This window comes from Gorilla gorilla, chromosome 12, assembly GCF_029281585.2.
Source record: "Gorilla gorilla gorilla isolate KB3781 chromosome 12, NHGRI_mGorGor1-v2.1_pri, whole genome shotgun sequence".
NCBI classification, from domain to species: Eukaryota; Metazoa; Chordata; class Mammalia; order Primates; family Hominidae; genus Gorilla; species Gorilla gorilla.
Window position 1 is genome coordinate 43419115 of NC_073236.2, and position 72089 is coordinate 43491203.

A 72089-nucleotide genomic window follows, 5' to 3' on the forward strand; every position below is an offset into this window, starting at 1 on the left:
GTGGAGGGCAGTGCGTGGTTTGGTCTTTGTTCCCTGGGTGGAAACTCCACCTCTCCACTGCAGATCCCTGATGCTGGAGAGTAGGAAGGTTACAGTCTGGGGGAGCTGACATCCAGCACCACCCCCACCAAAGGCTACTCAGGAACAAGGTTTCCCTTGTGGGAAACCTACTCTCCTCTCTTACATTGTGGAGGCCCAGCTCTCCAGAGGAGCTGAGCTGGGGGCAGTATTGCAAACTGGCTCTGGCACAACACAAGCCAAACTTGTGGGCTCCACAGGCCCAACACAAGAAGTTGGGCTAATTACAACCATCTCCAGCCTCTCTCAGACGTTCTGGGACCATCTCCAGCAAGAAACTCAGGGGCATTGATCTATGGGGTCCACATCCCATGTCACAGTAGGCAACACATTATCAGCAGAGCTGTGAGCACGGGGCTGTGCCATGTTGCCATGCCCAGCAACTAGCTCCCACAGGGAAGGCCCAGACACTGGAATTCAGACAGCATTGACCTCAGAGATGGCCCTGCCCTTGAGGAGCAGAAAAAGAACAGAAAAGGGAAACCAGCTGGAAGCTGAGTGTGTCCCTTCCATGAGCCCAGCATCAGCTACAGAGGGTAGCAACAAAGGATGGAACCACAAGACAGTGCCAATGAGACAAGTAACCGAGGGACTCATTGTAAAAAGCCTTCATGAATGGCACCATGGCCAAACCTGGGAGTGGGCTCGCACGCTCAGCACAAGTGTGCATCTTACACTGTGTGAATAAAGGCTCCCAGGCCTGTCAGCACGCAAGGCAGAGCCCCAGACTCCCGAGGCCTCGGCTTTCCAACCTCAGAACTACTACAATTTGGACCACATAATTCCTTTTTGCTGGCTGTCCTGTCCATTGTAAGATGTTTATTTAGCAGCATCCCTGGCTTCCTTCTACTCAATTCCGGTAGCAATCCCCACTCCCAGTACGACAATCAAAAATGTCTTCAGGCGGGGCGTGGCGGCTCATGCCTGTAATCGCAGAACTTTGGGAGGCCGAGGAAGATGAATCGCCTGGGCTCAGGAGTTCAAGACTGGCCTGGGCAACATGGTGAAAGCCCATCTCTACTAAAAATACAAAAATTAGCCAGGGGTGGTGGTGTGTACCTGTAGTCCCAGCTATGTCGGGGGCTAAGGTGGGAGGATTGCTTGGGCCCAGGATGTCGAGGCTGCAGTGAGTCATGTTCGTGCCACTGCACTCCAGCCTGGATGACAAAGGAGACCCTGTCTCAAAAAAAAAAAAAAAAAAAAGTCTCCAGACATTGCCAAATGACTCCTGGGGAGCAAAATAGATATTTATGAAGAATTTCGTATGTGCCCATAACAGTTTCATATGTAGTAACCTATATAACTCTTACAATATCATGAGGTAAGTATTATGGTTGACCCAATTTTGCAAATGGGGAAACTGAGGCTATGAGGGGTAGGCAACTTGCCCAAGATCACACAGATAGTAAGTGGCAGAGCTGGGGTGAAAATCACAAGTGACACTCTAGACCCAAGCCCCTACCAGGTGTGCAAAGCTGCCTCACTTATTCTGATGACCTCATTTAATTTGCTTGATAACCCATTTTACAGATGTGGACACAGAAGCCGGTATCTCATCCAAGGTAGGTCACACAACTAGTGACAGGCAGAGTTCAAGCTGAAACCCTGGCATGTGAGCTGCTAAAGTCCATACTCTGAAAACTAGATTTCAAAGCAGGGGAGGCGTGGTAAAAACAAATGAACAGAGGAAGCCGATCTCTCTGTTGTTGAGTGGGATGTGGGATTAAGTGGGCTGAAGGTGGATTCTGCATAGAGTGGAGGCTTTTGCCCTCACGGGAGGTCAGCTCAGCTGATGTGGTGGCTTCTGGTCTCCCTTGAAGCCTTGCAACTGCACCAGGCGACCCCTGGGGTTTGCTTCCTGCTACAGCGATGGACTCTGAGCCTGGTGGCTCCCTTCCATTCCGAAACCACTCACCTGCGTGTTCCTGAGCCATCTGAGCTCATTCCCACCCAGCCATTCCTTCCAATGAGGGCAGTTACAAAGGTGTGACGCAGGCCTGACTTGGTATCTTGTGCCATCAACCTGCGGTGTGACCTTTAGCAAGTTTCTCAGCCTACATGAGCCTCAGTGTATAAATACACAAAATGGGAGCCCGGCACCCCCTCATTAGGCTGGGAGGGTGTAAAGCACACAGTAGATGCTCAGACAATGGTGCTATACCAACTCTGTATTGTCCCACACTCTCCCCTCCACATTCTATATCTCTCTTTATGTGCTCTGAGCTGTAAAAATGATTTCATGTCTTAGACTCCAACTGACTGAGTTGTTTTTTTTTTGTTTTGCTTTGTTTTGTTTTGTTTTTTGAGTGCGGTAATAAGCCCTCAGGCGTCTGGCTGAAAATCAGTGTTGGCGCTTGTGTCTACTTATTCTGATAAACAATAGTCGTTCCCCAGGTTGCCTTCACATCCATTCCCACATAGTAGCTTTTTGTAGCATCGAGATAGAAATCTGCAGTGGAGGATTCATTTTATTTTCCCTGTCAAATAGCTCTGCCCTTATTTTGAGCAATTTAAGATGAAATAAAGCCAATTGTGAGGAACTGATTCAGCGGGAGGGACTAGGGCTTGGGCAGTGCACACAGCTGTGTGCGGCTCACAGGCGAGCACCTGGCAGTTCCGAAGCCCAGCGCAGCAGCAGCACAGCGGCTTACCTTAGTTCCAGGCAGCTCCCAGTTTAGCAAGGGTGGGGCCATTCTGGGATGGTCATCTCAGCAACATACAGTAGAATAGAAATCCCGTGAGCAGTTTATTCAGCAAGATCTGGGAAAAGCCTGGCTCTATTGCCCACCCAACCTGTAACTTCAGGCTTCAGCACTGACTTTTCTGAATGTTGACTCTCTCACGTGTGAAGTGAGGAGACCGGTCCTGCCTCAGAGGTGGTTTGTGAGCACTCAGCAGGACAAAGACTTCGAGGTCCCCAGGACGCAGAGTGGCCGCTCAGTGCCTTGCAGTTCCTCTCCTGTGATCCTTGTTTTGATCCATCCAGCCCTTTCTGATGTGCAGATGCTATTTCCCCATCAGTTGTGTCCACTCCTTTATTCTGGCTGCCTGACAGTTAACACCCCCTCTGGTGACAGACATAGCATCTGAGAGTGCTTTGGGATGATATAAATGGAACTGGAATTCATTCAAGCAATTTCTAGTGCATCTGGGCTGGGAATTGCCTTGAATAGTATTTTTGAGCCAATCCCTGCCACCACCCTCACTGAAAGCAGCCTTTAGGTGCTATACTAAGACCAGGCCGTATAAGAAGGTTTTCCCCACCCCTAAGTTGGGACCTATACTCAATCATTACCTAGAAGACTTCAGGGAAGCAACTTTTGTCAGTGGCAAACAAACGCTTCCTTCACGTGGTGTCTCCTGACTGTCTCCTGACTAGTCACTAGTTCCTGGATGGGTGTGAATTTACTGGGGGCTTATGGCTGAGAATAAGAACTTGTCCTCTGACACAACAGCTCACCAATGCAGCAACTCCTTCCATGGTGATTGCAATGGGTTAATTTTATGTATCAACTTGACTGGGCCATGGGATGCCCAGATAGCTGGTTGAACATTATGTCTGGGTGTGTCTGTGAGAGTGTTTCTAGAAGAGATGAGCATCTGAATTGGTGGGCTGAGCAAAGCGGACGGTCCTCCTCAATGTGAGTGGGCATCATCCAGTCCATTGAGGGCCTGAGCAGAATAAAAAGGTAGGGGAAGATTGAATTATTTCTCTGCCTAACAAATTGAGCTAGGACACGGATCTTCCTGCCCTCATTCTTCTGGTTCTCTGACTTCAGACTGAAATTTTTGCCATTGGCTCTCTGGCTTCCAGGCCTTGAAATGACACTGTCTGGGTTTCCGGGCCTCAGAGTTGCTGATGGCAGATCATGGGTCTTATAAGCCTCTATAATTTTGTGGGCCAATTCCTTATATAAATCTCTTTCTAGAGATAAGCATATTTCCTATGGGTCTGTTTTTCGTCAGAACCCTGATGAATACGGTGGTTGTCTTTATTGACCCGGGCTTCAGTGAAGGGCATCTGTGTGCCACACTGGCCACTGCATGTTCTATCTGAGTGGTTAGCAGTACACATCAGGACATGCTAGCATTTCGAGGAAATGATGGTCCTCAATTGGAACCTATGCCTGGAAAATTAATTTGCAGAAGGCTTGTCATTGTCTTAAGTGGCTCCAAAGAATATTCATGGCATTGCAGAGAAACATATAGAATAGGGTGCATGTGCAGTGAAATCACCCAGTGCCTGGTGCTCCCACCCCCAGAGATTTTTTTTTTTTTTTTTTTTTTTTTGAGACAGAATCTCACTCTGTCACCCAAGCTGGAGTGCAGTGGTGTGATCTTGGCTCACTATCACCTCTGCCTCCCGAGTTAAAGCGATTCTCCTGCCTCAGCCACCTGAGTAGCTGGGATTTCAAGCTTGCACCACCATGCTCAGCTAATATTTTTGTATTTATAGTACAGACGAGGTTTCACCATGTTGGCCAGGCTGAATTCCTGGCTCAAGTGATCTGCCCGCCTCAGCCTCCAAAAATGCTGGGATTACAGCACCCCAGAGATTCTGATTTAACTGGTCTGGGATCGGCATCAGCTCTGGGAGCTTTATGTGATCTCCAGGGTTTCTAACATGAAGGCCAAGTTGAGTATACATTAGACAGGCCTGAGTTTAAGCCCTCAGTCATTGATGAGTTGTGGAATCTTGGTAAAGTCACTGAACTTCTCTGAAACTCAGTTTTATCACCTGTAAAAGGATGGATATACGATTGATCCCAGAGCCTTGTCTTAAGGATAACATAGACAGGATGTGTGAAGTGGCCGAGGTGTCTAATAGAACAAGAGTGGCTGCAAAGTGAGGACCTCCCCACTAGGCACCTGCATAGGAGGTCAGGGAATGTGCCTTCAGGGAGGCCTCAGCATATTCAGATCGGAGCCCTTAGCTGAGGCCAAATGCTAATGTTCCCTGTGCTTACATCCCCTCTCGCTGTTCCTCCCATCCCCTGGCAGGATCGTGCTCTCTACACCGCCCCACCATGGCCTGGAATAAGACCAAAAATATTTGAGAATTGAGCTTGCTGTTTTCAAACACCTCAGATGCCTAGAATCTCTGGTTCTTAAATCACTTTGGGTTCATGGACCTTCAATAATGTGAACATGCACTTAGGCACACTGAAGGCAGTTTGGATATGGCTTGAGGGTGTTTCTCAAGCCACTGAGTCTATCGCTAACCCCATGTTGAGAGTGGGGGATCTGAGTGAACCAGTGAGGTCTGACACTAAGAAAAGAACTAACAAAGCCATGGTTTATTCTTGGTTAGTTGCTTGGTAAAGTAGCTGGTAAAGTCAGTGGTGAAATTGGGAAGAAGATTCCTATTCCTTATCCTGTTTCACTGGTGCTAAGGGCTTGTTTTCACTCTGCCCTTTACAAAGCAAGGAGTTGGAAAAGAGCTTAAAGTTCATTACACTTGATCTTGTTCATCAAGATGTAAAGGTATAAGAAAAATGATTATTAGGAAGAATCTGGTTAAGTGTCCCTCCCTGATGTTCCCAGTGGGTGCTAAGCTTCCCCCACCACAGCAGTTATCACCCCATGGGGTATTTGCTTGGTGGTCTGCCTGTCTCTAACACTATGAGGCGCCCTGGGGACCAGGGACACACCTGTCCTGTTCACCCGGGCGTCCCCACTACCAAGCACAGGTTAAGCAATTGATACATATTTATGGAATGAATGAATGAATAATTACTCAAAAAACAAAAGAGAGCAGTCAAAATACATAAGCATGGGCCAGCGCCGTGGCTCATGCCTATAATCCCAGCAGTTGGGAGGCAGAGGTGGGTGGATCACGAGGTCAAGAGATCGAGATGATCCTGGCCAACATGGTGAAACCTTGTCTCTACTAAAAATCCAAAAATTAGCTGGGCGTGGTGATGGGCACCTGTAGTCCCAGCTAGTCAGGAGGCTGAGGCAGGAGAATCACTTGAACCCAGGAGGCGGAGATTGCAGTGAGCCAAGTTCGCACCATTGCACTTCAGCCTGGGTGACAGAGCGAGACTCCATCTCAAAAAAAAAAAAAACAACATAAGCATGACTCATTTAACTAAACATTCCACACAGTATCCATCCAAACTCAGAATGTGTGTTGTGTTTAAATATTTTAAGTGTTTAAACATTTAGTTATAAGTCAGCTGCGTTTGGGGCTTCTTCCTTTCTCATTGCCCCCTGTGTCTGTAGTTTCTCAGTAAGAAGTGAGACCCTGCGCATTCAATACTTGTAGACAAGAACCTGCCAATTCTGATGCCAGAGACTCAGGCAAAACTATTAGGGAGCGTCTGGAATGTTTTTAAAACACTGCGTCCCCTCCCAGGGAGCGTTAAATGCTATCATCGGGTCAGCGCTGGACACCGGAGAGCACGCAGCTATGCTCTCTCATTGAGGCACTCTCATCCATATGCATTCTCTCACCTTAGAATAAATGACACCCCTGCAGAATAGGTCTTCACCACACTGTTTACAGAGCAGCGGACACGGGAAGCCCGTGAATATGGGGGCAGCATCGCAGTGAAAGACCGTGGGGTGCGGTGTGCAAGGAGAGCCTTTGAGGCAGTCAGGAAAACACCAGGGTTGAGGGGTGTCGTTACGGTTTGCAGATGACAAAGGTGGCAAGGGAATCTAAAAACCTCCAAGCAAGGGCAAAACAACCATTTGCAGAGAAGTCTTTGAGCTCTAAATGCCTCGCTGCCACCTCATACTCTCACGGAATTGATTTCCGCCCCTTGGAGAAACTATTTGCTGTGACCTACTTTTTCACATGAAAGACCTCACTAAAGTGTTATTTTCTCTTCACTGAAGGTTTGAAAAAAAATTCTTTTTCTAACTCTTACACATCCATGCTACGGGTGAGGACGCCTTAGCTAAGAATGCCCTACACAGCGCTGTCCCGTAGGACTTCCTGTGATGATGGAAATGTTCACTATCTGTGCTGTCCAGTGTGACAGCCATGGCCACATGTGGCCACCAGGCACTTGAGACACGGCTGCTAGCATGATGGAGGAACTGAATTTGAAATTTTAGTTAATTTTAATTAAACTTAAATGTAGCCATATGTACTAGGGTCTACAGACCAGGCCTTCGCATTCCCCTATCAAAAGAGTTCCTGGTCATGTTGTTAAAGTGAAAAAAGAAAGGCAAATTGTAGTGTTATGTATTTAGTATAAATATATACACCCACCCCAAACAAAACAATATATTACATTTGTGCATAAAAAATGCTTTTAAATGCACAGAAAAATGGCTGAAATTACACCCAACAGACCAATATAAAAAAGGAGAACAATTTACAAATGTTTTCTTGTCAGATATATCTTGGGTTTTATTTTTTTTTCTTGTGGTCTAGTTATCGTGACAAATCCACCTGGATCTAATATCTAAGACCACAGAAGCTTGAGAACAGGCAGACCAGCTGTAAGACTTTTTTTTTCTTTTCCTTTTTTCTTTCTTTCTTTTCTTTCTTTTTTTTTTTTTTTTTTTTTTTTTTTTGAGTTGGAGTCTCACTCTGTTGCCCAGGCTGGATTGTAGTGGTGCGATCTGAGCTTACTGCAACCTCTGCCTCCCAGGTTCAAGCAATCCTCCTGCCTCAGTCTCCTGAGTAGCTGCAATTATAGGCACACACCACCACCCCTGGCCAATTTTTGTACTTTTGGTAGAGACAGAGTTTCACCATGTTGGTCAGGCTGGTCTTGAACTCCTGGCCTCAGGTGATCCAACTGCTTAGGCCTCTCAAAGTGCTGGGATTACAGGAATGAACCACCATGCTTTGTCATAAGACATTCTTTTTAAAGAACCCAGAGATTCTTCACAGCAGGTTGTGGGACAAGCCAAAATGCACACATGCATCCATGTGCACCAAGGCGCGTGGAATATGCCGTTCTCAACCTCAACTGTGCATCAGAATTGCCTTTTCAAAATATCCAGAGGCTTTGCATCCCACCCCAAAGATTCTATTTCAATTTATACAGAATGGTCCCAGGGCAATGGTATTTTTGAAAGGCTGCCGGGGTGATTCTATTGTATAGCCAGGGCTGAGAATGCCTGAGCTAGAAGCAGCACATAGAGGAATACCCAGCAACAGGGAGCCGCAGAGCTGGGAACGGCCGAGTAGGAAGATGCCTCAGCCCGTCAGCCACTGTGAGTGAGGAGCAGGACGCAGAAGGACCTACTTGTCTTGGCCTCATGGAGAGAAACATGGCATCTGAACCATGGAGAGCCCCAGGGTTTCATCCTAGTCTCTGGGTACCCTCGCTTCTTAGGTAATCTCTCATCTCCTGTGGCTTTAAATTATGAATGCCATCTCCATGCAGTAATTGAAAATCCTCAGCCAGACTGCGATTTCCAACTTCCTACATGCCATCCCTACCTGGATGTCTAGCCAGCCTCAGCCATCACACAGCCACACTTGCATGACTCCTCCATCCCCAGCTCCCCTCTCTCAGACAATAGCCCCGCCGTTCTGTAACTGCCCCCTCCTGAAGCTGTGCAGAGCACACTGAGCCCTCTCTTTCCCTCACACCTCACATCGATTTTATCCTCAGGCCCTGCTGGCTCTAATGTTGAAATATATTGTGACCAACCCCTTCTTACCAACTCCATCCCGGCATGCCGGCCCACACTGCCAACATCCTCTGAACATTGTACCAACCCCCAAATGCACCTCCAGTGCTCCTTCTTTCTTCCTCCTTGCAGCAGAGGCCACAAACAGCAGCCGGAAGAAACTTGTTTACTGAGCCCTGCGGCTCCATAGGTGAGCATGCTCACCCTCCAGGGGCTTCCCATCCCCTCAGAGCAACACCTGCTGACACGCTGCGGTGCACAGGCTCCAACACCACCCGGCGTCGCTCCCTTCCAGATCCACCGCCTTCTACTCCATGCCTTTCCCACTGAGTCCCATCACAGGGTCTCCTTGTTGTTCTTGAATATTCTCTCCCCCAGAGCTTCTGCACCGGATTGCACACCCTCCATCACCAAATTCACCAAGATCTCTGCTCAAATCCCACCTCTTGGAGTGGGGTTTGAGGGGCTTTCCTGGCCCTTCAATCTCTATCAAGAACACTCTCCCTCCCCTACCAGCTTCCCTCTGTGGCCCCATACCTGGCCTTATTTTTCTACCCATCACTTACGGCTACCTAAAATTACTGCTTGTTTTTGTTTCTCTGCCTCCTCCTCTGTCCTCCCCTGGAATCTAAGTCCCTGCAGGACAGAAGGTGCCTTGCAGCTGCACTGCTGGCTCCTGGAACAGGGTTGGCATGACCGTGGCCAGGCAGGTGCTCCATGTGTGCTGACTGAGTCTTCATTAAAAGCTGCACAACAAACGCAATGAAGTGTTTGTTCATTTAACTTTTTAAAATTGTGGTAAAATAGATGTAATATGCAATTTCTATTTTTGACATTTTCAAGAATACAGTTCGGTGGCATTGACTACATTCACTTTGCTGTGCATCTATCACCACCATCCACCTGCAGAACATTTTTGTCATCCCAAGCTCTGCACCCATTAAATGCTAACCCCCCTTCTTCCTCCTCCCAGCCCGACACCCACCCCCCACCATTCTACTTTCTGTCTCTGTGAATCTGACTACTCTAGGGACGTTAGGGACCTCATACAAGTAGAATCATGCAGTATTTGTCCTTTTGTGATGGCTTATTTCACTCAGCGTAATGTCCTCAAGATTAATCCATATTGTAGCATGTGTCAGGGCTTCCCTCCTCCTCAAGGCTGAATAATATTCCACTGCATGTCTAGACCACATTCTGTTCTGCCATTCAACTGTCAATAGACATTCGAATTGTTCTCATTCAACTTGCAGCCACAGTGCTTGCAAAATATGAAGTACGAACAAAAGGATACGGTGCGATCCAGTGTCACCAAGAGCCCCAGTTTTCCAGGAAGCCAGCAAAGCAGGACATTCCAAGGGTCCCTGTGGAGGCCTTGGGGCAGCAGGGTCAGAACTGAGAGGCCTGGATGTGTGGCAGGCATGGAATGACCGATTTCATCAGTAGCATTACATTGAGTAATCACTAACCACCAACTCCTTCAATTACTGCCACAACGCAGCTGAGAAGAGGAAGATCTGAAGAGGAAGAGAAACGTGTGGTCTTCTTCTGCCCTGGTTTGAGGCTGAGGTGTCCCTGGTAGCCCTGAGGGGCCTCCTGACTGTCCTCGGCAGGTGTGGCTGTCCTCACTGGCCACTGGCTTTCTCCTCACACCTACCCAATGCCCCCCATGAGGCTGACTCCCCCTTCTTACCTTTCCCTCTCCCCACTCACCTGCCAGCCCTTCCCATTAGGACCCCAGAGCCTATACGAAGGAGCAAACGGGCTCACTGTATTATTTCTTTAAAACTTAAGACCCCATGAAACAAAGCAAGGTCTGGTCATATTGGGTTGTGTCACAGTTTGAAAAAGGCAAGGTCATGTCTGCAAGAATGACTCTGCTGCTAGGAGGGCAAGAAGGCTGGGATGGCCAGGCTAGAGATGTGTGGTGGGGATTTGGGGAAGAGAGGTTGGTTAAGGAAGGGAGAACCAATGGTGAAAGGACTGGAAAGAAGACACACAGGGAAAGGTGGTGTTCTCTACCGAGGGGAGGCCTGTCTTGGGTGGGGCTTAGGAGTGAAGGAAGGGGGATGTCTCATTCAGCCTCCATTCTGAATACCCTCTAAGTTATCTCAATAGGACACGTGGCTCCTCAAAGTGAGGTCTACGGGTAGGGCTGGTCTCTGACTGTCTGTTACCAGTCCTCAATGAGAAAAGCACAGAAATGAGAGTCAAGTGAGTAGAAACTTGTGCCTTTGGCGTGGCTGCAGCAGCCACTAGCTGCAATCAGTGGCCTTGGCTTGTCGGTGGGTCTGAGACCAGGGCAGGTGCTGTTCAGCATGTGCTGAGATGCAGGCAGTATGAGTCACGTGCTGTCAGGGACTGTTGGACCTTCAGGGGTCTGGGAGAGGTGGAGGACACTGGTTTTCACTACAGCCGGTTTGAGGAGGTGTGCCCTAAGCCACGCTCCATGACCCCGCACACTGGCATCTCCTCCAGAGCCTGTTCCCAACCTGGGCACCAGGTGATGTCATTGGCCTGCATTTCGGGGCATATGTGCACAAAAGAGACCTCTCTCCACCCTAGACTCACATTCTACCCAATGCGGGGAGCCTGGGACCAAGGCGATCTGAGGAAACAGCAAAGTCCCTCCTCCAATTTCGTCTTGCTTGAGAGTGTTCTCTCTGAGTAGAATTGGGGGAGGTGGGGTGGAAATGTCCCTATTTCTTAATCCCTTTAATTTATTTAAATTGGTCTCTCTCCGCACATGCAATTGAATGTGCACAAGTTTGTATGTATAATTTGACTCCACTGTAGAAGTTACCACCCAAGCAAAAACCAGACTGATCACGTGCTCAGCAGGAACCAGGCGCTGGGATGATGGCTTTGCATGAGCTTTGACTCCTCACATCGAATCTGTGGGGAACGTGCTGTTACTATCATGCCCACTTCACACATGGGTTTTAGCTCTTCCCACCAACTGTTGTTGGTTGAATTGTGCCCTTCCCCTTCCCCTATGTACACCTAGTAATATATGTTCAAGTCCTAACCCTTAGTACCTGTTAATGTGATCGTATTTGGAAATTGAGTCTTTGCAGATGTAATCAAGTCAAGAGGAGGTCATTAGAAAGGGCCTTGATCCAGTATGACTCACGTCCTCATAAGGAGGAATCCGGACACAAACACACAGAGAGGGAAGACAATGTGAAGAGACACAGGGATAAAATGGCCATGTGCAAACCGAGGATTAAAATGATGCGTCTACAAGCCCCGGAATGCCAAAGCCTGCAGCAACCACCAGGAGCTAGAGAGGGGCAACGAAGAACTCCCCTACTACTTTCAGAGGGAGCGTGGCCCTGCCAACACCTTGGCTTCAGACTTCAGCCTCCAGGACTGTGAGACAATCCATTTCTGTTGCTTTAAACCACCCAGTTTTGGGGATTGGTTTGTTTGTTTTCGTTTTTGTTTCTTTGCAGCGTTAGCAAACGAATGTACCCTGTGCCTGGATATAACCAAGTAACCTAGGTCTGGCCAAACAGAGTCCCTTAACCACCCTCTATCCACTATGATTATAGTTCAGGAAGCAGCAAGGAAGCTGAGTCGATTGGAAGCATCATAGCTTTTTCCATAACTGCAGGGAAAGAGAATTTATTTTGATGGATTCCTCAACTGCAAATGTTGTCTCCAAGCCTCTGTCAATCACCTGGATCCAGCCACACCTAAAGTCATGACACTTTTAGCCACATAAGCACTCAATTCCTCTTGTCTTTTTTTTTTTAGCTGGATTTCTCTCATTTGCAACCACAGAGTGATGGCTTTAGATAGTCTGCATAGTCAGCAAGGCTTTTTGGGTGGCATCTGACCTACCAGCCACCTTCCCTCTGCTCCGCAGGCAAGATCCAGCTTATCACAGGAGGACTACAGGAACCTCACACTGCTAAGCCACCAAGCTAAATTACCGCGGAGCAATGTTGCCAAAATAATAGCCTCTCGGAACAGCTTGATGTCTTTTTCTTAATATGGTTTCCCAAGCAGGATATGAAGTTGGCATCATTATGTGACGAGGGATTTACTCAGCAGGACCAGGGAGGGGTAGGGTGGGGTGGGAAAGAGCTGTGGTTCTGCAAGGGAACTTCCAGGTTTAAGTGCAGCTCCCAGACAGTGATCCATGTGTGCTGCCCTGGGCCGGAACTTCCACGCACGTGCAGAAACCTGGGCACTGGTGAGTGGGGAGCAGAACACCTGTTGGCAAATCAGCCTCTCTAGACCTTGCTAGAGTGGCAATTAGGCCTTCTCTGAGAGCAAAACAAATTATCTTAATAGATATGTAACCCTCAGATCCTATTGGAAAAACATTAGATCATTGGGGGACTATGTATTTTTAATCAAAAGTTGGCATTTTTATAAAGCACATATGATTTGAACATTTTTAGTCTATGCCCTCAATGCAATTTAAATATGACACGCTGAGCATACACTCAGTTTTGTTCTTAAAAGAACAAACCTTGAACCTGGCTAGAATTCAGTAATTTTTTTCTTTGAACCAACAATGTTGAGAACTGAATTTTTGAAATATATGTATAAACCAAAACTTACCAAAGGGAGAAGCTTATTTAATTTCAACCAGCTCTTACTGCATGTCTTCTAACACAGGGCTTAGAAAACTAAATAATCTATGGCTCTTGTTCTTGCTCTTGAAAAGCTGCCAGTCCTTAGTAAAGCCTAAGAGACCTGAATTTTGGAAAAGCATTTTGGAATGCTTTTAGTTGCAAGAAACAAATGAACAAAACTAACCCCAAGGAACATAAACAATACAGGAAATTTAAAACTCACAAAGACTTAAAGCCTGAAAATAGATTTGCCTTCAGGTGAAGCTTGATCCAGGACCTCCATGACCCAATTTTTTTCCATCTTTCCTGTTTTCAGATTTCCATTCTTGGCAATGTCCTCTCCTCTCTCAACCTCAGCTTGTCCTCTCAACCCCTTTGCTAGCCTGCTCCCTGGGAACTAAGAAGGGGTTCCCAGAGAAGGTAATGCTTAGAATTTTGAGGCAGAATGTGCATGGGATTGACAATAAAGAAAGCACATTCCAGAAGGGAATATCCTTCTCAAAGGCAAGAAGGAGTGAAGCCACAGGAGAGTCAGGGGAGCTGCAGGTAGTTTTTGTGCTGCTGGAGGAGAGAGTCTACTTGAGGGACTAGAAGTGATGGATGCTCAGGGGTAGGGAGGAGGTAGTAGGAGGAGGGATGGGGACCATGAGCTCTGTTCTGAGCGGAGCTGAGGTGGAAGCACTTTATCCTGAAGACGATGGAGAATAATTCTAAGCTGCATATGCAAGGATAGGATCTGCACTTCAAAGTGAAAGCAAAAAAGAACAACTCAAACAATAAGAAAGTGTATTATCTCACAGAACTGCAAGTTCAGAGGGAGGGTGGGTCCAGGCTTGGCAAGATTAGTGGCTCAAAGATACCCTCAAGGACCTAGTTTCTTTCTGTTTCTCTGTTCTGCCACTTTCTGTGTGAGCTTCAGCCAAGGTCTGGCTCCCCGCATGGTTGCAGGATCGCAGCCAGAGGCAGGCAGGGCCATATGTCGTTCCCAAACCCATCCAATAATGGAGACAGAGAGAGGGCGGAGAGAAGGAAAGGGAGAAGAAAAGGGACAGAGAGAGGTTCCAAAGGGGCCCATCGGGAACAAGGAATCTGAGTGGGAAACCAACAGTGCCCTTCTCGAAGGCTTTCGTTTCCTTCTTCAACACCCAGGGCCTGTTGTATTTCGGAATTCAGTACTTTTTGGATTTCAGGAGGGTAACAGAGTGCCTGTACCTCATATTTTAGGAGCGTAACAGAGTGCATTAGACCCCACAGGGGCTCTGAGGTGCTGACCCCCCCCCCCCACCACACCAATGACTCTGCATAAAGGGCATGGACGCCAGGTGCCCTGCTCAGTCAGGGCAGGCTTGGCAGCCCGGGGACCACAGTGTGCGGCGCGTTCCTTCATTCTTGTGTGGACCCCCGTGCCCAGGATGTTCCTTGACTGCTCTGTGAGCAGGGGGAGGAGGGCTGGAGGGAGCGGGTGGGGGGGCGGTCAGAGAGGTGATTTCTGAGGCTATGGGGACGTGCCAGTGGGTTGTGAGATGGTCTGAAGGAGAACAGACGCGACGGGAGTGGGAAACCGTGGGGACACGAAAGAGATTCTGGAGAAATGAGGAGGCAAGGGTGAAAGAGGATTACCTGGAAAAATCAAATAGCAGAGTCCTTCTTCTGCCACTAGAGGTCATGAAGAATTAAGACTAAGTCACTTAAATTGGTGAGGTGTTTGCAGTTCCTTTCTGTGAAAAGATCTCCAGGACAAAGACAAACAAAGAGATTTGTTGACGTATTTCAGATCCAGAACAATGAGCTACACACTTTCTGAAATCCACAAGTGTGTGTCTCGTAAGCTCCTATGAGTGTGGTCTTTCTTAAGAGTTCAAGCTCCCTCCGGTCTTGAATTGCCTTGACATCACACACTCAGGTGGGCCCTGCCTCCAAGCCCACCTTGTGAAAACAGGGATGGGGGACTGCCACTAGGGAGAGAACATGAGAGTTGGAAGGGGCCCAGGCCCATGGGAAGTCCAAAGTGGGCTGTCCAGGTAGGGAAACTGAGGCCAGTGAGGAAAGAAGGACTTTCGAGGCCACAGAGCTGCGTGGGGCAGAGGTGGCACTAGAGTGAGTTTCCCTGGTGTGAGGCCCAGGCTCTGGCCTCTGCATGATCCGGGGGTGGGGGACGCTGGAAGCCTGGTTGACTAGAAGGAAAGACAAGCCAGAGGCCAGTGCTACTCTCAACTTCTGCCCTTTGCTGAGCTGGCCCTGACCCCTTCCAGGCCTCAGGGCCTCCTGCTGCCCTGACTTAAAGCTCCCTTTCCCACGATCTGTACAGATCCTGACTCACACCCTCCTCTTCATGTCCTTGGGCTACTTTCTCTTTGACTAACAGTTTTACATTTTTATTTATTTTTATTTTTGATACATAGTATTGTACACATTTATGAGGTATGTGGAATATTTTTTACATGCACACAATGTGTAATGATTAAGTCAGTACAAACATACAGTTAGACAGAAGAAATAAGTTTTTTTTTCTTCTTTTTTCTTTTTTTATTTGAGATGGAGTCTCGCTCTGTTGCCCAGGCTGGAGTGCAGTGACTTGATCTCGGCTCACTGCAAGCTCTATCTCCCAGGTTCACGCCATTCTCCTGCCTCAGCCTCCTGAGTAGCTGGGACTACAGGCGCCCGCCACCATGCCCAGCTAATTTTTTGTATTTTTAGTAGAGACAGGGTTTTACCATGTTAGCCAGGATGCTCTTGATCTCCTGACCTCATGATAAATAAGTTTTTTTAATAAAATAATTCAAACTTTTCGATTCGGGGTACATGTGGAGGTGTGTTACAAGGGTATGTTACATGATGCTGAGGTTTGTGGTATGATTCATCCCATCACCCAGGTAGTGAACATGGTACCCAATAGGTACTTTTTCAGCATTTGTTCCTTCCCCTTCCTCCCCCCTCTAGCAGTCCTCAGTGTCTATTGCTGCCATCTAAACGTTCATGAGTATCCAATGTTTAGCTCCCACTTATAAGTGAGAATATTTGGTATTTGCTTATCTGTTCCTGCATTAAGTCACTTAAGATAATGGCCTCCAGCTGCATCCCTGTTGCTGCAAAGGATTTGATTTTGTTCTTTTTTATGGCTGCATAGTATTCCATGATGTATAAGGACCACGTTTTCTTTATCCAGCCCACCATTGTTGGGCACCTAGGTTGATTCCATGTCTTCGCTATTGTGAATAGCACTATGATCATCATACGAGTGTATGTGTCTTTTTGGTAGAATGATTTATTTTAGATGAAATAAGTTCTGAAGCTCAATAGCAGAGTAGGATTACTATATTTAATGACAATGTATTGTATATTTCAAAATACCTAGAAGGGAGGGTTTGAAATGACCCAATACATAGAAATGATAAATACTTCAGGTGAGGGACACGTGATGATTGACCAGCAGTTTTGAAGCCTGGTTTTGCACAAACACCTCACCCCAACTGCAAACACTGATAAGGGTGGCTTCCCATCCTCAAAGGCTCACACCTGCCCATGTCTTTCCTGGTGTGAAGCCGTTCTCCTGCTGCATCACACAGCCGGCCTTATGGGCCATTTTTCTGGATTTTTGTATCGCGTGATGCTGTCATGGGCCACGCTCCTCTCTGCCCCAGCCCAGGTGCAATGCCAGGGAGATCACCTGAGATGACAAGCCTGCATCCTGCCATGCACATGGTCCTGTCTGATGGCTCATTTTGGGGCTGAAGATACAGGCTTATTTAAGGTGGTAGCTAACATCTTTACCCTGAAGAGGTCCAGGTTCTTCCTTTTGGAGCCTGAGAAAATAAACAGAGTTTTAAGAGTAAGCATGTGGGCAGGGATGCCTAAAATTGAGTCAAGAAAATTAAACTGGAAGAAAGCTTATTCATATGCAAGGAGTATCATTAGGTCCATTGGTAATAAACTAATAAAATGTTCTATAAATACTCCATGAGAAGTATCCACTGGGCATCATCAGGTGGTCGGTCTGTGGTAGCTCCTGGGAAGCTAAAAGACTAATGGATTTCATACATGTTCCCATAAAACCCAGAGCTCATTCCCAGGATGAGGAAGAGCCAACAGAAAGACTGAATGAGACCAGGCACAGGGACAGGCGCTCTTCTCTCAAGGGTGGCAGGCCCATTCAGAGCAAGATCTGATCGCTATAAGCCCTTTATCATAAAGGAACAAAAGGATATGGATAAATTCTTTTTTGGTATCAAAGTTTTTTTTGTTGCTGCTTTCAGCATTTTATGAACTCATATATGTGAAAGCTCTTCATGGGGTAGTGAATAGAGTATTTTCCATGCTGTGATTTGTCTGGCAACGGGAGTGAAAAGTAGCATTATTAGAAAAAAAGAAATCCCCTGAGATCCCTGTCAGAGTTTTTTTCCCTTCTATGCTATTTTCTGTTTGTTTTTTTTTTTTGGTTTTTGTTTTTGTTTTTTTTTTTTTCAGTAAAAAAAAATCATCTTTCACTCTGATGCAGAGAACTAAGGAGAATTTTCAAGGTAATTTTTATCTGAGGAAAGAAAAAAAAAACACTGTGTACATCACTTGGAGGTCATTTTTTCCCATACTTTGTTGAATCTGTTGAGCCTCTCCCAGTCCTCCGGCAGCCTTGAAGAAGTTCCTGAAGACTCAGTTCTTACATTTCTGTGAGTGGTAACTTCATTCAAACTTGGAAACTTCCACTCTTTCATAAGAGTGTACGCACAGTTTCCTTTTGTCCTCATGGAATGTTGCTGCTCCCCCAAGAAAGGACTGCCAAGCAGCAGCCCCTCAACTTGCGAAGATGCGGAGGAGCCTGTCTGCAGGGCTTCCGTCAGCTTATTTTTCACTTTGGGAAAAAGTCTGTCCACACAGGCCTCTCCTCCTCCCTCAGTCTCCTTCCCTTCTTTCTCTGACCCCTGCTTCCCTGGGACTCCGCTGAGCTGGCCTGTCCACTTTGCCTCCTTGAAGATGGGGTACTCGTAAGACCAGCATGCTGAGGTTGACCCACTGGCACCACGTGACTTCAGCATGGTAGTTTAGTAAAAGGCCAACTCTCCTTAGGAATGATGGCGGAGAGGGAGAAGGTATGGAAAACACAGAAAACCCCACCCTGCCCCACTGACGTGGAGATAGAGCAGCCACAGAGAGTGGATGGGCAAGGACTCTCCTCTGGCCTCTCATGTCCTGGGCTTCAGGGTCCCCATGACAACTGTCCATGGGCACCCACACACCCAGGAACCTACAGGTGCTGGGATTGGACCTCCAGGCAGGCCAGTGGTTCTCGAGCTGCATGCTCAGCACCCTGGAGGGCCTGTTAGAATACAGAGGCCTGCACCCCACCCCAAGTTTCCAATTCAATAAACTTGAGGTGTGGCCCCCAGGTGTGCACTTCTGACAGCTTCCCATGTGCCGCTGAGAACCCAGGTCCAGGGACCCCCTCACTTGGAGAACTACTGGGGTTAGCAAATAAGGCAGAAAGTAGGTAAGCGGAAGTCCTGGTTTGTTTAACCTGCATGATGAATTGTTCAGTGACGACTCACTGCAATTTCTCGCTCACTTTCTGTATTTTATACCTGAATTTCTCTTTGTCAAGAACTGGGAAGGGCCTGAGATTGACACTGCTTGCAAGTTAACCTGTTAACTGGCACAGTTTCGAGAATGCTGGCAGAAGACACAAGACGCCTGGGATAGAGGCAGAGGACAGTTTGCAACTCACAGCCACAACAGCAGCTAGGGTGTCAGCACTTGCACCAGTTTCCAAAGTCATCCCTCAGGGTGATGGTGGCACCTGCACCATTGTGGGTTGTGCTGTAGAAGAGGAGCCTCGTGCTTAGGGAACCTAAGTCTTTTCTAACAGACAGTAAGCCTGCCTGACTGTAACCTTGGAGAGAGACATTTCCTTATTACACTGACAGTAAAAATAACAACAACAACCAAACCAAATCAAAACAAAACAAAAAATTTCAAAAAATCTTTTTGTTCCAGGGATAGATATTATCCCCATATATCAAGGCTATTGATTTACAAACATTCTTAAAATATAGTCTGGAACAAAGGCATCAAACACTTCCACTCTCAAGACGTGCAAAAACCTGAGACCCATGGAGAATTATCTCCAAACATCCTTCTACTTCTTCTCATTGGAAATTACTAAAATGCAAAATCCCCTTAAGGCTATCATGGTAGGCAGAATAATACCTCTTCCTCCCCACAAGATGTCCACCTGGAAACCTGTGAATATGCTACCTTACAGGTTTATTAGTTTCCCTTGGCTGCTGTAACAAAGTACCACCAGCTTGTTGGCTTAAAACAAGAGAAATTTATTGTCTCACAGTTCTGAAAGCTGAAAGTCTAAAATCAAAGTATAGTAGGATCAAGCTCCCTCTGAAGTTTCTAAGTGGGGATCTTTCTTGCCTCCTCTCACGCTGATCATTCCAGGAGTTTCTTGGCTCATCAATGCATCATGCCAATCTTCGCTAGTGTCTCCATATGGCATTCTCCCTGTGTGTCTGGGTCTTCACATGGCTGTGTACTTATAAGGACACCAGTCGGCCAGGCATGATGGCTCATACTTGTAATTCCAGCAGCTTGAGAGACTGAGGCAGGAGGATCTTGAGGTCAGGAGTTTTGAGACCAGCCTGGGAGACATAGTGAGACCATGTCTCTACAAAAAAATGAAAAAATTAGCTGAGTGTGATGGCATGCTCCTGCAGTCCCAGCTACTTGGGAGGCTGAGGTGGGAGGATCCCTTGAGGATCCCAGGAGTCCGCAGCTGTAGTGAGCTATCATCATGCCATTGCACTCCAGGCAACACTCTGGGCAACAGAGTTAGAACCTATCTCTAAAAAACGATAGAGAAAAGACACCAGTCATACTGGTTAAGGGGCTCACCCTACTCTAGTATGATCTCATCCTGACTAATTACATCTCAGTAGCCCTATTTCCAAATAAGGTCCCATTCTGTGGCACTAGGTGGGGGGTTAGGACCTCTTTTCTTTTGGCCGGGGGTGGGGGGAGATGCAACTGGACCCATAGCACCTGACAAAGAGGAATTAAGGTTGCTCATCAACTGACCTTAATAAGGAGATGATCCTGAATTGTTGGGGTTGAGGAACAGTGTAATCATAAGGGTCCTTAAAAGTGGAAGAAGGAGGCAAAGAAGGTCAGAGCAACGCAATGTGAGAAGGACCTGGCCTTACATTACTGGCTTTGAAGATCGAGGAAGGGACCATGAGCCCAGCAATGTGGTGGCCCCTAGAAGCTGGGAAAGACCAGCAAACAGATTCTCCCCGGATCCTCCAGGAAGGAAGGCCATCCTACAAACACCTTGATTCTAGCCTGGTGAGACCTCTGTGGACTTCTGACCCGCTGGAATAGAACATGATAAATTCATGTTGTTTCAAGCCACGACATCTGTGATAATTTGTTCCAGCCACCATAGAAATCTAATAAACCCGTCAAGCACAGCACAGTTGAGGTAGCACGACTTTATGGCTGCAGGCTGTTTGCTCTATTTTCTTGGATACCACAACTTAATATATTTCACATGGTCATTGTTTGCCATTTCTAATCCCATGACTGTAGTACGTTTATAACTGTTTCTGCCTTTCACAAATAAGGGACTTTGCTCAGAGAGCCGATTTCTCTTTGCTTACTTCTTTTTCCCTTATTTAGAGTTTTGCATTTCTCTGTACCATTTCCAGGTGTTTGAACTCACAATGACTACTTTATCTCAGGCTTTGCTTTGCTTCTCAATTAAAATTTTGTGTTGATAGAAGATAGGAGTGCTTGCTTGTTTAATATCTGTTTATCTAGCTTGATGATGCCATGTTTATATAATAGGAGCTCTGGAAATTAATCAATATTTCTAATGAAGCAACACCCCACTCCTGCGTATGTGTAATAGCTGGAAAAGTTTGAGATGCTTGCATATTACAACCACTCTGGCCATAGATTGTATGTATGTTAAGTGCTTCCAGGGAAGGGACTGGATCTTACTCACCTTTGAATTCTCTTAAGTGTGGAGCCTTGAACATTTTAGACTCTGACTGAATAATCGATAAATGATCAAAGATGGGGAGAGTTGCTTTCTTGAGATTTTTCTGTGTTCTGGAAGCTTTTATTTGCTGTATCTCTCTATTGTTTTCCATTCCCCTGCCATCCCTCCAGTTACCTCATCTTTCTGTAACTAAGCTTCCTGAGACAAAACAAAGTCCTGCGGGTGTGGTCTCATTAGAGGCTCTGAGCTGTGAGGTAATGCTTCTCTTCATAATGATGCCTTGTTCTTACCTGGCACCTTACTAATAAAATTCATGGCTGGTGAGGAGCATGTACACACACACACACACACTCACACACACACACACTCACACACACACTCTCACTCCCTTCGAAGAGCTGAGCAAAAGTAGGTTACCAGTTCCCTCAGAAAACATAGAATGCCAGTCAGGCACCCTGACTGGGACCCCCTCCTTAATTGTCCAATATGTTTCTAAAGAAAACATAATATTACCTTGAAATGTTAGAGTGTCTTTCCTCTTGGGTCTCAAAGGACAGGTGGAAACCTGAGCTTATCTCTATAACATCCCCATGAGATCAACACTCCTGCATTTGAATGCGACCTATTTAGTTGGAGTGTAAGGCAGGGAAAATCCCCCAGAGAGTGGAGATTTCCATGAAAGAATGCCCAGGAATATGGCCACTGTGTAGGGAAGACTGAAGCACAATTTATTTGAAGGACAATATAATTTTTCTAGAAGAATCAAGTAATTACTGAGAGATGTCAGATGATGAGATTTCTGGAACTCTTAGGATGTTTTGGAGTCAACTATAGCTTGCCACTTACTTCACTTGATCCAGAAATGTACAGTTAAATGGCCTCAAGGTTAAGTGGAGGAGAAGGAGGATTTGGATTTGCACAGCAGTTTCCAAATCAAAGCTGAGGTGTCTGAGTTCAGCCTGGAGTGGATTACACTAAACTGCTAAAGTTGGGACATTGTGAGAAAATTCCTGATGTAAATCCTGGTAGAAAACTTGAATTATGTCGTCTTTCATCTGGGTGTGGGAGCTGCCTTGCTATTGACTAATCCCTCAGTACACTCCAAATGTCCCTACAGATTTAAAAACACCCATGTCAGGGCTTCCTTCTTTGTCTTGCCAACATATGCATATGTTGTTTAACTCTCTGAAGTCTTTCAAAAAGGTGTTGATTGTGATGAAAGAAATATTACTTGTAGGACACATAGATGCGTCCATCCATCCTGGACACATTGATCTACCACATGCAAATTAGTTTAACTTTCTGTCCAAAAATGCTTCAGACCAGACTAGATTTAGCCTTCATTTCTGGAATGTTTAAGTACTTTGCATGATGGACAATTGAAAATACAATTCTCAGCCTCTTGCGATCTTTAGTGACTGATGTGATTATGAAAATACCAAGATGGTCAGGACTTCTGGAGCAAGGTCATGGACTGGACCAGCGCCATGCTGAGCCATGTGGAGCACAGGGCAAATGAAGCATCATTCACATGGATCCTTTCTTTATTTAAAATTGTGACCTTTTGTTCATCGTGGATTTCCCACCACAATGACTGTAAATCTTACGAAGACAGAGAGCATTGAAGAAGAGACTGGAAGTTGGAAATCAAATAGAAAAGTGGTACTTGACTTAGCAGATGAAGAAAATGACACCCTTAGCTGGCAGTGACAAGAGCTGAGAAATGATCTTATTTACACTGTGGTACCCCTCTCCTCCCACACAGAAACCCTTACCAACTGGAGGAAGTGCATTTCTATCAGTGGGGGTGAGAGAGGACTGGATGAAAGCCTTCCTTAAGGAGTGGCTAAGTTCAGCAGCAGCAGACAGGAAGTTTATTTTCTGGAGAAAGTAACCTGAGGCTGTCTGAACTTGGGCACCAAGCATGCTGAAGGAAGGGTATGGAAGTCAGACAGTGAGTAAATGCTCAAAACTCCAATCTCCTTCCCATTGTAGGATGGGGGTCCTGGAAAATAGCCATTTACCCTCCAGGCAGGGGATTAGAGGTGTCTTTTCTAGAGACACTCACCAGCAGATGAAACTGATGCTGGGACTCCTAAGGAAATGGCCTGCCTGACCAGCTTCCAGTGCAGGCCCTGGGTGGAAGCCCAACAGAGCCTCCAGTCAGCCCTTAGTGGCCCACTCAAGATCATCAGACAAGGTGCTCAGGGAGAATATGTCACAGCAATGACCAGAAGTCAAGCAACAGAAAAAGAGCAGTCTGCCAAAGCAGAGGCTACTGGGACAGAAGAAGAGAACAATAATTACCTCAGAGAGACAAGAGAGGACACTGCACCCACAACACAAGAAGAGGGTCTTATATCGAAGAAATACTCATGGGACAAAAAAAAAAATTAGAAAATAAAGATGTGGTAGGTGAAATTGAAAACCAAGTGAGAAAGTTGAAAGATAATGTTGAGGAAATGCCCCAAAAGAAAGTGGAGTAAAAAGATCAAGAGATTGGAGAGGGGGGTGAAAAAAAAGAAAAGAAAATCGGAGAATGGCCTGGCATGGTGGCTCACGCCTGTAATCCCAGCACTTTGGAAGGCTGAGGTGGGTGGATCACCTGAGGTTAGGAGTTCGAGACCAGCCTGACCAACATGGTGAAACCCCATCTTTACTAAAAAAATACAAAACTTAGCCAGGCATGGTGGCACCTGTAATCCCAGCTAATCAGGAGGCTGAAGCAGGAGAATCGCGTGAACCTAGGAGGTGGAGGTTGCAGTGAGCCGAGATCACACCATTGCACTCCAGCCTAGGCAACGAGAGCGAAATTCCATCTCAAAAAAGAAAGAAAGAAAGAAAGAAAGAAAGAAAGAAAGAAAGAAAGAAAGAAAGGAAGAAAGAAAGAAAGAAAAAATTGGAGAATCAATGCAGGTAACAGGAATCCAACAAACAAATCACAGGAGTAAGTATAGACAGGAGATAGTGGGGAGGAAATCATTTAGGAAGTAGCAGAGGAACATTGCTCAGAACTAAAGGACACTATTCTTTTGTCCACCATGTACCCTGCTCAAAGTATAAAAATGATCTGGGCCAGGTGTGGTGGCTCACGCCTGTAATCCCAGCACTCTGGGGGGCCGAGGTGGGTGGATCACTTGAGCTCAGAAGTTCAAGACCACCCTAGCCAACATGGCAAAACTCTGGCTCTATAAAAAGTAGAAAAATTAGCTGGGTGTGGTGGCACACGCCTGTAGTCCCAGCTACTCTGGAGGCTGAGGCAGGAGGATCGCTTGAGCCTGGGAAGTGGAGGGTGTAGTGAACTGAGATTGCACCACTGCACTTCAACCTGAGTGATAGAGTGAGACCCTGTCTCAAAAAAAAAAAAAATCCACAGCAAGGTATATCATTGCAAAATTTTGGAAGACGGGGGGCAAATACTGGAAAGCACTTTCAGAGACAAGTAACAGTACGCAGACAAAGAACCATGAATCTGAATGACGGTGGACTTTTTTGTATCAACTCCTGAGCTAGAAGACAATGAAGTAATGCTTTCAAAATTTCTGGAGAGAAGTGACTTTTATCCTAGGATTCTGTTCCCAATTCAAAAATCACATACGTGTGAAGGTAGAATATAGACTTGGTAGGATATACAAAATTTCAAGAACTTTGCCTCACAAGAAATCACTAAAAAAGTTACTACAGGAACACTGGATGAGGAAGAAATGAAATGCCAAGAACAAATGATGTGGCATGGACATTTCTTCAGGAATGAATGGATCCTGACATGTCTGAATAGGTCAAGAGGAGATTGACACAACTAGGTAGAGTTTGGGTGTGAAGTTGTAACAAGTTCACAGAAAGTTAAGTGTGCGCATGTACACACACATACACACCCCTCACAAGCCCGGGACAACTATGAGCTCCAGAGAATGCAAAATATTGTGCATGAAAGAAAAAGTAAGCATAGTAGACTGTGTGACTTGACTATAAATAGCATTTGCAAGCATAATTATGTAAACACTGACTACTGCCGTAACCAAATTACATTGTACGTGTATTGATATTGAGAGGATGGGAGGACAAGTGATGTGTCTGAATGAAATAGTGGTAGAATGGCTGGGGGTGGGGGAAGGTATGAGAACAGAGCTGTCATCCTCCACAAAAGGGAGTCAATAGATAATGCCTAAAATGGAAGACTCAAAGGAAGAGGATCACCAGCATGCTATTTGGAGCTATGAAAGGAATTACCAAGAATGTGCTGCATGAAGGGCTGGGGGTTGCCTTTGGGGAGTGGAAAATACTAAGGACGCACTGCAGTTTTCATAAAAAGCCTTGTAGAACAATTTGACTTTAAAATGTGTGCATATATAATTTTGTCAGAAAAAAAACCAAATTAGAAAATGAAGAGGATATGGATCCCTAAGAGCAGTTTACAGGCCATGATAGAGCTGAGAGAGAGGGTAGATCGTTCAGACATGATTCTCTGCATGCAGTAATTCTCTGCTGCAGGTGGATGGGAATTTTCAGTGACACTTTTGTCCTCCGAGTGATATGCAGATACCTCGCTTTTGAGAACTTGTCACTTCTGTTGGACAACAACCACTCTCCAATTATGCTACTGCTTTATGGCTTTGAAAAAGTAGGAAGTATATGAGTATGTTTCTAGGGCAGGAAATATGGATAATAATTAGAGTTAATGAATAAAGCTTCCAATGTTAGCCAGGGTAGCATGAGAATTAATTATAAATTTGATTAAAGAGATTAGAGTTCATTAAAAGTTAAGTGTTCTGCTTCCTCATGTTTTGATCTCAGGTTAGTGAATGAGGTTCACTGTTGTGGAGTGTGCTCTACTCGAGATCCCCGAGCTAAAGCTAAATCAGGTTAAGTACATCCTTTCCTTCCCTCCCAAACTCCCAACCTAGGAGTCATGCATAATTTCCATGCACATGCAGGAGATGAAATCTCTTTAATCCTTACGACTTTTCCCTCAGGCCTGCCACTCTCACTGAATTCTGTGAATTTTTAATTAACCTAGAGTTGATGATGTATATGCAGTTATATATCCTCAAAGATTCAAATGGTTTTTCAGCTCCCGTTTGAATGGCTTTTCTAACAAGGCCTGAAATAAAGCTGTGTGAAAAACGAAAGTCTGAAAGAGTGCTCACTTTAGAAAAATTGAAATAAGCAATTATCATAGTTAATATCGACAAAAACAAGAGCTAGGGAACAAAACCAGCTTTTAGTATTGTGCTGGTGATTTCTGTGTGCCCCACCATGCACTCATTCTCAGTGTTTCCCTGCCCCTTGTGCCCCAGGGGTTGAACCTTCCTTGGCTGCTTCTCTTGGGCTCCTTGGCCCTTTGCCTTCTGGTTGGGGGCTTAGATTCAGTGGGTGGTGGCAGAGCTGGGGAAGCTGGGTAGCCAGTGGCTGCCTCTTTGGTTACAGGTTACAGCTCCACTTGTTCTGGCCCCAAGCTCTCTCTGGGCTCCAGTAACATTGCTCCTTTCTTCTGCCCTTTCAGGCCCAAGGCGGTAACAGCTTCCCACATATACGAGTCACCATCCTTTGTTGGTTCCGTTAAACCCATCTGAAGAGTTGTTTAATGAAACTTTCTTCAATGAAACTTTCAGAATGTGCCAACTGCTTTCTGCCAAGATCCTGAACCGATCTGAATCAGGTTTTTGGCCATGTCATCTACGTGTCTCCCTGTCTCCTATGTGTCTCCCTGTCTCTCCCATCAACTTACAAGTCTCTGAGGGCAACATATCTGACTTACCATAGTTGTGTCCCCAGTGTTTAGAACATCACCTGGTCTACTACAAGCATTCAATATTTGCTTGATGGATGAAACAGTGTACCCATTAGTGAATTCCTAGATGTGGTGCTTTATTTTTGAGGAAAAGTTGAGGTTATCTAACATCCAGACCAGAAGACATGAGTGGAAATGGTATAGTTTGGGACAGAGGCATGTGCCACTGTCTGTGGTTGGCAGTCATTAACGTGTCTGGGTCAAGCTCCCTCCTTCACCCCACACAAATCTCCATTAGAGCCTTATACAACCAACTGCTTCAGAAACCATTTCATCTGAAGAACTGGATACAGAAGCTCATATGCACAAAACATGGCATGGGTTTGGACACCAAGTCTATCATTTAGATGCTTTTGGCCATTAACAGCATATTTAATTTCCAGAGGCTTAAAAAATAAAGATTATTACTATCTCATGTAATAAAAGTCCTGGAGGTTGGGGTGCTTCTTCTCTTTTGTCCTTTCCACCCCTCCCCAATCTCCCCAGTATGGCCACAAGATGGTGGCCACTGCCCTAGGCACAATCTTCACACAAGTCCACCAAAAGGCAGGAAAGGAGGCTCTTTTTGCTTGTTTCATTTTATTAGGGAGTCCTTCATCAGACACACCCTCACATCCATTGGCCTTGATTGGCTCTCATGCCCATCACCTAGCTAGCTGCAAGAGAGGCTAGGGAAGAGAGTCTCTGTTTTTTTGTTTTTTGTTTTTTTGACAGTGTCTTGCTCTGTCACCCACGCTGGAGTGCAGTGCTGCAATCTCGGCTCACTGCATCCTTTGCCTCCCAGGTTCAAGTGATTCTCCTATCTCAGCATCCGAAGTAGCTGGGACTATAGGCGTGCACCACCATACTTGGCTAATTTTTGTATTTTTAGTAGAGACGGGGTTTCACCACATTGGCCAGGCTGGTCTCGAACTCCTGACCTCAAGTGATCCTCCTGCCTCAGCCTCCCACAGTGCTGGGATTACAGGTGTGAGCCACTGCACCTGGCTGAGTATCTGGTGCTTTCAGCCTTTACAGTGAGAGGTTATCTCCATCAGTGCTTTAGACTGAGTGTTTTTGTCCCCCACATTTATATAATGAAGCTCTTACCCACAAGGTGATGGTATTAGGAAATGGGGCCTTTGGGAGGTGATTCAGTCATGAAAATAGAGTCCTATCAATGGGATTAGTGCCTTATAAGAGGAGACACAGAGCTTGCTCTCTCTCTGGCCTCTGCCATGTGAGGATACAATGAGAAGAAGGCCATTCGTAAGCCAGGAAATGGGTCCTCGCCAGACATTGAATCTGCTGACACCTTGATCTTAAATCTGCTGACACCTTGATCTTGGACTTCACAGCCTCCAGAACTGTGATGAATAAATGTCTGTGGTATAAGCCACACAGTTCATGGTAATTTGTTATAGCAGCCTGAACAGGCTAAGACAACCAGCAAGGAAGAAGGAGTAGAAGAAAAGCTGTTGGATGAACAACTAACAGTGTCAGCAACATAAATCAAAGAAGCAGATGAGAAGAATGCCACAATCGCTGAGGCTTCCATGCATGCTCGATGGAGAAAGTTACTTTTTAGCTAAACTTAATGTGCATTGTTCATGTGGGTTGATTTATTTGAATAGAGAAACTCCAGGAGAAACCATGGTGACGTCAGTCTGTCCCTCTGTAAGATGAAAATAATGATGCTGACAGCTGTTTCACAATGAAATGTAGGTTACAAGTAAATATTTATAAAGGCATTATGAGATCCAAAGATAAAAGCTGTCATGGCACTAAAAATACATACACACCCTCACACCTGACACTGTTTTTTCTTCTCAGTTGTATTTTCATCACCATCAAGAGTATATTCACAAAGCCCTTCACATTTCACACAACGCTTTTGCACACACTGCCTTAGTAAATTATCTTGAACACACCCGGAATGGTTCTTATGATGATGTGTTTGTCTTGCTGATGAAAAGAGCAGCTAGGTAAGGAAGCTGGGACTTGAACCCAGGTCCTCTCACTATTAAACCTGAGGGGTTTTTCTCAGTGCCTTTGTAAGCAGGCAGGTAACGCAAAGGTAGGACAACGGGGAGTGTGAGGACATGAAGACCCGGAGACGAAGATATTCAACACAGATTCAGATCCAATTTTTAAAAACTGCTCTGTTTATGCCCTCCAAAATTATAAATACATGTGTCCTTTGACACAGCAATTCCACTTCCAGGAATTTATCCTACAGATATACTCACATATATGCAAAACAACCCAATGGTCATCGATTGGAGACTGGTTAATTAAATGTTGGTAAGTCTGTACAAAGGATTAGTATGCAGCTATTTAAAAGGGCATAGCTATTATCATGCTAATATGAATCTATCTTCAAGATATACAATAAAGTGAAAAGAACATTTGTGCATACCAGTACATATTTTCTTGCATGTTCGTGAAATATCTTTAAGAATATACAGGAAACTGGTAACATTGACTGAATCCAGGAAGGGGAACCAGGAAGCTTTTTGCAAATATCCTTTTGTAAGTATTGATTTTTGCAACATATTAATGCATTTCTTATTTTTAATAATTAACTAAAATGCTGTGTAATTAAAAAAGAAACTCAGTGGGGCAGTTTGGTCTGCCGTTCTGTGACCTCTTCCCTGGGGCCCAGGCTGCGTCACAGCCACCGTTCAATCTGTCCACCCTCATGCTGGCCTGGCATGCCACTGGGCTCATTCAGTGTGTAATTTGTTGACTCAGATCATTTCATTCTTTTAGCTTTGTGGGTCAGTACTTGAGGCTGTTCAGGCCCAACACTGGACTCATTATCTGCTCAGAGCTGCTGCTCCTCCTGGGCTCTCTCTGAATGGTGTTTCCACCCTCCCCGCCATCCAAGGTCAAACCCCAGTTTCCTCGGGCCTTTCTCTATCTCACTGTACTCCCTCTATCTACCCAGTCCCTGGGCCCCAGCACACCCACATGAATTCCTTGTCTGTCATCCATGGAGTTCTGCCCAGTCTGCTTCGTGAGCACCACTGGAACTATCCTTCTCACCCCTCCTGCTCCAGAGGAGTGTCTCATTATCTTTCACCTATGCCGCTGCTGTGGCCTCCTTGCTCACCTGCCTGTCACCCCTTTTTCCCACCTTAGACCACCCTACCTCCTTCCTCCAGGACCACCTGAAGACACAAATCTCATCCTGTCATTTCTCTGTTTAGAAGTCCATAGACTCCCCCAACAAGAGTTGGGCTCCTTTAGAACGACACGCAGGGACTTTCACAGCTGGTTACCTTCCCGTCGCCCACCACCCCCATGCCCACCTCCATGTCTCCCTCCTGGCACAGCTTCTCCATTGTTGGTGCACAGCAGGTGGGTGGAGCCCTCCTATGGGGCTGGAAACATACACAAAATGAATGCAAAACTCCTTATACAAAAATCACACATGAAATTGAATGTGTATTTACAACAAAAACTTGTAACAAATTATACATTTTTTAAAGCCTTGGGATACCCAGAAAATAAGAGAACATTTTCATTAATTAACTATGTGATACCCCTATGCTACATCCTCTAATAACCTTGTTATGTGGCACTGATTTTTATTGCCTTTTCTACAGAGAACAGAAGAGAATACCATCTTTCCTCTAGCATGGTTGATTGAAAATCCCTTTGATTATTGATAGTTAAGTGAAGTTTCCTTTTTACAACTCACTATTAGTCATGCATGCCGGGAAGCAATCGCTATGTTGGTGGAGATGCGTCAAACGTGCGGCCTCATGCACAGATGAATTCACCATCTATATAGCATGCCACATGCTTGGGCTCCACAGACACAAGCATTCCAGTCAATCTGATTTCATGCAATTCCCATTAAAAACTAAAAGATCTGTATGGTGTGTTTTTAATGGTATCAGCTGCATTTGTTCCAGGTGGTCAATTCGATTTTGTGCAATTCTCATCAGAAAGGAAAAAGACTGCATGATGTGTTTGTAGCAGTATCGACTGTGTTTCAGGTGGTCAGTGACACCATCTGGTGCTGGGAGGAAGTCCAGCCCAGCAGCAGAGGTGATGTTCCCAAAGGGAGACAACAGTTGACTGGCAAGTAGCTAGCAGGGGTCTCCTGGCCCTGGAAGAGCTGCCTTGCCTGAGAATGCAGCATGGCCCCAGGCAAGCTCCCTGCTGGAGCCTCTGCTTTCTTACCTGTAAAAAGCAGATGAGGACACTTAGCTGCCAGTGTTCTGTGACGTTCAGTGACAGAGCATATGCACAGCATCTGTCCCAGGACAGCCCCTTGCTCCTGACAGTCCTCTCTTCAGCCTTCCCCACAGCTGGGGGAATCACAGTGACAAAGGGTCCAGGTGGGCTGTCCTCACCACAGCATTGGCTACGCTCATTCTAGGTCTACCCGCAAGCCCACCTGCCCGGCCTTGCTTATCCAGGCTATGTCCCGAGGTACGGCAAAGACGGTACTGTGACAGACTGCTCCAGCCTTCCCCGTGCTCAGCAATATCCCTGCAAGAGAGAAGCCCCTCAACCTAATTTCCAGGGAGCCTTCAGCCTTCCATGGAAGTGTTGATAGGCCTCCCAGGGCTTCTGCCTTATGAAATGAAGACAGTAATTCACAAGTTTGACCCAAGTCTTGTGCCACAAATGGGCAAATCAGAAAGCTAAAAAAGAAAAAAAAAAAAAGAAATCCCTCAACCACCTACCTTGCTAGATTCCAAAACCCATATATTTGGTGTTAAAAATAATCTGGAGAAATTAGTCCAACTCATTTGGTTTTCAGGTGAATAAACTAATCTATACCTACAACCGAAATTAAACCCCAGTAAGTGTTATTTGTATAGGATCCTGTGCTTCTTTGGGGACAATTATTATTTGCCCAAAGATCAATTAGTTTCAAATCTCCCATATAATAACTATGCATGTAATAGGAACCTTCTAGAGAAATGTCGGAGCCCAACAGGTGGCTTGAGCATACCAGGCCCTCAGGCAGATCAACAGGGGACTTATTTTGGCTTTGTGGGTGTGGCTGCCACTTGCCACAAGACCTTGAGAATCCGTCAAGTTCCCCAGCAGGGCAGTCACCGTGTCTACCTGTTTCTGACACACCCAAGAACAGGAGCCTAGAATATAGACAAAAGTAATTCACTACTGGAAAAGACACTGGGAAAAAGAGAAATGCCTGTGGTGAAGACCCAGCATAAGATTCCACCAAGTGATGAGGGTCTCAGGCCAGATGTCCCCAGCACCAGGTGGCAATCTGGCTTGGCCTCAGTGGCAGATACAGTCACATGAGGCAGAAATGGCAGCATCCTTGCCAGGGGCCCTATCTTGTGTCTTTGCAAGAAAAAATGGGCAAAGGAGACCTCAGAAACATCTTGGTGGAGTCTCTTCCTATCTAATCCAGCCCCAGAGCTGGGAAGAGGCCCCACAAGCAGGCTGCACAAAGGTTGGGAGAATGTGGCCTGTCAAGCCTTGGAGTAAACCCAGTTCCTGGATAGGTCAGGGTCTGGAGGGTTTGGGCCTCTTTCCTATAAGTGGAGTGAAGGGAGGGTGATGGGTGATGGCTGGTGTGTGTCGAGTCTTCCAGGACAGACTCCTCCAAACCTGCCTGCTATGGCTGGCCCTCGCAGGTGTGAGCTGCCGCTTCCCACTGGCCTGCCCTCCATCCTCAGCCTTCCTCTCTGTGCATAAGCCCCTGTTTCCTCTCCCAGGCAGAGAAGGCTTAGTTCTCACTGATTTCTGCCTTTTTGTCCTCCTGCCTTGTTTAAACAAGGATGGTTCTCCATCCCATCAATCCAGAGAAAGTCCTGCACTAATTACTGGAGCAGTGAAATAGGGCAGTAAGAACCTCAGGGGGTATAAAATATTGGCCCTATTCTTTAGGAGCTTTATTGGGGTCAAAGATTTTAAATAACAACGCCGGGGGTAAGGCTGAGTCACATGTGTGGTGAAATAGCTTTGCCACACTAACCCCCAGAGCTGTTCCACAAGGACAATCCACGATTTACAGGAGGGCAGCTCCATCTGGTTGAAAGCATTGAACCAGGAGTCAGAAGACGCAGACACTAATGAGGCTGCTCGGCTGGTCGTGTGGGCAGGGGTGAGTCACCCTGCCCAGTCATCTCACCTGCAGCCTGCAGGAGTCTCTGCTGTGGGGAATACTGGTCTGGGTGGTCAAGAGGCCTGAGAGCTCTTCCTTGCTCACCACCAACAGTAGCATCCTGTATGCTTCCTTAGCCTGCATCTCCATAAAATCATAGTGTGATGGTTTGTAAGGCTTTCAGCTCCGGAACTCTAGGACCTTTGAATGAGGTAATGGATAGGAAAGCTCTAAACCATTGCATGCTTGCAGGACATTATTGTGTTATTACTACCTCTGGCAATAAAGATTCCATAAAGGAATTGGAATTTGAATTTGGCCTTGAAGGAAGAGTAGAGCTTGGATGATGGTACAGTGTGCAAAGAGCATGATGCATAAGCTGGGAAAAGCAAGGGGGAAAAGGAGAGGGGGCAAGCAGAGACTCTGGCTAGGGACAGACAGGTGGAACTTAGATGGCCATGATGGGACACTCAGGGTCATTCATCCATGCATCCTCTGGGGACAGGGGCTCAGGTAGGCGGCAACATCCTGGAAATACCTTGGGGGCCTGAGCTAAGGCTGCACAGGCCCCATCTCCTGTGACTATGCCCTTCCCACAAGCCCGTGAGCACCACAGCCTGCCCTCACTGTGAAAGGAATCAGAAAGGAGGCTGAAATCCAGCACCACTCCCCCTTCCAAAAGGAAGTCTGTCAAGGGATTGCGATTTTTTGGTTGTCTGTACTGGAGAGTCTTAACCTCTCATTGAGCTCTGATCTGAGTGTGCCTAAGGCTCCTTCTTTCTGGGGCTTTGGAAACCCCTTCTTTGAACAGGGAGTCAGCCATGGCATAAACGATGACTTTTATGAAAGTCAATTTTTAAGTCTTTGGCACATAGCACTGAACACTTCATAGGCCTCATTGGCACTAAGGAAGTCACAGACTGCACAGCTAACATTGCATTTGAAGTTGTCTCTGCAAGCGGAAGCTGTCTTTGGCGTGGGAGGTAGCCACGTTTAATTATCATTCACAGACACTCCTCAACACTGTTCCTGGATGCCTCAGCTATTATTCTGGTGGCTTCTAAAATAAAGTCTGGTGATTATTTTATGTGAGTGTGTGGATGGCCTGCAAGGCACCTGTCTTGTTTTTGTGGCATTGGTTTATCTAAAGAAAATTGCAGAGCTCAATAGGAAGGGAAAGTCTCTTCTCCCCTGGAGCTGAGAGGATCCTTGGTGGAGAGAAACAATAGGGACTGTGTTTGGGTGAGTCTGGTGCATCTTTGGGCCGGCACCACTCACCTTGTATCGTCCCTGCACAGGGCCCAGTCTTTAGGGTGTCATCCCTGGAGAGGAAACACCATCGCTATCACTCTTCCCAAGATTTTTCAGCCCTTATGTGCTCATCCTCCTGGGGCTGAGCTGTGCAAGCTGCAGATGGCCTTGTCCGGAATTGCTCGGGGAACACACGCACAGTTTCTGCCTGCTGGGGAAGAGAGAGGCAGGATCCAAATGGACTCAGCCTCTTTAGGCCACCTCTCCCTGATATCTGCCCACAGTTGAAGCTGGCCTTGCACAAAGGGGCCACCAGTCTCAGCTGGTGACACAGTAGAGTAGGTGGGTGAGAGTCAGCACACACACAGGAGTAAAAATAGGAAGAAGTGCATTGCTAACCAGGGCGACTTGCTATACGCGGATGCAAATGATCATATACTGATGCTGCCGGGGTTATCAAAGCAGAGAGAGAGGCAGACTTCAGACACCAGCACCAAGCTCCCTCCTCCCCAAGGACAGTAGTTTAAAAAACATTTCTCGTGATGTCATCCTCATTTAAAACCAGCGTAGAGACACAGTGAAAATGGTTTCAATGAAAAACACAACATGATGGTGGAAAACAAGAGTTCTGAGTCTCAGTAACACAGCTCCTGCCCCCTCCGAATTGAGGACTAACAAGAAAATGCAAGAGGAGGAAAAAAGCCCCAAGAGCAGCACGGAACTCCGTCTGTCACTTGGCTTCATGCAGCTGGGTAAGAGAATCTGAGACCTTGTCATCAGAGACACGCAGAATTCTTAAGCTGGGTAAAACCTAAATCCTGTAAGAATGGCCTCAGAAGGGGTCGTGGTGTGTGCAAGCCTCATTATGAAATAGCCAAACCCGGCCAGTTTTATGAGCATTTATTTGCTAACTTGGGGGATGTAAGAAAAGCAGATCTCTGTGAGTGTTTCACAGGATCCCAGTGCCAGGAAAAGCCTTCAACATGCCATGTCATCTGTCCCTCTCCCAGGGCCTTCAGCCACAGCCAGAGCAAGGGACCAACTGCCACTCAGAGGCCAAACCCTTCCCTGCCTCCCTCTGCCTGCCTCCCACTCTGTGCACTGCTCCCACACTGGAAATTTCTACCTTCTGAATAATCCGATTAAGTTGTATCCAGCCAGCCATTGCCAAAGTGAAAGCATATTGCCTGGGAGGAAGTGAAAGAAAGAATCCATTGGAAGCCACCAATGCGCAGGCACAAGTCAGTTTGTTGGAAAGGCTGGGCTTGGAATGGGGAGTACAGGGCTGCCCTGGGGCCCTGGACTGGGAATGGGAAGCTGCTGACTAGGGGAGGAAGGGAAAGGCCTAGCACTGACACCAACAGTGCCACAGTGGGTGCATAGGATGCTAGTGACAGCTGGAACTGGGCGCTGCTAATAAGGAGGAGAAGAATATGCTGAAAACAGACTCACTTACTTTACAATTTTGCCTAGAGCCAGGCCTGCATTTAACTTTCCCAGAAGTGAACCTGTCAGCAAACCAGGGAAGGGCTGTTTGTAATTTGCTGGGGTTTGCAAAAGCCCAGGTGGCTGCGGCTAGACCTTTTGCTCTGCACATCACCTTCCCTCTCAGGTGCTTGGGTGGGACCCTCAATTGGAGCAGCCGAGAGCCCCAGGTTTCTGACTCAAGGTTAGGAAGGACCATTTCAGCCAGAATTCCACCGTCTCGGCTGTCTGAGCAATTCAGCACATTCCTGAAGATCTAAAGGCCTCTGTAGTTACTACCTTTTAGGACTTGCTTAGACCTCAGTGGGCCTTTTGCTGTTTAGAATTCTACTGATTTATTTCTTTATGTTCTTTTTAATTTTTTTTTTTTTTTAGAGGAAGGGAAGAAGCCATCTGTCAGTAGCTCATGCTACAAGCAAGGGAGGCTGGGCTCCTTCTTGCTCTGTTAGAACTCCCTCACATGCATTCTCAGCACCCAACCAGAGCCCTGATTTCATTCTCTTTTTACATAAAGGCTTGCCCCCAGGAGAGTTTCAAGAAGCTAAAGCAAAACAAAGCAAAACCAAAAGAAAGCAAAACTCCCCTAAATGTGCAGTGGCCTACCTGAACTCTGGGCCTGACTGTCTCACTTTTGAGCTGTGTGGTACCCTTCAGGCTGGCTAGCCTCTCTGGTTTCATTTCCCTCGTATATAAAATAACCGAGTTCACCAGATACACTCTAAAGTTTCTCCAGGCGTTGACATTTTTTGATCTCAAGGTCTGGGGAATGACATCATTTCCGATCACTGATCACTTCCAAATAACAGTGAGGTCTGTCCCCAAAGGAACTGAAAAGAACTTCCAGAATTGCGTTGTTCTTTCCGTTCAAAGCACCCAAAGTCTGGAGAGCAACCCGACATGTCTCCTTTAACAGTATACAATTTACATAATCTTTACAAATCTTCTCATCACTGCAATATGAAATCTATAAATATAGTAGCTACTAAGCCACAGTCAGGGAGGAAAGCAGCTGCAGTCCCTCCATGAACACAAAGGAAGGAGGAGAAAAAACTAAAAAAAGGAGGTTCAGAAATCCCTCCAGAAGGTTGCTTGCAAAAGGGAAAAAGTACAGAAGAAAGTTTTCCTCTAACTTACCTCTAAAACAGACTGGGATGAATGGATGCTTCCCCCACAAGGAAGAGAGGTAGACAGTTTTGGCACAACTTTATCTCTTCATCATGGGAATGGGTGGTATAACCAGTGCCAACAAACAGGATACCAAGGAGGACGCTCTATGTGTTTATTCCTCCCATTCCTGATCTATCAATAGCTTCTGAGTGTGCTTTAGGATACACCGTGCTTACAGATTAGTTATGTATAAAGTATAAAGACAGACTGCCTGGACTCAATGTGATAAATCTCTGAATATGAGAGGAAAAAAATTGTGTACAAAACAGCAAACGTAAGTTGTGGGCAGTCTTGTCTAATGGGACCAGCAAATGTTTCAGCCAAGACATGGATCATACCAAGCCCTGATAACAAATGCTGGATCTTAATGGGTCTTCCCTCCAGGAAAAACTAATTCAATCAGAGGAAATAAAAATGGATCACACTTGCTTCTTCTCTCAATTTTACAGCGTTAACTGGCAGCTCCAGGGGTGAGCCCAAAATAATTCCACACATAGCTGTAACAAAGTAGACAGCACCATGTAACAATTGGGTCTCCATTTCTTATCACTATGGACATGGACATCTTAGACCACAGTGCTATAGGCATTTGCTCCCTAAACTCACTCCTGATGCTCGGAACAGTTTTTGTTGAGGCGACTGCAAACATGGCAGAAGCAGCACAGCGGACCGGTCCGTGATTAATGGTGTGAGGCACAGTCCAATTCCTTCATTAACATTTTGAGTTCCAAGGCAGAGGTTTCAAAGTGTTTATAGACAAAGAAATCCTTCTTCAAACAAAGTCTAATGCAGAAACCCAGTACATCAAACAGAAGAGTGAAGGCGCCCTGTTTGAGGAGATCATGGTGAAAAAGATGGGGGTGGGATGGAGGGGTGGTGAGCTCTACTTAAAATGGGTTGCTGCCCTAAGGGCACCTCGGCAGCCCCTGAGATTCTAAGGAGCAGTTTAAGAACCTCCAGTGGGAGGGGTTTATCACATTCTGTGCACGATGCTTTGGAATGTTAACCAAAAATATCACAAATTTATAAATTGTGAGGAGAGGAGATTTTATTTCTTGTAAAGGGTTACAGCCTGCAAGGTGGCCATCCTGCAGGCTCAGAAGTGTGCCTCTGGCCAAGACCGGAGTCAGGCACTTCGAAGGAGGAGGGGCTGGGACAGAAGCTTCATGCTGGACAGGATGGCCAAATATACATATTCAACAGGTTACAGGAAGAACTACGAATATTCATGAAGGTAGTCCCGACACATGCATATTGAACAAACATGCATGTAACATACAACCCAGGTTCACTTTGGGGTGGAGATTTAACATTTAAATGTATTAAAATTAGGCCCCACACCTCAAAAGGTCTTTTCAGGACATGAAGGCGGATGAATGTACTTTCTGCAAACCAGCCAGAACCAGTCCATGGCCGGTGGTCTCTTATCAGGAGAAAGTTACTGGAGTCAGTCTCTCATCCAATCAAAGCTGTAGTTATGGCTGGTGGAACAGGGGTCAGTTACTCAGCGTCCGTGAGCTGGGTGAGTTGTAATTGTTTTAATCTTGCTTATCTTGAGGTCAGTTCTTGTTTAGCTGCTGGAGAAAAGGAAAAACCTTGTGGCAGTTAGAACCTAGTTTATTCTTTAAGTGTTGTGTGTGTGGTGTGTGTGACTTAACTCTTCGCTTGGCATGGCCTTAGGTCTTGTTTATAATTTGGTGTCTTATGGCCACAAAGAGTTCATTCTGTCGGTCTTATGATCTCTATTTTAACATTAATGCTGGTTGGTTTTTGTGTCTAAAGAGAAAAAAGGCGGGGGTATAACAAGGTATATTTGACCTCCTGTCCCTTCATGGCTGGGAACTAAGTTTTAAGGTTTTCCTGGGATCCCTTCGGCCACAAGGGGATCCATTTTGTTGGTGGAGGAGCTTAGCATCTTATTTTTAGTTTACAGGAAGGAGCAAAAAATCCTGATACTGGCTTTGACTTGCTTTTGTTGGAAAGCTGAGAACCAACCAGGCTATTTTTTTTTACTTAATAAACCCACTGGAACATACATACATACACACATACAAAAGCAACATTTTAAAGACATGTCACAGATGGACTTCAGTTGGAGTCCCCCTAAAACTCATTTGAATTTGTATTAAGCCCAACTTGGAGGAAGGGTAGGGATGCAATTATAATGCAGTGATAGGCCAACACTGGCTCACACCAGTGGATGAGAACCTCTTGTTAAATTTCCAGGAATTTTCCAAGGTGATTTTTAAACACCGCCATTATTAAAAATTAAACTCTGTATCCAGCAATTGCACTCTTTGGTATTTGCCCAAATGAGTTGAAAACTTATGTCCACATAACAACTTATAATACACACGGATGTTTATAGTAGCTTCATTTATAAATGCCAAAATCTGGAAGTAACCAAAATGTAGGTGAATGGCTACATAAATTGTGGTACATCCAGGCAGTGGAATAGTATTCAGCATTAAGGAGAAATGAGCTACCAAGCCATGAAAAGACATGGAGGAATATTAAGTGTATATTACTAAGTGAAAGAAAAAGCCAGCCGGGTGTGTTGACTCACACCTGTAATCCCAGCACTTTGGGAGACTGGGGCAGGCGGATCACGAGGTCAAGAGATCAAGACCATCCTGGCCAACATGCTGAAACCCCGTCTCTACTGAAAATACAAAAATTAGCCGGGCGTGGTGGCGCATGCCTGTAGTCCCAGCTACAGCTACTCAGGAGGCTGAGGCAGGAGAATCACTTGAACCAGAAGGCAGAGGTTGCAGTGAGCGGAGATCCTGCCATTGCACTCCAGCCTGGCGACAGAGTGAGACTCTGTTAAAAAGAGAAAGAAAGAAAGAAAGAAAGACAGAAAGAGAGAGAGAGAGAAGGAAGGAAGGAAGAAAGGAAGGAAAGAAGGAAAGAAGGAAGGAAAGAAAGGGAAAGAAAGAAAGAAAGAAAGAGAGACAGAAAGAAAGAAAGAGCCAATCTAAAAAGACTACAGACTATATGATTGTAACTATATGACCTTCTGAAAGAAGAAAAATTATAGAGATAATTAAAAGATCAGTGGTTCCCAGGGTTTGGGGGAGGAAGGAATGAAAAGGCAGAGCACAGACTTTTAGGGTGATGAAACTATTCTTTATGATACTATAATGGTGGATACATATCATTATATATTTATCAAAACCCATAAAATGTACAAGACCAAGAGTGAACACTAATACAAACTATGGACTTTGGATGATAATCATGAGTCCGTGTAGGTTTATCAGTTGTAACAAATGTATTGCATGGTGTAGGATATTGATAGTGGGGTAGAAGGAGCTGTGGGAGAAGATGCAGGGGATATATGGGAACTCTGCACTTTCTGCTCAGTTTTGCTGTGAACCTAAAACTGTTCTAAAAAATAAAGTCTACTAAAAAATAAACTGTATAAGACTTAATTAAATATATTAAAAGCAGAGGTAATTGATATTCAAAATGGATGACCTCCTGTTTTATGATATATTACTATTATCTATACTCTTATTTCTATCTATTGTATCTGTATAAAGGAGTTATTATACAATGGTGTACATCCATGTAACTCTTCCCAACTCCGTGTTAAGTGACCTCAATTTGGTAGCTTGAAATCAACTTGGCCATAGCTGGTAGTGTTTGCAGTATAGAAGTAGGCAACCACTACATAACAGCACTTTTCCCCCAAAGACAGCTGATTATTTTTAAAATTATTATTAATATTTTTCAGAATCAAGGTCTTGCTCTGTTGCCCAGGCTGAAGTGCAGTGATGTGATCATAGCTCATAATAACCTCGAACTCTTGGGCTCAAGCAATCCTCCTGCCCCAGCCCCTCAAGTATCTAAGATTACAGGTACACATTACAACATCCATTTTGTTGTTGTTGTTGTTTTGTACAGACATGGTCCCACTATGTTGCCCAGACTGGTCTTGGCCTCCCAAAGTGTTAGAGGGGCGAGCTGACAAGCCCAGCCCAGAGCTGGTTATTGAACATCTGTGGTACACCACTAATAGTGGGTACAGTTGTTGGACTCATGTTTAGGATCAGCAACATACATATACCTGAGAATGTCAATCAAAATACGCCTTTTGGAAACATTATGGAAGCATAGATCTTCACATATGATTAATTTAAGGTTTACTCTGAAGTCATCCAGAGACCTCTTTAGAATGGTTCCAAGAATTCCCTCTTTTGAAAGCCAACCAATCTAAGGAATTAAATCACTCAAATTTGAAGAAGACAAATATGCCTCAGGAGCAGCACTCTTGCTATCGAAATCACTCAGATCATGTTCTGAGTGATAGATCCTAATTGCTGAACTGTTTACTGTAATTAAGTCTATCAGCATGGTTTTCTCCTGATGAAAATAAAGTTTGGTATATTATGTCTTTTGCAAAAGGTGTCTCTTATCTCCTTTAACTTGTAAATCTATGAGTCAGTAAGATTTCTCTTCAAAACCTGATTTTTCTTCCCTCCTCATGGATATAAAGAACTTAAAAAAATCAAATTAATATTGCCCACAAGAAAGAAGTTGGTTGCAAGCACCATTATTTTATGCAAACACTATTATATCCTGCTATATCTCATCAAGAATATTTGTGTGTCTGAGGAACGTGTAGATCTTTTACCAGCCTTTGTTTCCATCGATGAAGTATGCAAGTTTGAAATAGATTCCAATCTGTCAATGCTTCTTTTGAGTCTACATTGTGGTGCTACTGTACAAACCAAACATGGAGGAACAGTTTTGATATAGAGGCAATCTCACTTGTAATTGGTGTTAGCACAACTGTTTGCTTTTAGCCCAACGACTCTCAGCACTGCCTGCCTGTTAGCATCAGTGGATAAGGGAAGGAGAGCTTTAAAAAAAAAAAAACACTGAAGCTCAGGTCCCAACACCAGGGATTCTGACTTAATTGGTCTTAAGAGAGTTGAGGGGATCAATAAGTTGTGAAAGCTTTCCAGGTGATTCTAATATATAGCTACGACGAAGACCTACTATTTGAACCTATATAAAAATCATTTGATGCAGTTGATGTGAATTTGTTATTTGTTGACCTGAGACATAGGGGAACAAGTCAAGTCAAGTCAAATAAAAAACAAATCAATCATCTTTGATTATGGCATGATTTCGGTGTCTTTTGGATAGTTTAAAAAAATGGTGCTTCAGCATCAATAATATCACATAAAATCACCCTCTCTGCTGGGCAACTTCTAACGTTAAAAGGTAAGTCCTATAAAGTCAGTTCAGTTATATCCCACTGAGGGTCCACTCTGCAGCCAGTGAGCGAGCGGTGGAAGGCGCTGGCACCACCATGTTCCAGGCTGCTTTGTGGTTAGGCTTCATTCTGCTTCCTCTCCTGGCACTGCCTTGCTTCTGACCCATTTTCTAAGCCAGATCTCTCAGTCTCCTGCCAATTCTGTGAGCCTCATATCCTTGTGAAAAAATTCTTCCCATCACCACCCCCCCCTTCTTTTTGCTTAAAATAGTCAGAAGCACTTTTTGTTCCTTGGAAGAGAAAGATTCCTAACTGATACTTTGTCATACCCCTAAAGGAAACAGAAACCAGTGACCAGTTTTCAAAAAAAAAACATTTCTGAACCTAAGAACATAAAAATTCAAGAAGAAAATAGTTGGGAGACTTGCCCTGCAAAAAAAATAAATGTTGCAAAGTATACAGAAAAAGGAAATAGAACAGAACAGAGCATCTGAAAGCAGCCTCAGGCATATGGAGGCTCAGGCTATAACAGAGACGGCGTGATACATTGCAGAAAGGACAGGTTACTCAGCAAGCGGTGCTTGGAAAATTAAGGCTCAGTGCGGGAGAAAATACATTACTTTCTGAGGTATGAAAAATCTAAATGCAAAATCAAAACTTTAAAACAGTTGGAAGAAAATGCAAGAAAATATAGGCCGGGTGCAATCGCTCCCACCTGTAATCCCAGCAGTTTGGGAGGCCGAGGTGGGCGGATCACTTAAGGTCAGGAGTTTGAGACCAGCCTGGCCAACATAGTAAAGCGCTGCCTCTACTAAAAATATAAAAATTAGCCAGTGCGGTGGCGAGCAGCTGTAGCCCTAGCTACTCAGGAGGCTGAGGCAGAAGAATTGCTTGAAACCAGGAGGAAGAGGTTGCAGTGAGCCAAGATCATGCCACTGACTTCCAGCCTGGCTACAGAGCAAGACTCTGTCTTGAAAAAAAAAAAACAAAAACAAAAAAAAAAAAAAAAAAAAAAACCTCTTTATGCCATATAAGTGTACCCAAAACTGAAAGGGAAAGACTGATGTATTTGACTACAATTAGGTAAACTTTATTTATTTATTCATGTTTATTTTTAGAGACAGAGTCTTGCTCTGTCGCCCAGGCTGGAGTGCAGTGGTGTGACGGCAGCTCACTGCAGCCTCAAACCCTTGGGCTCAAGGGATTCTCCTGCCTCAGCCTCCTAAGTAGCTATGACTACAGGAGTGCCCCACCATGCCACGCTAATGTTGTATTTTTTATTATTTATATATTTATTTTTGTAGAGACAGGGTCTCTCTTTGTTGCCCAGGCTGGTCTCAAATTCCTGGGTTTAAGTAATCCTCCTGCCTTGGCTTCCCAAAGTGCTGGGATTACAGGCATGAGCCACTGCACCTGGCCCCAAAATTTTTTATATGAAAAGCCACCATAAACAAAGTGAATAGGCAAGTCACCAGTTAGAAAAAGATTTGCAATTTAGATAACCAGAAAACGATTAGAACCTAGTATGTGTAAAAAATTCATACAAATCAGTAAGCTATAAACAGGCCAATAGAAAAAAATGAGCAAGGGATATAAATGGATAAAACACAGAAAAGAAAAACTGAATAGCCTATATATATGAAAACATGATTATTCACTAGTAATAAGAAAAATGAGTTATTTTAGTTTATACTCAAAAGTATTGATGAAGATGTAGAGAAATGAGAACTCACAAACTGCTGGCAGAAGCGGGAACTGGCTCAAGACTTTGAAAGACAATTTGGTAATAGTTGGTTAAGGGGAAGATGAGTATGTATCGTCTACCCGAGCAGTGTTGCTTTCATGGTTCATGCTAGAGAAACTCACACTTGGCCATGATGGCACATGTATAAAAGTGCTCACTGTAGCATTGCTTATATCAGAAGAAAAGGCAAAAATCAAAATGTCCATTAACAGTAAATGGGTAAATTATAGTATATTTATACAGTAGAATACTATACTTATTACACAGGATTAAAAGTTAATTAACTAAAGCAGCATACTTCATCATGAATGAATGTCAAAAACATAATGTCAAGTGGGAGAAAAGCAAGTTGCAAAATTATATCAGTTAAACCAATTATTTAAAATTGGTATATTATGTCTTTTGCAAAAGGAGTCTCTTATCTCCTTTAACTCGTAAATCTATGAATCAGTAAGACATCTCTTCAAAATGTGATTTTTCCCCTCCTCATGGATATAAAGAACTTTAAAAAAACCAAATTAATATTGCCCACAAGAGAGAAGCTTATTGCAAGCACCATTATTTTATGCAAACACTATTATATCCTGCTATATCTCATCAAGAATATTTGTGTGTCTGAGGAACGTGTCAATATTATCTATAGGAAAAGTATAAAAACATAATCAAGAAGAACATTCACTAACCTCTGCATAGTTAGTTCTTAGTGAGGGGAGGAAGGGAATGACATCAAGAAGCCAAAGCCAATTCGATTGCATCTGTAGTTTCCATTCCTTAAAAAATATCTGAACCTAATTTACTAAATCTGGGTAATGGTATGATGAGAGTATATTATTTTCTGTACTCATTTGTCCTATTTTAAATATTTTTATTAAGTGTCCCAACCTGACTTTTTCTCCTTTCAACTAAGATACTGAAAGGCTTTTTGCCCCAGAACTACTTTTGAAAGGCTTTTTTCAAAAAAAGATACCAAAAGGCTTTTTGGACCCAGAGATACTTTTGAAAGGCTTCTTTAGGCCAGGCACGGTGGGTCATGCCTGTAATCCCAACACTTTGGGAGGCTGAGGCGGGCGGATCCCTTGAGGTCAGGGGTTCGAGACCAGCCTGGCCAACATGGTGAAACTCCATCTCTACTAAAAATACAAAAAGTAGCCGGGCATGGTGGTGGGCGCCTATAATCTCAGCTAACTGGGGAGGCTGAGGCAGGAGAATTGCTTGAACCAGGGAGGCGAAGGTTGCAGAGAGCAGAGATTGCACCATTGCACTGTACCCTGGACAACAGAGTGAGACTCTATCTTAAAAAAAAAAAAAAAAAAAAGAAGTAGAAATTCTGAGATGGAAAAGCTTTTTGCCCCAGAGCTTATGCTTTCACATGTCACTATTGCAGCTCCCAGCCCTGTGGGGTTTCACTCTAGGTGTTATCACTCGCTTTGATTATAGGACTCTAAACCACAGCCCTGGGTGAACCCTGGCCCATCTGGCATGAAGACAGAAGACCATTATACAATTGCCAGCCTCTTCTTTTTACTCATCCTCATAATCAAGAAATATGTGTATGTGTCCACTGCAGCCTGTGTTTGCTCTGCCCCCTCTCTTCCCGCCACACTCCCAGCTTGATGTTTGCCAGCTCATGCTTGTGCCAGTTGTTGGCACTTACTCTCTGGCGAGGGTACAGCTGACCTTACTGCCTCTGGCTCCTCCTTCCTGTGCTCTTGCTCTTCCATCCACCAACTTTATTAATACTCTGTTTTATGACCCAGGTTACCGAGGAGACCTCAAATCAGGGTGGAGAAGGTACGTCTGCATACCATGCTCTCCCTCCCCAACCTCTCCTCTGCAGGTCCATAGTCACCTATTCGTGATGCTCCTCAGATATGGCCATCCAGGCATTGCCCACCTCTCGTTGTTGTGAAATACACTCAATTGCTATCTATTGATACCTATTTTTATATTTTACTACAGTGGCAATAAAAGAATTATTTGGGGGAGGATAGGTAGTAGGAATAGCTTTATTAAAAGAAAAATAAAGATCACAGATTTTGCTGTATACATTTCCAAATTCTTCATCACAGTTTTTTTTTTTTTTTCTTCACGAAGATTGGATTGTACCACATATGGCACTTTGAAACCTGCCTTTTCCCTTTATGATTTATTCTGGGCATCTTTTTTTTCAGATCAATGATTTTTTTTCTTTTTCTTTTCTTTTTGTTTTGTTTTGTTTTGTTTTGAGACAGGGTCTTACTCTGTCACCCAGGCTGAGTGCAGTGGCCTCATCTTGGCTCACTGCAACCTCAACCTCCTGGGCTCAAGCAATCCTCCTGCCTCAGCCTCCCAAGTAGCTAGGACCACAGATGCGTACCACCACACTCAGCTAATTTTTTTTTTTTTTTTTTTTTTTTGTAGAGACAGGATTTTGCCACATTGCCCAGGCTGGTCTCAAACACCTGGGCTCAAGCAATCACCCTGCTTTGGCCTCCCAAAGTGCTGGGATTCCAGGAGGTCAATGACCTCAAGCTCCTCTATTCCCAGCAGCACTTCTGAGCTCCTGGCAGGAACGTATATTCATGTATAAGCATGAAAAGGGGGGTCCCCAACTCTGCCAAGGGTGGGAGTAGGGAGCCATGGTAGACTCCCTCACAAACACAATTGGAGATGACCGGAAGGCTAAACATTGGTGCCTTTGGCCTTCAAGATACCCTTTAGAAGACAATTATTATATTTTCTTGAGTGTGAATGGAGATAGGATGGGAGGAGCAGCTTCCAGGACCCTGCCCCACGGCAGACCGGCCTCTGCCCTGTGGATCCCAGGACCCTGCCCAACAGCAGGCTGCCCTCTGCCCTGTGCATCCCAAGCACTTTCTCTGTGCTGCCTGGTGTTGCAGAAGCCCGGCCTCGCCATGGACACTGTGGAAATAAACAGACTTGCTGAGCGACTGGCATTTGCAAAGCTTTCACAAATAACACTAAACACCGTGATTTCCTCAAGATATTCTGGAGCCCTCTTAGACTGGGCCCTCTCTGTTGTGGGGTGCTCAATCTCCCCAGGCTCAGGCTGCCCCAGGGGCTGGGCCACGCAGCCCCTATCATCACCCTCACTACCCAGGCCTCTAGCCTGCACCCTTCCCCTCCCTACACTCCCCACAGGCAGCTCTCATCAAGCAACTGCTTCTCCAAGCGCTTGTGACTAAACCCCAAAGAGGCCTGGAAAGAGGATGTTGGAAACAAGCAGGGGGTGCACTTTGGGGGAGGCGAGGCCTGGGAAGCCGGCACACTTCTATGTGAGTGGAGGCTGTTGGCTGATTGGCCACTTGACCTTTGACCTGAGCCCCAGGGAAAGTGCACCCTCCTCTCTTTCATTTTGTTTATGGCTTCATACAAGCTTCCCATTTACGTGAACATTATGACAGAAGAGGGCTCTCATTTGGCCAGGTCCTGAAAGCAGAGAATTCTGCTCCTTCTATGGGACCAGCAGCCTCTCTTGCGGGCGTTTGGCTCTGCCTGCGAGGCAGGTGGGCTGCCAAGGCTTCCCAGCTGGGCTTTTCTGCTTTAGATAAGCTGAGATATTTGTGCATGAAACCTTCTGCGATGTGACTCTGCGAAATGCATGCTGCGCCACACCCTTTTATCATTGTTAATTGAGAGCAGAGTCTTGCTAAACTTACCATGTGATGGATATTTCTCCGTTTTGATATTGCACAGAATGAAGAACATAGCAGACAGATGAAGTAGGCCTGGTGGTGCTCTGAGCAGAACAAATCCTAAAGCCAGGTTAGACTAGCTGTGCACTGTTTCCCTCGTGTCTAGATTTCTGAAGGATGAGTCTTTTGATTTGTTTCTAACCTGCTTAAAAGAGATGGGGAGGCGGAGGAAGCAAGGAGCCGAGGTGCAGCCGGATGCCTCCCAGGATGAATAATGGCAACAAGAAACAAAGTTCTTAAAGCCCAGATGATAAGGGCCTCAGTCTGGGTGTGAATGAACTTGGCCTGACTTCTTTGCTGCCGTCATATGAACCGGAAGGAGACAGCTTAGATAGAGCAAGCCTGCTCCTTCCAGAAGCACGAGGGTCCTGTGGCGGTTTTTGCTTCAAACACCGCAGAACACAGAGCAAACCCCATGACGCCGTCCTTCAACTAAACAGCCCAAAGCAGCAAACTAGAGGTTTCCATTTTTAGTTTGCAAGGGGAACAACTGAGCTTTCATGAGTTGGAATTTGCTAACGTAAATTGAGCCTTTGTAAGAGGGCTGAAATTGACCCTGGAGACGGAAAGCACAGGAAATATTTGCTGTGGTCGGTGGGAGAGGACGCTCCACAGACAAAGTCGCCTGCTTCTCCAGTCAGGCCTGCCTCCTCTCTAGGCAAATATTGGAGGGATGACTTTTTTATTTGCAGAGAGGATTTGGCTAATTTTGTTTTATTTGTGTACCTTACATTCATGGAGCACTCTGCACAGTCTGTTGGATAATCTCTAATTATTCCTTTCCTCTTCACACCTGTGAGGCTGATGCTCAGCATATTTCAGAGGAAGCTGGCACCAGGGATGAGGGAATCTGCCCAAGCATGAGTCACCTGGAATATTAAACCAGAACCAACGCACAAACGATCTGTGCAAAGAGGTCAGCAAAATAAAGGATTCACTGCAATTCATCCTCCTGTGGTCACTGCCGGGCTTTGGGCTCCCATCCCTTCCCGGCCCTCCCATTCCATATCCCTCTTCTGTATTTGCAGGCTGCCATTGAAGTGTGTTTGACAGACGGAACTACTGTTTTGAATCAACCCTCTGAGATGTCTAAATCAGCCTCTCAGACTTTGCTCCCTCTATCACGTTTCCCAAGAAGTGGATCAGAGATAAAGAGAAATATGGAAATTTGGAGTAAAAGGTGAGGCTAGAGAACAAGAAAAAAAAAAATGTGCCTTCAGAGACTACAACAAAGGAACGCAACAAAATATAGGACAATCTGGTTACTATGTTGAAGTCACAAATGTGAAGAAAATAATATACCAAAACGTTTCAGAAAAATCCAACTACTATAGCCAAGCAAATGACACATTAGTGACATAATGAACAATTAGAATTAAAACTTTTTAAAGTGTCGTAAAAATATTTCTTTATTGTTTAAAAATGAGATTTCAAAATGTTTCCAAACCTCATCAGTGAAGGACATACCTACATTTCTAACCCAGGTGAGGTTTTTGAAATGTGGAATATAGAAGCAGTCCCTTTAAAAAGAAAAATAATGCCTTTCATGTTGGATTTGTACAATTTCCATATGTTTTAGTAATCACGAAGTACAGAATCCCTTGAAATGTGCAGAGATTCAAGGCTAGAGCCAACATAGCATTCAGAGTCTTAAATAAACATATAATGTTTGGGAAAGCAATATTCTGGATGTTAATTTTCAATCTGTAGGTATACCTGTCAGTCTTTAAGATGGAAACTTCCGCTTGTCAGAGTTTGAGGCCTCTGTGAACTTGCAGGGGGTGAGTCCTGGCTTGGCCCACTCACTGATCCCCAAACACTGGCGAGGAAGAAACTGAAACAGCTGTAACCACTCACTTAAATATACCATGGCATTCGTACAAATGATCGTCGACTTTGAACCCAAGAGCTGGGGTCCAATAGGAAGACAACTCCAAATCAGGCCTTAAAAACCTGGTTTCAGAATACACACTGCTGCCTTGCCTTTGTGGGTTTGTTTATTCGGCAATTGCATGTTAAGGAAGTGGGAGTAGAAATCACTTATTTGGACACTTATTAAGCTGGTCAAATTCTCCTAATTCTAGAATCCGAAGTACAGCATCTGTGGAAAAATACAGGGGATGAGATTATAGAGACGGAAACCATCCTGTATAATGCTAAGACTTTCTGTCTGGGGGTGCTAGACATGTGAGCCCACCACCCTCCCCAGCTAGGTTCATTTTTTTTTCTGAAAATTGCTCAGTTTTCAGCTTAGAAAAGATTGGACATAACATGGAACCTTAGATCTTTAGCCAATAACCGTGTTTATAGATGCTGAGGACCTGAGATCCTGCCTAGTTAGAAGCAGATCTCAAGCACTCACGATGGCCATCAGGGATGAGGTGGTCCAGCTTGATTCTCTTCTGGAAACCACAGACATAAATAGTATAATCTAAACATTAACATACCATGAATCATGGTTTATATTTTTAAATATTATTTGCAAAAATATAAAATTGAAGTAAATTAGTTGCCCCATCGGTGAGCAAGGCTGTCTTAGAGCAGGCACGCACGATTTCTAAGTGGACTATTTCAGGCCATGACAACCTTGCCCTTGAACATGGTCAGAAAGCCCAGGCTGTGCTTTTTATAAATAAGGTTCATGTTCTTTATTCTGGAACCTAGCACAGTGCCTGGCCCAAAGCTGGTATTCAATAGCTATTCATGCAGCTAAATTGGGGAGCTTCTTAGCTGGTCTAACTTGTTCACCGTTCATTCTGTACTTTGCTACAATGTTAATCAGCCTGATACACTACATACAAGAAGGATGTGAACCCGATCGAGCCCCAAAGCCCTTGTTTCAGGCCTTAGAACCTACTGTTCTTTCTTATGTATCCCTTCATGAATTCTACAATGGCCTTCTGAGAATCTTCTTCTATGCACCTATAGTAGCACGTACTGTATTACTTTTTATAGTGTAATTGTGTCTCTTTTTTTTTTTTTTTGAGACAGAGTTTTGCTGCTTTTGCCCAGGCTGGAGTGCAATGGTGCGATCTCGGCTCACTGCAACTTCCGCCTCCAGGGTTTAAGCAATTCTCCTGCCTCATCCTCCTGAGTACCTGGGACTACAGGCATGCGCCATCACTCCCAGCTAATTTTGTATTTTTAGTAGAGATGGGGTTTCACCATGTTGGCCAGGCTGGTTTCGAACTCCTTACCTCAGGTGGTCCGCCTGCCTCGGCCTCCCAAAGTGCTGGGATTACAGGCATGAGCCACCCCTCCCGGCCCATAATTGTGTCTTAAATATTCCCTCCAAGATATATTTTTTAAAATATCTTGTTTTGCCTTCCTGACTTTCTAAGCTGCGTGCCTTGCACTAGAGGCTGTGTCTGTTTACACCAGGAGAGCGCTGCTTTCTTCACCCGAATCCAGGCCGGCTCAGTGGCTGCTGGGGCCACCTGCATTTTCCGCTTGTGCCCTGTCTACTTTAGATCCACAAAATGCTCCTTCAGCACATGCAGTAGCACCTAAGAAAGCAGTGCCTGCTAGACTATTAAGCTGATGACTGCAACAGTGCAGGGGGCATGCATGAGGTGAGGGACAGACCTGGGGGGCAGCAGGAACCATTTCACCCAACTCGACGGCTCCTCTCACCCACAGGTTGACCCAGATTCCTGTCTCAGTTCCTAGCCTTTCAAAGGATAGTTTTGGGGTAAAAGTATCGTTTTTATATACATATATAGTAAAAATATAAAGAAATACCAGGAAAGACCAAGATCAAAGTCAAGATGGGTACTTTCCTCCCATCATCTGTGACAACATGGATGAACCTTGAAGACAGTGTGCTGAGCGAAGGAAACCAGGCACACATAGACAGGCACCACATCATCTCACATGGGTGAGCTGAAAGGGTTAAACTTATAGCCGCAGAGATAGAATGGTGGCTCCCAGGGCCTGGGGGCTTGGGAGATGTAGGTCAAAAGATACAAAGTTTCAGTTAGACAGGAGGCACGAGTTCAAGAGCTGGGTTGTACAACATGGAGACTACAGTAAATAACAATGTATTAAATGCTTGAAAATTGCCAAGTGAGTATCTACTTGCTTTTGTGATGTGTTCTCATCACAAAACAGTGAGCTAATTCATATGTTAATCAGCTGGATGTAGCCATTCCCCAGTGTATACAGATTTCAAAACTCGTGTTGTACACCATAAGTATCTACAATACTTATTTGTCCGTTTAGATATTAATTAATTAATTAACTAAAGGAAACAACTTGGGGAAATAAGCAGAACCAAGGCCTTCATCTTGTTTTGGAACAGCACATGCAATGTGTAAGTTGAAGAATATGCAAAAACAGGCTGGGAGCAGTGGCTCGCGCCTGTAATCCCAGCACTTTGGGAGGCCGAGACGGGTGGATCTTTTGAGGTAAGGAGTTCAAGACCAGTCTGGCCAACATGGCGAAACCCCATCTCTACTAAAAATACAAAAAATACCCAGGCGGTAGTGGCATGTGCCTGTAATCCCAGATACTTGAGAGGCCGAGGCAGGAGAATCGCTTGATCCCGGGGGGCGGAGGTTGCGGTGAGCCAAAATTGCACCACTGCACTCCAGTCTGGGCGACAGAGTGAGACCTGTCTGAAAAGGAAAAATAAATAAATAAATAAAAAGAATATGCAAAAACATATTAATTTGATATTTAAATAAATAAATAATATTTTAAAAAGAAAAAGATGGGTGCTTTCCTGGAGAGAGAGAGAGAAGAGAGGAAGACATATGATCTAACGGGTTGGCAATGATTCAATTTTTAAATTATTAGTAGGTACACACGCATGTGCTGTATTACTCTTTGTAATTATAAATATGTAATGTATCTCATATTTGTGCCTTAAATATCCCCCCAAGCTGTATTTTTTAAAAGACCTTATTTTACCTTCCGGACTTTCTAGACTGGGTGTCTTGCACTTGTGGCTGTGTCTGTTTGCACCAGGAGGATGCTGCTTTCTTTGCCCGAATCCAGGCCGGCTCAGCGGCTGCTGGGGTCACCTGCATTTTCTGCTTATGCCCTGTCTACTTTGGATCCACAAAATACTCCTTCACCACATGCAGAGAAACAACAGCTCCAGTACCTTCTACTTCCTTCTGACCTTGTCTAGGAATATTTTCTTACAGCCCTGCACCTTGTTTCTTAAAGGGCCCATGCACTTTAACCATTTATGTTCCCAAACCTCACGAAACACTTTTTAGAAAACTTGTGCCTGGGTCAGGCTTCCTACTGAAAAGCCTTCTCCTGTTCGGACAGAAATCTGCTCTGTGCTGTGTCTTATTTTTGTTTCGTGTCTGTTTTTGGTGATGGGGAGGATGATAGTTAATCTGCCTTTACGTGGAAGTCCTCCAATTCTTGATTACTATCCAGACTATTTTCATCTCTGTACCTTTCTTGAGGTGTAGCAAAACTCCTACTTGGCATCCACAATGATCAAAGAGAAACGTGCAGGGAGGTTAGGCCTTACTGCTCCATCCCCAGCAATTCCTTATCCTTTGCAGCTTTAGTGTCACATGAGGCTGATAACTTTAGGGGCTGGTCTATAAGGTTTTTTATTTTTCCTCTTAACCCATCAGGAAGAGCAGCTACAACTCGAGCAGACATTGAGATCTCATTTTGATTATTTTTCTTTGCACAGAATGCTTTCACCACCTTGGACATTGTCTCCTGCCTTTCTGGACATCCACACAGCCCTGTGATATGCCTTGGAGCTGAGTTTTACCTCTTTGTGTGATATTTCTTTCCTGGGAAAGGCTCACACCACCTTGGAGCTTTGCAATTTCAGCTTGTAGGTCCTCACTTATAAATCCGTTCACTTCCAGACTCTACATTGAAATGATTTCTTTTGCTGTGTCTCCACTGCTGGCTGAAGCCCCTTGAAGGAGGGAGCCTGTTTACCATGCCTGGCCTTGCATAAAGTGCAACCTGATGCTTAATACATACTGACTAGGTAAGCACAACCACTTCCAGAGCTAATTCCAGCCTTTCCTCCTGCTCCCTGATAACTCTACCTTCGTACCAGGACAGCATTCTCAGAAATCATTTTAACCACGAAGACTTTTGTTCAAATGAGACAGAATAAGTATAAACTAGAAAAAGTGCAAATATATAGACAACCGTTATTTTTTCTAAGTAATCACCCAAACCCTCGCCTCATCTATTAACCAAAAACTCCAGTGTGTTTTATATGAAGCCTCCCTTCCGAAAGAAAATAATCACAAACAACAGCAACAACAACAACATATCTTCTAGGACCCCAGGGGTGACTGCCCAGAGTCTCAGCCTGGCTACCTGCTGGGCCCCTTCATGGCTGCTGCAGCTGGACTTTGGAGAGCACAGTGGACCTTCCCCACTGCTGCCAGGAGCCTTCCCAGGGATGAATTCCTCCTCTGACGAACAAGAATTTTGAGACAAGAGAGATCCCCTTGGCCAAGGATGCCCCAACCAGGGCTCACAAGGCCGCTGTTCTGAGTGTTCCACTTGGTTCCCAACCCCAGCTGGCCCCAACAGGTACCATGGAGCCTCCCAACCACCATCCTTCCCACCCTGGGCTCCACCCCAACTTCAGGCAGCTTTTCCTTTTACACCTACAAAACACAAAGAGCCTAGCTGCCCTCATCCCCTTCCTTAGACCACGGCGCTCCCCTCCCACCCTCCCAAGGGTAGCCCCTCTTTGTCTCTCTTCTGGGTGAGATTGCCTTCCTGAATCCGTGGTGACCGAGGAAAGGAAGCATCTCACAAGCTGTTCACAAGGCCACCTCACTGCCCCAGAAAGCCTGACAAGCACAGATAAATTAAAGCCATCCTTCTGGGGGTAACAGAGGGGACTCCTGTCCTGCCCTGGTCCCAGGGCTTCCCAGAGCAGTCTGTGAATCACTGCCTATGTGGCGCTTATGCTTCCTGAGCCGTTGACTCCTCCATCCCAAGGGTCTTTGGAGACTCCATCTCATCCTCAGGTACCAGTCTTTGGAGTTGTTTCTTGCCACAGGCAAGGGAATTTGGGGTCATTTGATTTGCTCAGATGGTGCCATGGTAAAGAGGACAACTCCAGGCAGCTTCATGTCTGCTCTGCTGACGGGCAGGTTGTGTCCTGGCAGTTGATCATCTGCTGTGTTTGCTACCCAGGAGGCTCCCACACTTCACCATCAGAACAGCGCCCCTGGCTCAGGATTCCTGGCACCCCAGGGGTCAGCCCTTTTGTGTCTGTTTTTGCTCCTCTAGGGTAATCTTTTCATGCAGCCTCGAGTTAACAGCACTTGTTTCCTTACCTGTCTCCATCCCAAGGCGGTGGACCTCTTTGAGGACTGGAGCATTTTCCTCACTAGTTCATTCAATAAGCATTGGTTTCTGTATGCCAGACACCCCCCGTTCTGGGTCCTGAATCTCGTCTTTGGATACCTAGAGGATTACACATTGAGACCTCGGTCCTGCCAAAAGCCAAAATAGTCTAATAAGGCCCACTGCATGGGGTGGTTGTCAGGGATGACTTAATACAAAAGAGGGATTTAGAATAGCACCTGTGTTGACACTGCCCATGAGTCAGCAGTCACAATGATCACGGTGTGGATGACGTATGGAAAGAAAGGGAAGGCTCATGTAGAGGGTGCTGTGGTGCTGCACCCAGGCCCCTCGGATGGGGCATTGCATTTTCCTGGAGCTGGGGTTGCAGTGGTATGGGAGATTGGCTGCTGGCTGCTCACAGCTACATTCTCTTCTGGGAACTGACCTTGGCCAAAGGAATCTGCCTTGCCCAAGGTCATGCCTCCTTCCTGGGAACAGTTCGTACCCTGAGAACGGTCAGTGCCAGTGTGCAAAATCCAGGCCCCTTCATTCAGGATGTCTCTAAAGGGCATCCTGTGGGATGGGCTGAGGCCTCTGCTGCAGCCACGTTGCAGCTCAACTTCTCCCTCCGCTGAATGCCACCTTCATTTCCCACAGCACTGTTCCCCAGTGCACTCCCCCAGACCTCCTCAAGAGACTCAGGGACTATTTCCAAGGACCCTGACCTATGACAATGACTCAGTGTACACACCCTATACCCAAGCCCCATCGTGGTCACTGCCACATCCTCCACAACCCAAGAAATTAGACAAAACAGGTAAAATTCGACTTCTCTCTGGCCAGCAAGACCACGTTAAAATAAAACACACTTGAATTGAATTTGGAGTTATTTGAAATTAGAGCTAGCTAAAGGTATCTGGACTGAGATGGTTAGAGAGGGCAGGTTGAAGACAGATGTTTTCTCTCCTCTCCTTCTAGAAACCCCAGTAAAATAACAGGGAAGGAACACACAATATGTAAACAGGCAATCGATGAGAAGAATCACTAGCAGAAAAGATCTTTCAACAAAACCCTTGGAGAAGGAAAGCAGAGATGGTGAGGCATGAAAGCTGCAGGACGGCCTGTTTGCCAAAGGTCTGGGGGCGATGGGGGCCCGTGAACCCTGAAGACACTAGAGGGAGGCTGGGGCAGGTACTGCAGACAGACAGAGTGACAGGTGTGATGGGTCTGTTGGAAACTTTTTCTTTACAGGTTTTCCAGAGCTATTTAACTTTTAAAGCCATTTGCTTGTACTCCACAGCTTAATAACAATTGAAAAGCATTTTAAATAGGAAAAGATAATTTTGAAGAGAATCAAATAAAGTCTCAAACAAAAGCCATAGGAAAGAATTGCAGCGAAGGGGGGTGAAGTAAGAGTTTTCTGGACCTTTGATCTTTCTCTCACCTCCTGTGGGGATTCCTCAACAGCTCTGTGGAGACCCCAGGGATAAAAGTTTGAAAACCACAGTGCAAAGCAAAGGACTAGAGAATTCATCTGCTCGGAAGCAGCTGTGTCCCCTTTGGAAAGCGTGGGTTATATTCCCCAGCACTCGGTTGGGCGTTGTACATGGAATTAGCTGGACTGTCATTTCAGTGGCTCTCAAAATCTCTTTCTTATCAGAAACCAGAGGCATTAGGGCTTCAATGAAACAGAAAGGGACATCCTGAAATAGCTTATGGATGTGGAGAGCCCTGAGAGCCTTGTGGGGTTTGTCACATTCAGGAGCATTCTTCAGCACCGGGGAAAGGGGTCTAGATGTCTTAGGAAGGCAAAGGCCCTGGGAATGCTTCAGAAGGGGGGCTTTTGGCAGGGTTCTTATTCTAGGCCTCCCACCACCTGTGCGGGGCTGCCACAGAGAAGGTGCAGGTAAAAGTATAATGCGGAAGGAAGACATTTTAAAGAAGAGGTCTCAATGGTGATAAGGGGCAGAAGTGAGTTAGTGTGCACCAAAGTATGAATGATCTGGAATGATTTGGAACATACTCTGTCCAGGCAATTGAGGAGCTGCGAGAATGTCTGTGTTTCACCCAGGAGAGCCTGTGGGAAAGCAGGTGGCACTCCCATCTAGGGTGCCGTCGCCTGCATCCAGGCCGGGGTGCAGAGAGGTTGCATGAGTGGAAAAGTGAGAGTAGAGACGCTGTGAGATTAAGAGAGCAGAGAAGTCCATTCCCTTAGTTAACGGCATTCCAAGCAACCATCATGCACGGCTTTCTCATAGCATTGTTCTAAAGACACTATAAAGGTTTGGCGAAACAGGCTAAAAATGGCCATTTATAGTCAGGAGAAATCAAGGCTCCAGGCTCCAGTGGTGGTGACTGTCCAGGTTCTGCTGATAGTTCGTGCCTCCCTGCCTCTGTCTTATACTGGGCTTTCACACTGTGGATTTCATTCAGGCTTCATGCACCCAGCGAGGTCGGCCCAGCAGGTGGGCTTGTGTTGCAGGGATGCAGGCAGAGATTCCGGGACCTGGAGGGCTTTGCTAGTCAATGGCAGCAGCAGATGTTGAAGCCAAGGTCTCTTCTGCTGCTGCCGGGTCCCAGTGCCACATTCTCCAGTAGGGAGCACACCTCAGGCCTGGGGGGGGGGGTGCATCCCTACCCACCACCCCCAAGATGCCAATGATGCACGTGCTTACCTGGCCTTATGCAGTCCTTCCGCCACAAGCTGCCTGTCTTCCACCTGCTTAATCTCCACCTCCTGCCACAAGCTCTGCCCCCAGCCTGGGCTCCCACTTCCCCCTATTTTTTGATTGTCTACCTCTTTGCCTGACCCCAGCCCTGACCTTATCAAAACTTACCTATTCTCTGTCCTTTTCTTTTCATTACTGTTTCCGAAGGTCTCAGCCAGGTCATAGGATGAACTAAAATGTGAGAAACCCCTCCAGGAAAGATGTATTTGTTCTGACTGTATTTTATGTGGATGATGGCTTAGCCCAGGGCAAAACCCTCATAGTGGCAGAAGACACTTTGAGCAATGAGACGTTCCCTGTGCTTCCTTGGTTTGTTTCCTCAGGAATGTTCAGAGATGGCTTCCTGGAGGGTTACTCTTATGTCTCTGTCTATGGTTTGGAGCTTGCTGAAACCTAGGTTTATCCTGAAAACTGCAGAGAGCTAGCTGTGGTGAACATTCTTGTTTAAGTCCTGGAACAATTTGTTCTACTACATGGTTACCAGCATCTTCGTGGCTTTTTTTTTTTTTTTTTGGATGGGGGGTTGCGGGGGAGCAGGTCTGATTTGAGTTACTGGCAGAGTTGTTAGAGGTCAGGATACAGGGATGGTTCCTTCAGCCTCTGCACTCCCATTCATCCTCATCCAGCTGTCAGATCCCCAGAATTTCCACATTGTCTTCCTAGATGCTCAGCATTTCATTAAAATAGCCAATCACAGCATGCTCCATCTTCCTCAGGAGCTGGATCATGAACGCATTAAAAGCCATCACTCTGAATATTCCACACTACAGACTTTGTGTAATAAATACAGTGGGAATTTCCTGACTGGGTGCTGGCATACTCCGTGGTCTCACTGTCCCTGCGCACACTTTCCCAGGCCTGGTCCCTCCACTTCTTGAAGTAAAGCACAGCCCTTTGCTCCATCATCAGGGGCAGCAGCTGGGTCTTCCCCTCAGTGAGGCATACCTTAATCTGCAGACATCAAGAGGCGTACAGAACCCCAGTGCTGGGAAGACCTTGGATCTGTGCTCAAGATCACACAATTGAAACGGAGACATGGAGAAGATCCCAGTTCTGGTGTGTCAGAGGACCCCTCCGGCTCCTGGGAACCCATGGTTGTCAGGACCCATCACTGGAAATCTTTTTAAAAAATTAATTCACTTGTGATTCAAGTTCCTAATATTCTCCGTTTGACTGTGTTCTGGGTCAGTGGTTCTCAGCCTTGACTGCCTACTAGAATTACCTGGCGTTCTTTTTAAAACTCTGAATGTCTTAGCCCCATTTCAGCACCAGCTGGGAATTTGTGGGAATGCAGAATCTCAGGCCCTACCTTAGAACTCCTGAATCAGAGGCTCTGATAGGGTCCAACAATCTGTGTTTTCACAAGCCCTCCAGATGATTCTAACACCCACTCAGGTTTCAGAACCTACCCCCACCTCAGAACAATCGATTCAGAGTATCTGGGGTGGGAAGTTAAAAGCTCCCCAGCTGATCCTCAAGTTCAGTGAAGGCTGAGCTGGGGATAACCCTGCCTGGAAAGAAGGGGCTACTGGAAGTCAGAGAAAGGGGAATCATCAGGTGTGAGAGATGGGAAAGGGAGAAACGGGAGGAAGCAGAGGAAATCAGTAAGTTGTTTTAAAAACTACCTGGGATTTTGTTTCAATCACATATAGTAAAACATGACAGACATGGAGGAAACGTCCTTGAAAGGAGAGTTTATTACAGTTCCCTAGAGCAGGGGGCAGGGCATACCATGGGGTCACAGGAGGAAGCAGTGGAGTCAGGGAGCAGAAGGGGTAAGGAGAAGCAAGGGGCAGAATCTTTCTTGTGGTTTTCATGGGAAGGAATGGATAAGGCAGGGTAGGTATGCCAAGCAAGCTTAGAATTGCAGGTCTGAACAATTTCAGCAGACCCTGAGCCATAGGGATAGGCTCTAGGTGTCTGGTACCTGACCATGGGGAGATCTGGGGGAAGGGGGGAATATGGGCTCTGGATTGGTTGATTTGCACACCAAAGTTATGCTGGTAGCAAGTTGGTTGTTGTTGCTGGGAATTAGCTAACCCTGAGAGGGATAGTTCTTCCAAGCTCCACAAAGCCCCAAGATATAAGACTATAAAACATAAAATTTAAAAAAAAAAACATGATTAATACAGAAGTTAAGTCACTCAGATCCAGGTTTGACTCTCAGTCCTGATACCAGCCATTCAAACTTGACTTCTTCCTCTCTAAAATGGGGATAATAGCACCTACATAATTTCTACATAGGGTTTATAGAAATTATATGAGATGATGGACCACAATGTCTGGCTCAACTGACAAATGTTTAATAGATGTGATGATAATAAAAATGCACAACAGAACACTGGACTTGGAACCTGAAATTAGAAGCCATGAGTCAAATACAGCTTACACTTTGGAGCTTAAGAAAATCATAGCCGGGCATGGTGTCTCACGCCTATAATCCCAGCACTTTGGGAGGCCGAGGCAGACAGATCACTTGAGGTCAGGAGCTCGAGACCAGCATGGCCAACATGGTGGAACCCAGTCTCTACTAAAAATACAAAAATTAGCTGGGCGTGGTGGCGTGTGCCTGTAATCCCTGCTACTTGGGAGGCTGAGACAGGAGAATCACTTGAACCTGGGAGGCACAGGTTGCAATGAACCAAGATTGCGCCACTGCACTCCAGCCTGGGCAACAGAGTGGGACTCTTTCTCAGCTAAAGAAAAAAAGAAAATCATGGCCTGGCATGGTGGCTCATGCCTGTAATCCCAGCACTTTGGGAGGCCGAGGTGGGTGGATCACCTGAGGTCAGGAGTTTGAGACCAGCCTGGCCAACATGGTGAAACCCTGTCACTACTAAATACACAAAAATTAGCAGGGCATGATGGAACATTCCTGTAATTGTAGCTACTCAGGAGGCTGAGACAGGGATTGTTGCTTGAACCCAAGAGGCAGAGGTTGCAGTGAGCCAAGATCAAGCCACTACACTCTAGCCTGGGTGACAGAATGAGACTCTGTCTCAAAAAACAAAAAACAAAAAAAGAAAGAAAGAGAGAGAGAGACAGAAAGAAAGAAAGGAAGGAAGGAAGGAGGGAAGGAAGGAAGGAAGAAAGAAAGAAAGAAAGAAAGAAAGAAAGAAAGAAAGAAAGAAAGAAAAGAAAAAATCCGTAGAGCCACTGACAAACAAGTGGCAGACAAGAAGAGGTGGACGAATGGACATGGAGAGCAGGCTACTCTGAGAGAGAAGGTACAGCCATAACAGTGAAAGTCACACCTGAGGCCTCATCAGGGAATGGGGAGAAAGAGATCTTAGGGTGGGGGAGGTCAACAGTGCCCGAGAGGTGATAGTTGAATCATAGGGCTTATAATAAGAGATGCAAAACAATGGCGTTTCAGGAAGGTCAAGACAAAAGTCCCTAGAGAAGTCAAGGAGAGCCACATCTTCATCCAAGCAGGTCATATCACTTTGTTCTCTGAGCACCTTTGGAAGAAGACAAAGACGATCCTCTCCTCCTTCTTCTCAACCCACCTGGCTGATCTGTTCAAGTTGGAGACCATCTTTTGGGTCTCTGTATTTATAGGACCAACATGATCCTTAACCCAGTAAATAATTTTTTAATGTAATGAGACTGAAACTTGGGGATAATTTAGGCATCATTCTGTTTAGAGAAGTGCTTTAACTTTGAGGGTGATATTGGAGAAAGCTTTTATCCTCTTTCATTTTTAGGCTGTGTGCATGTGTGTGTGTGTGCAATAGAAGCCATGGGGTGAAATACATGAGGCAGAAGGCACTGAGCCCGTCCTTCCTGAAAGACAGTCTGGCAGAGCCTGCAGCCCAAGTTCTGGAACTAGTGTGCTATCTAATTGACCATGTGACCTGTTGCATGTTCCCTATTCCATCTTTATGTCGGTATCTTCTTTAAAAACAACTTTGGAATAGATACACTAAACTTATACTTCTTGGGCTTGGTGATTGAGCATTGAAATTTTCTGGGGCCATAGCTATCTTTTAAAAATATTATTATTGAACAGATGTTATTAATTTCATTTTGGAGGAGTGTATTCATCCCTATGGCTACTATAATAAATTACCACAAATGTAGTGGCTTAGAACAACACAAATTTACCATCCTATAGTTCTGGGGGTCGGAAGTCTGATATGAGTTTCAGCTGGCTACAATCCAGGTCTTGGCAGTTCCTTCTGGAGGCTCTAGGGGAGAATCTGTTTCCCCTCCTTTTCCAGCTTCTAGAGGTTGCCTGCATTCCTTGGCTCATGGTCCCTTCCTGCATCTTCAAAGCCAGCAACGCCTGGCTGAGCCCTCCTCCTGCTGCCACCTCTCTGGCTCTGTACTTCCCTCATCACATCTCTCTCTAATCCCCCTGCCTCCTTCTTGTCCCTTATAAAGACTCTTGTGATATTTTGGGCCCAAGCAGGATTATCTCCAGTGTCGTTAACGTAATTATATCTGCAAAGTCCCGTATGCCATGTAAGGAACATACTCACAGGTTTTGGGAATCAGAATGTGGACGTTTGTGGGGGTGGGAGTAAAGAGGGCATGATTCTGCCTACCCACCATGAGAAAGAGATGAACACACACACAGGCACAGGCTTGTGGGGGGAGCCTGGACTTTTCTCAAGATATGCAGAGAGATGCAAAGACAGCGTCTGCAGGATTCCTGCCTGATGGAATGTGGGTGCAGTTGCTTTCTTACTGGCAGCTGGCTCTGGTTCCTCACTAGGTGGATGGTTAGGTGAAGGAAAAGACAAGGGCAGTCACTGAGATGGAAATGTGGTTATTTGGGTTTATGTGCTTCTGTGAGCAGAGGCGGAGAAGTTTCTCTGAGTTTGGACAATCTTCCATCTCTCTTATTAATCCGTGAAAGTCAAGAAAAGTCATTAGCTCAAGAATGCTCCTCATCCAATGCTCAACCTGTATATCCAGTCAAAAGATCATAGATCGAAAGCACTGGAACCTCCTCCAAAATGGTGGCCCCAGCCCCACAGCCTTATTTGGGAAAACTGAGGCTGAGAGAGGTGCCATAAACTACCCAGAGCTGGAAATGCCTGCCTTGAGTGTGCTTAAGCTGGAATGGAAAGCTTACAGAATTTAAGACTAGTGGATGGAGACTTTTGTAGAGAGAGACACAGTAGAAGTAACTGTTTTAGTTAGAAACATCTAGGCAGAATGAGAAGAAATAAAATCCCATTTTCAGGTCATTAGTTTTTTGTTTTATTGCAATGTGCTGTGTGTTCCAGGAAGATGGCGTCAGCAGGCCATCTGTAGGGCATGCAGGTGATCTTCCTGAGAGAGTGCTGGACGTGCCAGTTCAATCTTGTTCAGCCCTCCTCGTTCCCAACCCTGCCTAAGAGACCACAGGCCATAGTTACACACACTCTATGCGGTGCTAAGTTAGCCACTGACAGAAGGAGAAAGAAACCACCCAGTGATGTCTGCCAAGCTCAGACACTTCCCCTCCAGCGCAGCGTCCTCTCCCCCTGAGACTGCTCCCAAACCACTACTGTTCAACAAGCTTTCCCTTGAGTTAAACGTTACCTAAACGTTAAGCATAGTTAATGTTTATGTCCTTCGAGTTGGAAAAATTAGAACTGACTACTACTATCTGTAGAAGGAGGTGGGCACTTAGTCACTGGGGATGGGGAAGAAGTGCTGAAATCTGGAAAATGGAAGTCCAGGAAACTCATTTCCTGAAGGTCTTGTATCTGTGAGGCACTGTGCTTTGCACATTGAGTCTTTTCAACAACCTTATATTCCCAGGTATTGTTATCTCATGCAGAGAAGACTGAGGCTCACAGGATGGGGGCCAGCACTCACTCCTGGCCAGCCTATGTGGGGAGTGAAGTTGGGATGTGAGTCTGCTCAGAGAGCACCTGTAATTCCTAAGTCCAAAATATTCCTCAGGTCTCGCTCTGGGACTGGGCACTGAAGGCAGCTGAGCAGAGGTTCATGGGCTCATGGCCTAATAGCTCTCACAGAACAGGCCTGCTTGTTTTGGAACTCTGAAAAGTCTCTTTTGTAGAAAATGCAAAATGAACCCGACTCACATACACACAGTGTGTGGTGTAAGTAAGCCCCTTCTGCTATTTGAAAGTTATTCAAATAAAGGATTACAAATCATCTCGCAGCTTACATTACCATTTCCAAATGCAAAAACAAAAAAAGATCCAGTGTTTAGAACAGGGGATTTGCTATTGGCCCATGAAAAACAAAGACGTTGTTTTCATTTTGAAATAATAGAAACTCAGGTATGGAAAGCACTGAAGAGAACATTCTAGACTAATCCCTACTCTTTGCCCAACCTCCTACCTACACAAACGCACAAATCCCTTCCAAAACATCTCTGACAAGTGACCTCAAACTCCTTCAGTGGTGAGAATAGCCCTCTCCTGGGCAGCCACCTCCATTTGGTGTGATAGTGGATAAGCCCACAATTCATATTTTAACAATGTAGAAAGAAGCAAAGCTGGTGGGTTTGATCCTCTCTTTCCTCTTCTCTGCCCACCCCATGGGAAAGGAGACCTGTATTATTTTCCTGTTGCTGCTGTAACAAATTAATGCAAACTTACAGCATTAAATCTACACAAATGTACTTTCTTACAGTTCTGGAGGTCAAAAGTCTGAAATGGGTCTAACGAGGCTAAAATCAAAGCATCAACAGAGCCGTGTTCCCTCTGGAGGCTCTAGGGAAGAATATTTTCTTGCTTTTCCAGCTTCTAGAGACCACCTGCTTTTCTTGGCTCATGGTACCTTCCTCTGTCTTCAAAGCTGGCAGCACAGCATCTTCAAACCCCTCTGACTCTCAGCCCTCCCTATTTCATTATAAAGACCCTTAGGATTACATTGAGTCCTCTCAGATAATCCAAGATAATCTCTCCATTTCAAAATCCTTAACTACATCTGCAAAGTCCCTTTTGCCATATAAAGTTACATATTCACAGTTTCCAGATATTAGGACACGGATGTCTTTGGGAGCCATTAAACCTCTTTTCTTTGTAAATTACCTCATCTTGGTTTTAAAGGCAAGTTGATGGAACACCAGGTGGAACCCTCCTAGGAGCTGAGGAAATAGAGGGCAGGCTTGCAGTGGTAGAGGAAGAAGTAGATGCAACACCCCAGTATCCTGGGAAGAGCCAGGAGATGCTGGATGTTCCACGATGCTGGTAGAAAGGAGCTCTAGGCTGAGGACTCTCAATCTAATCCCAAAGAGTTCTATTCCAAACTTGGCAAAGAAGCAATACAGACTCCCTTCAAGGGATGCCAGAACTTAGACAATGAAGATATCAACAGGGCTCAACGTAGGCTGGAGAACAGGGAACTCTGCCAGAAAAAGCTCCAGGGCTTTTGCATGGCTCAGATGGTGATGAGGGAGCCGCATTGATGGCTGGAGTGGTTCTTCTTTGCATCCTAGCAACTGAGACTTGGGCATTGAGCACAGTGTTAGTATGATTCAGAAAGATTAAATAATGCAACATTTCTTTACCTGAGTGTAGAAATCCCTGATCTACAATTGTGCTTCATTAATGGTTCTACACTGTTAGAATTGCAGCTAAGAATCAGCCTCAGTGTTTTCTTCCAATGACAGCAGCAGAGGGGCAATTCAAGACCCACCTCCAATCCCACCTTCTCTAAATGTCTTCCCTACAACTCTAGCTACAGCAACACCTCCCTCCTCCCCTAGCATTTACTGACTCTCCTAGTATTTGGCATTTGGCTCACATGCCCTTGTGCTGTACTTCTATTGTGTGAGGACACACTCAATATCCCGCCTTCTCAATCTAACTGTAGACATTGAGAAGGGCAAGTGTACACGTTGTGCATCCCTGAGTCCCCTTTCAGTGCCGGTACTACCACTAGCATGGTAGATCCTAGAAAAAATGTTTATTCACAATGAAGATTCCAAGGAAGCCCAAGAGGATCACATCTGGAAAGTACAAACCTGTGCAATGGAAACAAGAGTACATGGAGTGATTTAGGATTTGTGGCTTTGGGCTTTGTGACGTTTGGTGTATAGTTTTTCCATTGGCTTAGATTCCCATATGCATTAGGTCATTCTTGCATGACTATAGAGAAATACTGAAGACTGGGTAATTTAAAAAGGAAGGAGGTTTAATTGGCTCATGGTTTTACAGGTTATACAGGAAGCATGGAGCCAACATCTACTTGGCTTCTGGGGAGGCCTCAGGGAGCTTGCAATCATGGGGGAAGGCAAAGGGTCACATGGCAAGAGCAGGAGCAAGAGGGAGTGAAAGGGAAGACCCTAGACTTTTAAACAACTGGATCTCACATGAACTAACTGAGCAAGAACTCTTCACCAAGGGGATGGCGCCAAGCCATTGATGAAGGATCTGCCCCCATGATCCAGTACCTCCCACGAGACCCCACCTCCAATATTGGGAACACATTTCAACATGAGATTTGGAGGTGACAGACATCCAAACCATAATACCCACTACGCTCCATTCTCCATTTAACTCTTGGCCTGGATTACACAGTATGATCCCTCCTTCAAACCATTCCTTTCCCTTCTCCTCCACTCCCTGCTTCCAGTCACACAGAACTCCCTCATCTCTGACAATCCCAGTACCTTCTCACAACCCCACACCTTTGCCTACACCCTCTCTGGAAAACTCCTATGTACCATTCATGCAAGCCCCTCTTCCTGGGGAAGTCTGCAGCCCTTCCCCAGGTGGTCATCTCTCCTGACTCAGTAATCAGTCCTGCCCCAGTGCTTCTCAGACCTTAGAGCATGCAAATCCCCCCGGAGATCGTCTTAAAATACAGAGCCTGATCCAGGCAGTCTGGGGCTGCGGGGATTCTGCCTTTGTAACAAGCTCGATGATACTACTGGTTCAAGGCAAGCTCTGAGTCTACAAAATAAACAATGACTTAGTGCATTTTACTATCTTTTGTTTGTATGTAAACTTCTACCAGAACAGATCCCCAAGGCAGAAACTTGGGTTTCCTGATTCATTCAACCAATATTTGTGAATGGAGGAGTGAATCGCTGGGTCTCCAATGTTTGGCTCAGTGCCTGAAACACAGCAGGTGTTCATTAGGTGTTTATTAAGTGGAGAATAGATGGACTCTGTAGAATTTTAGGAACAGCTGCCTTTAAAATAATTGGGTTAATCAATTCCATCATCACTTTTCAAATAAAAATATTTGGGAGTACACTTGCATTCTAGACTATCAACCCAGCTTTCCATTTCAACAAGAATAAAAATAAGGCCAACTATTTAACTAAGGAAACAGGATATGTGGGGTTTTGCTATTCATTCGAATGAGAAGCAATAACAGAGGCCCTGCTTTCCTCTGCTGGAGTTAGGGCATTAGGAAAGATGACGATGGGACCCCTGCTTTCCAGAATCTTCTGTCCTCCACCAGCTGCTGCCTAATGCCCTTAGTGCCTCTGATAGCAACCTGAGGTCTGGCTCTCTGTGGCTGTTGAGGTTTAACTGTCAACAAATGAAGCTATAGGTGGTCTGACTGATTTGCATATTTCTATATCCTTTTCCACCAACAGGTATGTTACTTAAAAAAAAAAACAAAACAAACGCCAAGCATACACACTAAAAAGGGATGGAAATTCCCCACAATTTCATTTTGATAAGAGAAAAACTTCAGCTGAATTAAATGTAAAGAAGTTTAATTGAGCAATGAACGATTTGTGAATCGGGCAGCCCCCAGAATCACAGCAGATTCACAGACTCCAGCGCAGCCACGTGGTGGAAGAAGATTTATAGACAAAAAAAGGCAAATAACATACAGAAATCGGAAGTGAGATATACAAGGACTGGATTGGTTAAAAGTTGGTGTTTGCCTGATTTGAACACAGTTTGAACACTCAGCAGTGTGTGAATGGTTGAAGTACGGCCGCTGGGATTGGCCAAGACTCAGCCGTTATTACAGGCACATACTCTTAAGTTAGGTTTTCAATCTTGTCTACCTATTAAGCTACGTTGCAGTTTGTCCTCAAGGACTCAAATATGCAAGTACGGAGTCCTTCTTAGGCCATATTTAGTTCTCTTTAACAATTTGAAGACCACATTCTCTGGCCCTAAAATGTGTGGATAATGGGATCCTGCTTTTCTCACTTAGCTCTTCCCCAATCCGTGAACAGAAAGTGCTACAGTTGAGAAGGAGTGAAAATGAGACGCACTGGCTGAGGAATAAGTACAGCCCCCCTTCTCCCCACCCTTAGGATGCGCGTTAGTGCAGGTGCTTTGGTCAAAATCAGTAGAAACAATCTGGCCAACTTGAGCAGAAAAAGAATCGAATGGAAGACGGGAGGCAGCTGATAATCTGGGAGGAAGCTGAAAGGATGAGACTCAGAGCAGACGCTGGGATCTAGGGTGTCGGAACCAAAGGGCTGTCTCCTCCAGAGGCCGCTGCCTGGACGAATCAGCCTCCACCACGCTTCATCCTGGCATCACTCAGCTCAAGACCCACATTCCCTGGCAGGACATTCTGACTGGTGCAGCTTGGGTCACAGGTCCGTCCCTGGAACAAAAGTGAGCAAAGTCCTTGACTAAAATGCCATCAAGCACACCCAATGCAGGGTAGGAGTTTCTCAAGAAGAACTGAGCAATACTGTCAGAAAAAAAGAGGCAGGGAGGCTGAAGCAACAATCGTCTCCCACCACACACAGCGCTCGACGTCACTCCTAGTGCCTAGAAAGAGGCAATGCTGAAGTAGGGCACTTACAATACAGTCAGTCCTCATTATTCACGAGTTCCATATTTGTGAGTTTGCCTGCTCAAGTTTGCTTGCTCACTAAAATGCATTTGCAACTCCAAAATCAATACTGTGGGTGCTTTTGAGGTCATTCACAGACATGGGCAGGGTGGTGAAAAATTCGAGTTGCCTGCCACTTACCCAGCTGTAGTGGTACAAGGTAGCACTCTGCCTTCTTGCTTCAGCTCCTCTGCTGTAAAGCAAGTGTCCTTTTCACCGTCTATTTCATACCACTCAATGTTTGTGATTTTGGTAGTGATTTCACTGTGGACCCCAGGTGTAGTGCTGAAGTGCTGACTTGAGGCTAAGTCCAAGAAGGCTATGATGTGCCTTACAGAGAATACTCATATGTGTATTAGAGAAGCCTCATTACAGAATGAGTTATGGTGCTGTTGACTGTGAGTTCCATGTTAATGAATCAATGATATGTATTCGATTAGGTGTCTTTAAACAGAAACACACATAAAGCAATGTTATGTATTGGTCTGTTTATGAAAATGTGACCAGAAGCTTGAAGGAACCTAACCCTGTATTTCTCCTGGGAGCAATAGATCAGTATTCATTAATTCAATGTTCAAGTAGCTTTAAGGAATATAAGTGCTATGAATAATGAAAATTGACTGTATATATGTTTAGATTCTTGGTCTTTGGTTTTTTGCTTTCTATGCTATGTTTTCCTCAGATTTATAGTTATTTCATTTTACTTCAAACCAGCTCCTTCTCACAATTCTTGCACATTTATGAATTTATTGGCATTTAATTAAATGCCATGTCAACATCTTGCGGCTTCTCACCCTAGGGTAGGGAGAAGAAGAGTTGATTGGGGAGACAGGCATAGTCTTCCTCAGAGTGAGTGTCTTCCTATCAGGTTTAAAAGATGACAATCTTTTTCCCATTTAAGGAAAGCAATCAGCTCAGCTCACACAAATGCTGCATTTCCCTTGCAAATGAGCTTCATTACTAGCTTGTTTTATGCTTTTTCTCTTAGCTAGAGTGAGCTTCTTTCTTATGGCTCTGTGTCATAGTAGAAAATGGTCTCAGCCCTGAATTATGTTCCCATCTATAGCCACATTTAATTATGGGTTTTGCCAGGAGAATGTGCTATGAATGCTCTGTGCATGAGCACTTCAGAAGGAGCTCTCTGCTCCTGTGAGACTTCTCTCAGGATTCTCCTGGATTTATAGAAAATATCCTTTCTACATATTTAACTTATCTTCAATGTTAAACCTATTAATTCCAGGCTTATAATTATTAAGAAGCATTAGCAAGTGGCTTGGCTTGAACTAAAATCAAAACCAAAGTGAGTCCAAAAGTCCCAATCTATGTAATTATTCCCTAATGGTACCATGTGACAATTATTAATACTCTATTCCAGGCATAGACCATTATACAAAATTACTTGTTTGCTTAGGGGGAAATTTTCCTACAATGGTATTGATAGAAAAATTTATTTTAAATACCAATATTTTCTATGTTCAAGCTATCTCATTCTATACTCATTATAAAAAGAGGTAATAGGAATGTGTTAGTAATTTACAAAATAAGAAACACGGGTAGTCAATTAACATATAAAAGCATGACTGAGCTAGCCAGTGACAAAATAACATACAAATTTAAACAGGCTATAATTGTTTACCTATTAAGTGGATAAATACTGTTTATCAAGTAATATTAAACCAGTATTGATGGGTGTGCAGACAGACAGGCACACTCGGAAGTTGCCAGACGGCAAGGGGATGGGACATCCTCCTGCAGGGAATCGGGCAGTGTGCGTAAGCACTGTGAGTAATGTACATCTCCATACATTTATCCATGGGAATGGTCATCAGCCATTTGGTTAAACAGTTTTGGTCAAGGATATTCAATGAAGCATTGCTTTTATAGTAAAAATTTGGGAACACACTGCATGTATGATAATAAGGGAAGAGTGACTAGATTGTGGCCTCTCCTTGTGACGGGATATTATACATCCACTAAAATTGCATTTTTGAACGATGGGTAAGTGCTAATTAAAACCACAGTGATCTTTACACTTTGTATGAATGTATCACATTAGCACATATACCCTGAAAATATGAACAGTTATTATGTATCAATAATAATAATAATAAAATAAAAATAATAAAAACACAGTGATATGTCATTTTACACCCATCAGACTGGTGAATATTTAAAAGCCTGAAAATCTTGTGTATTAATAGGAACTTGAAGCAATGAGAATTCTATACAATGCTTGTGGGAATAAATCTGTTACAACCACACAGAGCTCTGTTGAGCAGTAGCCAGTTAGATGGAAGACACACCTGCCCAAGAATCCCACTCCAGGTATGTTCCCTGGAGAAACTGTCCCACGTATGTGGAGAAGGAAGACGAGTCCAGGAATGGTAGTGGCAAGGGTGTCTGCACCCGAACGAACATGGGGGACATTGAGCATATGCATGAGCAGGGTGGTGGAAACGTTGCAACTCATTCATACAATGGCACACTGCACACCCGGGAGATGAATGGCCAGGACTGACACACCTCCACATGGATCCATCTCCCAAATAAAATAGTGGGAGACGAAAAGCACACTGAGGAAAAATATGTAGAATAAGACACCATTTAAGTTTAAAAATAATGCTGCATCTTGCTTAAGAATACAAATGTATGAGTGAAAGGTATCAAGAAATGTTTAGGATGATCACCCAAATATAAAAAGAGGTTGCCTCTTAGTTGGGGAAACTGATGCCAGCTGGGAGGTGTGCACAAGGACCTTCAAATGTATTACAGTATTTTATTGCTTTGCTGGAGGGCAACTACAAGGATGTTCTCCCTCTCTTTTTGTAAGCGCTAAACAATGCAAAATATTTCTAAAAGAAGACATAGTGGTATGAGAAGATACAACATAACTGAAATAGGCAAGTACATTCAATAGAATTTCACATATGTGTATAAATATACATATGTATACACACAAAAATATGTCCATAGCTATTACTTCTAGGCATTGGGCTTATTACTCATGTTCATTTTCTTTTTCTCACATTTATGCATTTCTGAGTTAAATATATTATTTCTATCACAAGAAAAAAAGTATTGAAATGTTTTTAATTTAAAACTCGTAGCCTCTTGGGCCCTTGATCAGTGTGTATTTAGTCAGACTCAGGTTAAATTGCAAGCTTCCGGGAGCTCTCAGCAGATGTCCGTCAAGGTCCGACTCTAATACTGTGGAAGCATTTAGAAAAGGCTCTTAGTGACAAGACACTATTCCCCTCTGAGATGAAAATAATCCTAGTGGTCAGGATTGGGGAGAGACACTTATTAGGAGCTATAAGTCTTAGAAAAGCCATTTATTGAGAGAGGGAAAAACTACATCTGGGGAAGGGAAAGAATGCTGATCTCAGTCATTTTAAATCCCTGCACACTTCCCCAGGAAGCTTCTAGAAATGGTTAATAGTTGGTGCTCTACGAACTGAAGGAAACCTTCAAAATGCTTTTCAACCTGGCTTTGTTTTTCTCTAGCACCTCTTCTTCAAAAAGTGTTCATCCACGACAGAGGGGTTAGAACAGAAAGGAGTGACTCAAAGCCACACACTGTTGAGGGTAAGAAAGGGCCTGGTATCCACCTTCTGA

The 72089-nt window shown here is 45.0% G+C and overlaps 1 long non-coding RNA gene across 1 annotated transcript; it reads right to left on the bottom strand.

Moving 5' to 3' along the window:
- Positions 1 to 30467: 30467 nt before the first annotated feature.
- On the bottom strand, positions 30468 to 47902 carry LOC109025662 (uncharacterized). The gene is made up of 4 exons (XR_002004583.4): positions 47671 to 47902; positions 38382 to 38617; positions 34416 to 34599; positions 30468 to 31231 (listed from the first exon to the last, which is right to left on the bottom strand). It is a non-coding gene; the product is annotated as an uncharacterized lncRNA (long non-coding RNA).
- Between the last annotated feature and the right edge of the window lie 24187 nt (positions 47903 to 72089).